This window comes from Amphiprion ocellaris, chromosome 15 (genome assembly GCF_022539595.1).
Source record: "Amphiprion ocellaris isolate individual 3 ecotype Okinawa chromosome 15, ASM2253959v1, whole genome shotgun sequence".
NCBI classification, from domain to species: domain Eukaryota; kingdom Metazoa; phylum Chordata; class Actinopteri; family Pomacentridae; genus Amphiprion; species Amphiprion ocellaris.
Window position 1 is genome coordinate 18228538 of NC_072780.1, and position 53241 is coordinate 18281778.

The 53241-nt window shown below is 39.1% G+C and overlaps 1 protein-coding gene across 9 annotated transcripts; it reads left to right on the forward strand.

Moving 5' to 3' along the window:
• The first annotated feature begins 10596 nt into the window (after positions 1-10596).
• phactr4a (phosphatase and actin regulator 4a) lies at positions 10597-49272 on the forward strand. 9 transcript variants are annotated; one of them, XM_023293147.3, is made up of 16 exons: positions 10597-10919; positions 15470-15583; positions 17511-17555; positions 26927-27097; positions 27187-27267; positions 27369-28676; positions 31308-31685; positions 36604-36735; positions 37257-37827; positions 39213-39439; positions 41582-41753; positions 42890-42945; positions 47017-47078; positions 47179-47316; positions 47808-47884; positions 48053-49272. In XM_023293147.3, the coding sequence occupies exons 3-16, from the start codon at positions 17543-17545 to the stop codon at positions 48066-48068; spliced, it is 3402 nt and encodes a 1133-aa protein (XP_023148915.2). In that variant the 5' UTR covers positions 10597-10919; positions 15470-15583; positions 17511-17542; the 3' UTR covers positions 48069-49272. The 9 variants fall into 9 exon arrangements, with proteins under 9 accessions (XP_023148915.2, XP_023148916.2, XP_035814488.2 ...); XM_023293148.3 differs by lacking the exon at positions 10597-10919 and adding an exon at positions 11638-11752; XM_035958595.2 differs by lacking the exon at positions 10597-10919 and adding an exon at positions 11852-11878.
• Positions 49273-53241: the final 3969 nt, after the last annotated feature.

The window sequence follows — 53241 nt, forward strand, 5'->3', positions numbered from 1 at the left end:
AACTGTTTGGGACATTCTTATAAAGAAAAAGAGCACTGGTGAGCTCAGCATCACCAAAAGACATGGAAGACCACAAAAAACAAGTGTGGTGGACGACAGAAGAATCCTTTCTCTGGTCAAGAAAAACCCTTTAAAAGACTTGGCCAGATCAAGAACACTCTCCAGTAGGTTGGTGTGTCTGTGTCAAAGTCAACAATTAGGAGAAGACTTCAGCAGAGTGAATACAGAAAGTTCACTACAAGGTGTAAACCACTGGTGAACCTCAAAAACAGGAAGTCTAGATTAGAGCATGCAGGCAGCATAATTACTGAAGTACAGAGTAGCAATGCAGCCAGAATGAACGGGCCTGTGAGCCTGAGCTCAGGGCACAGAAACCGTCAAGTTACAGATACAGATCTTACAGCCGAAGTGTAGCAAAAATCACCTGTGAAAAGACAGCCAACTGTGAGGCCTGATTGACTTGTAACTGATGATTTGTTTGTATTTCCAGCACTTGTAGCCAAATATGCACTGACAAATTGTATTACATGTACAGTTTTAAAAAGGCACTGGCAGATTCTGGTTAACATTAACAAATCTCAATACACATTTACAAATCTCACTATGGACACACAGCTTGAGATGCACATTTACAAATAGTTTTGCTACAATAATGCCCCTGTACTGCAGACAGATAGTAGTCTGTTGGTAGCCTCTAATTGCACCAGGTGGAGCCTCGTACTGTTTAATGCCGAAGTGACCCGAGGAGGCATCACTCAGACAGCAAGCAGTTCAGTGTTGGCAAGCAGAGAGCATTGTGGGGGTTTAATTTGCAACAGGCTAACTTGACAAAGACTTCTGTGATGTTTCATGGCCTCTGGTCAGAGTTTATGTGTCAAAGATGGTTGCTGATATTGATAAGTTAAAAAAAATACCTTAATTGGCCTTGATTCTGATCTTTGAGATGGATCAAGACCTCTCACCTTACTGGCCTGCTTGGTATGTAGTCATGGCATAGCAATTTGCACGAGGTGACACTTCCTTTCAATAAAATATAATAAATATGAGCCTTTCTTTGTATCTACCTTGCTTCTAATATAAAAGCAATAGCCAGTATTCTGCCATTGTAGTGATAGGCTCTCTCATTTTCACAGCCCTACCAGCCCTTGTATAGACTCAGTGTTGGTGTGTCTTTCTTCTTTTTGCATTGCAATATTTTCTGCAAAAGTAACTGGTGTTCAGTATTTATTGGTTGCACTTCCAACATGGTTGGCACTGTTTCAGTTTCCATAGTTTGAATTGCATGAAGAAACTCAACACAGAGCAGCACAAACACACAATGCACAAGTGTAAATGCTCACAATGATGTAGGCAATTTGCGTAGGCTATGACGTAGATTCAACTCAAGTATATATTAAACTTGTATGAAACACTACAGCATTCACAGTGATTGTAGTAGATCTGAGCTGAACCGGAAATCTGCGCAGGAAGTCTCCATGACTTCTTCTTGGTATCAGCCAGCTGTCCTTGATCCTCTTCAGTAGTCAATAAACATGTGAACTCCTCCACCACCAAACAAACTCTACTACTTGAGTGGGATGACTGTGTTACCGTAATGCTCTCAAGACATAAATCTTCTGAGTGTGTAGCCATCATAAAACAGTTGTTTGTTCTGTACAGTCATATTGCTGCCTCTTGTGTCTGTGAGTCCATGAACACACAATGTGTCATCACTGACAGATGGACTCTCTCATCTTCTAATAGTGACCTTTGTGTTAAATCTGTCCAGAAAAGGGATTTTGTATTTTTCCAAACTTCTTTTGTAAGTTGTGGAGATTTTTCAGAAAATACCCCCCAAAACAAAATTCTTTACTTTACAATATTGCTTTGAGCCTATTGTTTGAACTGTCAGGCAATAAAGGCTTCAAAGTGGTTTCAAACCTTTACAGTTGTTGTGTTAAAAGGGTGCATTTTTAACTGATTGCTAGTAGTTTCTCACCAAATTATCCTGTCACTCATTTTGTTATCAGTCAGCACTAAAGTACCAATCTGCTAAAAGCAAAACTCTGGATAACAGATTAAAACAAGACAAGAAAACTGTGAGTATAATCGTAGTTTGAGGTAGATTGCATCATAAGTGACTTCTATCAGTTCTTTGATCAACTAAAGATTGGAATGTCCGCCTTCAAGCTCATACACGTCAAAGTTTTTCACTTTTTCTGTCATTTCACATATCACATTTTGCTATCTCACGTCTTAACTGAGGTTATTCACCTGTTCCTTGGGGTGGCTCAATATTTTCAGATGAGAACAATTTCTTTTGGAGCAGCTTGGACAAGAATTCCAAAATAAATGCCTCCAAAATGAATGATTCTGTGCCTGGACAGTGACTCTGTCCTTCAGTCGCACCTACATTTTTTTTTTAGTATTTTCCTTCACATTGTTTGTTGCTTAGATCATACCTCATTCTGTGATCTTTGAAGTCATATTAATGTGCAACAAGGTAACATGTAAGTGAAGTGCATATGATGGGATGAAATCATACATAATGCTTTGTGTTCTGTTGATTTTCTGGTTTTGTCTTGGAAAACTTCAGTGTGTAACTCATGTAGGGTGGAGGAAGCATTCAGATTCTTTCTAGTAATATCTCAGTAGCAATGTTAAACTGTAAACCTCTTCATCACAAGTCTGTTGAAAATCTAACTTAACATTGTTCCAGTCAACATTTTTATCTTAACAATGAATCACGTGACAAGTACGTAAAAGATGATGATCACAATGTGAACCTCTTAAAGAATGCAGTAGACCTTCAGATCCACAGAGAATTTTAACATATTTTAGATCATTAATTTAATTCAGCTTTTATTCTGGTGCAGTTTCAGCTCTCTAGTAGATTCCAGACTGAACACACAATTGTTTTCAGGCAAAAACCAAAAAAGGTCTAATAAAACCCACACACTACCTGCCTGCCACTGATAGAGTTAGTGAATCGGCAGCAATTACAAGATATGTTTCCATGACATATTTTTTATGCCCAGTGTTTCAGTATTGCATTAGAATAGGATAATGGAAATGGCTTTTGATTGAAGGGTTAACACACATAATGAGACACTGAAACGCCATTTTTGAAGTAACATTTAACTCACAACACTGATCAGCTGCTTCTGATTCTTTCCGGTTTTTGTCTCTGGACAAGATAAAACATGTTTAATACCAGGTACATGAAGGAATAAATATAAATTTCCAGATCCAGAAAATTATTTCTGAATAAATAGATAATAATAAACAGATTAGATTGCCAAAATTTAGTTTGCTTCTTCGTCTTCGAGGATTTTTGTTTTAGTTGGCACCCAATTCGTCTTGTTTTCGCCTCCCTTTACTTTACACCGATGTGTACTGTAACCTTAAGCACCACCTTCTGACAACACTGAGCAGCCTTGTGTTTTTCCTACAAAGCAGTTAATGAAAAACAAACCTTACATTTCAAAAGTTCACTTCAAATTCATCAACAGTTACAAGGAAACAGCTACAATGGAGGATTGGCTAATGGAAATAGTGATTAAGCATTCCATTAAACTGGTAAACACAGGTAAGACAGTGTAAATCAGCAATGAGTGAACAAGCTGCTGTCTGACTGACAGTCACCCAGCATCTGGATAGATACTAGCTAGGTCCACCAACTCTGTCATGGATGGTTGCTATAGTGACTATTAGTCATATCACTGTGATTGTAGTTGCAGCCATGACTGTGCTTTAGTTACAATGACTATGACTGTGAGACATTGTTTTATGACAGATGTAATTCTACAGTGATGATTGTGTTGGCAAGCTGATGTATTTATGATCTCCTGTGCTGCACTGCTAACACATCTGTCCTATGATAGAAACACCACAAGCTCAAAACTAGACTTCACAGTGTTTTCTTGACTAAGATTGATACAAAATGGTAACAGCACAGCGACATAGCCATATCCACAGCACTACAGACTTAACTACAGATGCAAAAAAGTAATAACCATATCTTTAGCCTCAGCTGGCGCAGTCTGAACAGGACCAACACCATGTGCCATGCTGTGGCTTTATAAATATTATGTCTATTATTCCATTAAGCCAGGAGTATGTTGTGGTCTAATTTGCACTGAAATAATCAACCCACTTGTAATTTTCTCTGGTGGGTAACATCACTATCGGTTTAATTTCAAAAGTATTAACAGGCTCCACACACATTGTATTGAACCTGTGCTGTGATTGATAAGGACATGGAATTCAGTGTCATTGCTGTCTGTTGTGGTTTGATGTTGCCACGCAGGTTTTTAATGAGGGTAATAATCATGGCTCACCCCTAATGTGCTTGTCAGGAGTGCTTGGCACTGGCTTATCTAATGTTTGAGTGAAACCATGATACGGCGGTGTGCAGTCAGCCTCTGTCTCTGCAGCGATGGGCTCATTGTTTTCCTGTCTGCTTCCTGCAGGGTGACACAGGGAAATCACAGACAGCTCTACTGTCAGGACTGTGGTTTCACAACTTGACCCAAATATAACCCACATGCAGGTTTATTGCTGTTGTACTTTTTCCGCATTTAAAATGGGGTTAAAGTTGGTTAGATATTAAAAGACTATTTAAGTCACACTTAAAAACAAAGCATGTCCAGTCAAGGTTGACTATTGTAAACAAGAGTGTAAATCTACAAATAATGGCAGCTCCACTTTTACATTTTCCTGTAATGCAGTCCAGCTCAGACTTAGTGCAGTCTGCAGTACACTATAAACAGACAGTACATGTGACATGATGGATTTAATAAAGTCTCCATCACCTGTCTCTATTCTACAGAACCAGTTCAACACAGAAACATGTTTCAGTCTGAACACTTCAGCTATAAACAGTTCTTGGCGTTGACAGCAGAGGGAGTGTTTCGTAATTTAACAACCGCATGACTTTAAATTGCAATGCAGAACTTTAGGCCCCCTACTGGCAGCTGGATTAATTACACGAACACTGTTTATACATGCAAATGAAGCATGCATAAAATATTCTTCCTCATAGTCAGTCATTTTCTTTTTAGAACTGTAATCCTTCTTCCGAATCTATTTTTATCTAAAATTAGCAACAGACCAGTATTTAGAAGCTTTTGTTGGATGCCCCTCAGGATTTTCCGCCATAGGCTCAACTACTACTCATTACTGTTTTCTACTCCATCTTCTTTGCTAAGGTTGCTCCCCTTTTCAGTTCCGACAAACCAGTCAAATTACATGGCTACCAATTCACCAATGAGGAAATGTTGCCACAGAAGGATGATTTAAGATTTTGGTATATTGTGAAATATTGACATTTATCAGGTCCTAATGGGCTTAATTAATAACTTGGATAGTAAAGGCTTGCCTCTAACGGACATAAAAGACTAGTGAAAAATTTAAATTCATTTACACTACCAGTCAAAAGTTTGGACACACCTTCTCATTCAATGGTTTTATTTAATTATTTTCTACATTGTAGATTAATACTGAAGACATCAAAACTATAAAAGAGCACATATGGAATTATGCTGAAAACAAAAAAGTGTGAATCTTCAGTATAAATCTACAATGTAGAAAATAATGCAAATAAATAAAAAGCATTGAATGAGAAGGTGTGTCCAAACTTTTGACTGGTAGTTTATGTGTAAGAGTTTTCACTCTACCGTTTTAACTGCCTGAACCCTCTTTTGAGTTTGAAAGACATGTTGAAAAATCTTTAAAAAATAATCAAATTTCCACCATTTATCAGGATCAAAAACTGTAAAAACTGAGGGCATCATAGGGTTTTCAGCTTTCCAACTTTTCTTGAACCAAAAATGTATAACATACAGATCTGTCATGAAAATGATCAAAAAAAATATCATCATATTAAGCTTTCTTACATAATCCTCTATTTTTTTTAAAACTTAAAACAGTTGCTAACACTATGCTTTATTTAATTGTTGACAAAGCTCATAAGACAACTGCAATTTAAATTCTGATTAATTAAAATAAGTACATGTAAAACTCGAGGCTACACAGTGGCTTGGTGGGTAGCACTGTTGCCTGGCAGTTAGAAGATCCCCGGTTTGCATCCCGGCCTGGGCCTGGGATCTTTCTGCATGGAGTTTGCATGTTCTCCCTGCACATGTCTTGGTTTTCTCTGGGCACTCCGGCTTCCTCCCACAGTCCAAAAACATGCTGAGGTTAATTGGACTAAATTATCCATAGGTGTGAATGTGAGTGTGCTTGTCTGTCTCTATGTAGCCCTCTAATAGTCCTACCTACAGGTTGAGAGGTTCCGCCTCTGCACACATAGGTTAAAATAAAGGCAGAGAAACACATCCATGACTACACAAGTTTACTTTCTTGACCATTAAGATAAGATTTTGTATTTGAAAAAAAACTTGTGGTGATCACAGAAATGTCTGATTCATAAGTTTGAAGGAAGCAAAGCATACGACTCCTTTGGGTGGCACCAGACATCCACTGATCTGTATCTAATGTTCTGAAGTCTGACAGGTAGATGGGTGAGTCAAGCAGATATGAATCAGCTCCTTTTCCCTCTCATTCAAACAGAGAATTTATAGTGAGATTGTTCAAAACTGCTACAGGAAATGAACATCTAAAAAAGAGACACGGCAAAAACTGAAATATTATCCTGCTGACTAATAATAGATTCATGGGTGTAACTAATCAAACAGCACACGCATTGTGCTGCTTCTATTCACCGTGAAAAATGCTCAGACTTTCTAGCATATTTATAGTTTGTCTTTTCAGGGTTCAGAGATGCCGGTTTCCTCTTTTTGTTCGCCGGGTCTAAGTTTAATGTGAGGGAGGTCCACACCAGATCACAATGCTGATTTGCAAGTGATTCTCTTGGAAGGAAATGTACCCAAGATTGGGCATTATACGTGATGAAATGCCATCAGCCTTGTGGAAAAACACTAGGACCTCATGTAACCTACGACTACTATTGAAAATTTGTTAACCACGAACTCTATATAAAGATGGATGATGTGTAGGCTGCTTCCTCCCTCCAAAATATTGCTGAATTGGGTGCTGCCATCTGTTTATGTCATTGCAAACCAGCAGTTCTGCCCTTTGTGTTGTGTCTTTCATATAGTTTGTGCAGTGTCCTCTTTGCCCTTTCCCTCCCTGTGCCTCTCGACTTGGAGCTGCATGATTCATCACCAACCTGCCAAGTGTTTATCTTGTTTACTGTTTCTCACTACTCATCTTTTCTCTCTGCCCACATCCCGACCACACAACACAGACGGCTGAGTCTGGCTCTGTCAGAGGTTACTTTCTGTTAAAGGATAGTTTTCCTTCTCTGCTGTTGCCAGGTGCTGCTAAATGGTAAATTGTTGAGGTTCTTTCCGAAGTATTGTAAGGTTTTGACCTTATAATGTGAAGTGCACTGAGATAACATATGCTGTGATTTGGTGCTATATAAATAAAACTGAACCGAATTAGCTCACCCAAATGTCAACACGCATGCCTTGAACCTCTTGTAGCCTGGCTGCCATCTTGGCTGTCTTCACTTGACATTGTATTTGCTGCTGCTGAGTATTTTTGGTATGTTTTTTTTATATATTATAATTTTTTTGTGTGTTTAACTCCCTCCATCATTTATTTAGTCCAAAGACATTCAAGTAATGTTGACTTAGACTTAGACTTAGATGACTTTATTAATCCTCTGAGGGAAATGAAATTGTTAGAGCAGCGTGGATATTCAATAAAGGCAACAAAGAATATTAGGGTATAAAGTGAAAATATAATAATAATAATAATAATAATAATAATAATAATAATAATAATAATAATAATAATAATAATAATAATAATAATAATATAATAATACAATTAAATAAAGTGAAATGAGACAAAAATATCTAAAATATAATACAGAAAAAATTGCCCACAGATATGAATGTGAATGACTGTCTTACTCTTTGTGACAGTCTTCTTACTGGTGATCTGTCCAGGATGAACCTTACCTATTGCCCAGTACCTCTCAAAAAGAACTCTTTAAAAGGATAAGTGGGTCTGAGTAATGTATGTATTTGTTGTTTGTGTTTTAATTCATTGGTGGAACTGCCGCTATTATCAGTTAGAATGTGTCACAAAGCTAAAAATTCTCATATGACAAAACTTGAAAAAAAAGACCAGCCAATGCAAAAAAAACCTTCTTAAAAAGTCAAACAGACAAGCTTTTAGATAATTTAAACTGAATTGCATGCATAATTAAATAGCCAACTGCTAATTTAGGAACTTTGCTCAGCTTGATCTTCTGTTTAAACAAGACAACACTTACAGAGTAATTTAAAGGGAAAAAAAATACAAGAGTCACATGAACAGAACGTGAGAAGAGCAGTTGATTAATTAGTCCAAAGCCATCTTATGAGCTGGGCAAGTGTAGAACTGCCTTAGTTAAAATAACTAAACTTGAGAAAACAAGTTCACTAAACTTAAGATGTGAAATTGAACCAACTAGTCACATAGATAGTGGTTACAGAAAGACTCTTTTTCTGATCACATTTTCTAATTTTACAGATTTTCTTCCCCCTTTAATGTTCAAAACTAAACTAAGGTTGTAGGGAATTCGTTACCAACCTTTGTCATGGTTATAGTTGTTTATATTATTAGGGGAAAAAAACAAGAGTCTCTGGCATATTTAGATTGTCTAAAAATGCATCCTAAAGTCTGCTTTTACACTCACTCTATTTCTCATAAACTTACTTTAATGGTTTGAGTAGATTCTCAGCTGATCATTTTAAATCAAAGAGTCTCAAGTTATGAGAACTCGTGTTGAAATGAAAACAAAAATCAGACATTTTAAGTTCATTTAATTAGAAATAAGCAAAACTCTCATGTTTATATTAAACAAATTTGAAATAGATTAGTTGGTTTAATAAAATTTCTTTACAGTGTCATGTAAAAAAATGAACAATTTGCATATGTTTTAGCATACTTCTGTCAATAGCAAAAATTACATGGCTATATATCTTTGTTTCCTTAAATCTTAAATCTGAGCACTGCAACAAAAAGGGCTCAGACTCATCCACAGGCCTCGACTTGTGACTCAGCAAAAAAACACTTGGGATCATAATAGGGTGCTATAATTAAATAGACTAGGAGGGCGGGAAACCCTGTCTGGGTCACTTAGACTAGACTGAGTCCATGTAAAAGGTCAGTGGCAGATTTGCTTTTGTCTGACTTCTCCTTCATACCCTGCAGTTCCTCATGTGGAGACTTGTTGAGCAGAGTATTCAGCAGAAAAACAACAGACTGGGAAAGGCGGCAGCAGCCATTCTCACAGCAGGCAGCAGCTCTGTATGGTGTGTTAACTTCCTAACACCAGACAAACAAAGGGCACATAAATTTAACCAGACTTACATGAATTGCTTCGCTATCAGCTCTGGCATCGATGCCTTGTTCTTGGATAACTGAAAACATCAGAAGAGAGGAAAAAAAAAAGTCTGTGCATTCATTTAGTGTTTATTTAAATTTGACTGAGAAACCCTTCTTGTGGGATGTGAAAAATCTATAGCTCCGCTCTGGTATTTGATGAGTGAATGTTCGATCATTTTTGGGTTGATTTTTGTTTTTGTTCTGTAGTGATCCAGCACCTTTATGATAATCTGCACTCAGTGGCAGAGTGTTTACCAGCCCAGCAGGTGGCAGACTAAACTTTGCCACTGATCTGTGGTGAACAAAACTATGTACTGCACTCATGTAGTTCAACAAAACAGCCAGAAGAGATCACAGTATTCAAACTTTTGATTGCTGTTGCTTCTGTTTTAAAAAAAAAGTGTGAGTTGTGCTGATAAAATGGAGTAGATCATCTGAAACAGACTTCAAGACCGTCAGAATCTCTTACCTCATGACTCATTTTGATTAATACAAATTTGGTATTTAAGATTAAAGTTATCAAATTTTTATGTGGCTCTTATTTTACCAACAGCATAAATGCAATATGAAAAAAAACAGCAAACAAAAAAGACACTTTATATTTTTTAAATTCAGGGAATCTTTGGGTTTGTTTTGGCTTCATTTATATTTTTGTAGGATCACAACTTTAGTTCAAAATTATTCCAGCTAATCTCCATAATAAAAATGCCATAGGGTCATAATCATAACATTAAATTAGTTAAGATAATCTAAGTAATTAATATGAATTTTGTTCCAACCCACTGATAACCCTCCTTATGGCTCTCATGTCACCAGAAAATAATGTTAATTTTTAAAATAAGAATATAGAATATAATTTTAAAAAACTAAAACAAAGAGGCCACATCAGCATATCTCAATACCTTTTCTTTGGATTTCCTGTCACTTGTAAAATTATTTCATTGCTACTTAAAGGGAGGAGGTGGCTGTAACCATGACAACTGCCCTTTTCTATTACCCACATCTAACGAAACTGTTTCAGTTGTCAAGTCATAACCACACCTTAACCACAATCACACAATCACTTCACGATCCACCGTCTTGACCGAGAACTGTCACATAGTCCAGCCCTCCGGTCAGGTGCTGCGGTGTCGCGGAGCCTTTTCTACAGGTGAAGCGACAGCCTTCCCCCTAACAAATGCGCATGCGCGAAAGCCTTTAATCTTCCTACTGAGTTAGAATGCAGCACCTTTGGACAGCAAAGTGTTAACAAAGAAGTTTCGAATACAGCGTTTTGCGTGTTTCCTGCCACTCGGTGTGAATCCAGTCAACGCTTGAGACCTGTCTCTTTGCTCGGCCCCTTCGGAAAGTTACTTTTATGATTGGATTTGGGTCAAAAGGAAGTTATTGGAGCTAGTTCCGCCTTGCTTTTTCCCTGTGATGGACAGCAGCGACAAGTGTCAAAAGTAATCAGGGCTCAACCAGATACAGACAAACCGCGTCTCCTGTCTTCCGGATACATTGCCACACACGTTAACCGGTTTCTAGAAAAGGTAAGAAGCCTCTGTACACCACCGCGGATAGGTTTCAGTGCGCTTGACGTGTGAGCTAATTGGCTAACGAAGCTAATGCTACAGTGCAGGGACAGTAGCCACCTGTTGCTGCTCTAACTAACTTTAGCTAGCAACAGGATTAGCATTATACAGGTACTGCTGTAATGCGTTTCTATCTTTAGCTCACAAACCGAGTTCTGTTTGGTCACATTAGTGAGGGGGAATTAAATGGAAGGACGAAAACAATGTAAAGGGCTGCATTCAGGCTATGACAGTATGTCTAACTTCTCTCAATTATCTTCAGTTATGTAGCTGCCTGTACCTGTCCGATGTTAGCTTGCTAGTGTTCATGTAGCCTTAGCTAAGGCAAGGCCAAATAACTGAAAGTCGCTTTTCACCCACTTACTACTGCTTACTTAGTTAGATGTCTGTTGTTCTCTGGATATTTAACCACTGCCACTATATTAAAACCTCGATTTTACTGTATTTTATTTGTATTGTTTTGAAGTTCTGAGTACATTTTCTTTGAGGTGTCACTGAGAGCTCGGATCATGGTATAGCAGCTGTAGCATTAGATTACATTATAATGAGCTAGAGGAGGCTTCAGGTGTAAATTATCTGGCTTCTAGGGAGGCAGCTGTCCTCTCTGTGAAGCATTCCTCTGCATTCCATTCAAAGGCCCGTCTACTTGTTCCAACAAGCACTCTGTGCTTTTAGTACTTTCTGAAAACAGTAATACGCCCTTGTAGGACTGTGCACACGTTTAGAGAGAAGGAAGACAAAAGGAGCTGCAGTTTATTGTATTTGTTCTAGATAGGCTGCATTGTAATCAGGTCAGTCTTGTTATTGTGCTTTGTATACAGATAGTCGTGGACTGTTGGATTTCACAGGGATTACTCTTTAATTATTTAGCAGATAAGCTAAATGTGTAAATTCCATTTCAGTCTCGCTGCATAAAGGTAGGTAGCATTATAGAATGAGGTTAAGATTGACAGGAATGGGCTTTTGACAGCATTCAAATGGTGGGAAAGGGATGCTTATCTAATCTTTTTCACCATGAGATTCTTTAGCAGAAAACCTGTTGTCTCGTGGAGATTTTTTCTCCAACCAAAAAGACAATGTTTTGGTTTGGTCAGTCTCAAAAATCTGTTGATTTCAGAAAAATGACAAATAATTTGGCAAGTATGACTTCGCTAAAGGAACGTTATTGTGATGTATATCCAAGAATTATGGCCTAATATTATACAACCAATGTCTTTAAATATTGCTGCTGTTTTTCTGTTGCACATAAAAAAAATATTCTTCACATGTGATCTGAATTGATTTCCAAATCTTTTTGTCACTAACCTGCACCAGACAAAATTGTGCAGCCTTTGTAATATGTATGTAAGTATGCTCTGTGCTTTCTCGTTAGTTTTGACATTGAAAACAAATAGTAAAGTTGCTATGTTTTGGTACAACAAGCTACTATGGTTGGTCGATTTCAAATAAATGCAGAGGTCTACACAGCTTGCTCCCAGGCAGATAGCAGCTTGGTACTTTGTTTAGTGATTGCCAGGTCTGCAGAATGGACTTGGCACAATGGCTGATTGTGTTCCTGTCTTCTCTGCAGAGCTGTAGCCCTTCATCCGATAAACTGGGCCCTCTTAATGAGCTAATTGGGAGCTTACAGTGAACAAACAGGATTTTGTCAAATTTCTGCACTAGCAGTGCAGTGCAAACAGAGCAGAGCCGCTTTTAAACATTGACTTTTCTAAGGTCTGGTAGGAAAGACAATGAAATGTCTGCAACATTTGTTAAAGTGCGTCTTTTATCATGCAGGAATCATAGAAGTTGACTTTGCTTTCCGATATGATCGGTTATATGAAACAATGCAAAGTGTGTTTACAGCTTTGATTATACAAGAAAGTGTCTTTGGTTTTACGTTCATCTGCATAATCTCAGTGAGTTCAATGGCTGCGCTTGGTTGTTACAGTCTAAGAAGTGGTGGATTTTGCAATTAACATACATTTGCATTTGCTAATTTGGCAGAGACTTTTATCCAAAGCAACTCACAAATTAGATGCAGTCCAAGCCACAGTAGATCAAAGAGAGAAAGTGCTTCAACAGCCAGTTTCACATCACCTGACATGAGTACAGCAAGGCTTGCATTTGCATCAAGGAGCACTGATTTTATTTTTTTTCTGAAAAAGTGAGCAACAGATAGAGCTTATTGTGTGTAAGTAATCTTACATAAAATACCAAAACAAAGAAAACACACACAAATCCCCAAAAGTTGTTGTTGTTTTTGGATGACAGTCAACTAGCCTGGCAAATCCAATTAACATGATCTGAGGTGACACTTGGGGTTTGCAAATTTTAGTCTGGCTTTCTAGAGTGAGCTTTGATTTATTGTAAGAAATTGTTACCAAAAGCTTAGGTTTTTTTGTTTTCTTGCAAAATACACACAAAACCTTTTTTTTTAAAACACAGGCAAGAGATCAATGCTGTATTTGAGGTCAGATATCATTAATGGAGATAAGTGCTAAGATATTGAAGATTTTGAAAAATTGAGCTCAGCAATTTATTTTACCGTAGAAACATGGAAATCAAAGATGTAAACTATAAATAGTACACCACATGCACTCATGATGGTCACAATTCCTAAGCAATTGTGAAATGAGTTCATTAATATAATGACAATGATTGTTTTTTACAATGTGTAATACTTTATTGCTTGTGTTGCATACCTGCAGTCGATGCAGCTTTGTGCCCTGTGCTGCAAGCTGTTCTCAGCTGTTGTCGACTGAAATTCTGTGACCTTGCTGTTAAAGTGAACTACAGAACTCTACAATGATGATAACTGCATCTAATTTGAGTATCTATTCTAACACTGTGCATTGTTATATAAACAGTGTACTTACGTTTTTGCAGAATTTATGCTTGCAGAAATGTCAGTCAAAAGCTCTGTCCTAAATAGTTAATATATTACTTGAGGTATTTGAAGTCCTTCGTGTATGAAGGCGTGAGGGATGACCTCCTTTTACAGTACAACAAAGGTGTACACTTGCACCCATGTGAAAGTGCTGATGTACCGTGGCTGGATCCTATTACCAAACCTGAAAATCTGGCTGCCGTTTTGCCTGCCGTTTAATTTGTTCTCAGCTATTTCTTAAGCTCAGTTAGACAGTGTGAGGTAGACTGACAAAGCCAACATGGCAGCGATGACTTGAAACGTAGGTAAATCAGATGGCAGGCTCAACCTTTGGATGCTCTGTTAAATAATGACAGGACTGGATGTGAGCCTGTGTATGTTTGGACATGTTCACGTGGTGTCCTGAGTCCTCCAAGCACTACAATGCTGCGCTGAGTCTGCTGCCTGTAGTTTACTTGCTTGTATGTACACATACAAACTGGTGCACATTAACTCGCCTCTGTGTTTGCTCTGCTGCCAGCTTGAAGCGGCACAGGGAGGATATTTGAGAACAGAATTGGGTTGCAGTGGTGCTGAACTTTATCTAGTGAATTATTTGTGAGTTCAACTGCGTATCAACTTCTCTGTCTTTATAGGCTCGATTGAAATAATGAATAATACATTGAGTATGCTTTTTTTATTGGGAATGCAAAAACCAAATATAGCTGGTTTAGTTTCTTGGTTTAGTACAGATTTTTAGATATTTGGATTAATGATTATTTTATACTGATGATATTCTTCCAAAATAATTGTGCAGTGATTGTGTTTGGTATGCAATAGCTTTAGTTCCAACAGTTCCTCTTTCACATATGCGCTGTTACTGTCTACTGTATATTTATTGGCGATCAATCCGAATCCGAATATTCGCATCTCAAAATAAATACTCGGATACCACTGTCTAGACCGAATATTCGGATGTTCGGATATGCGGGTCCAGCCCTAGTGATTATTGTGTATTATGTACTTCTACAGTAAATAAATCTACACTGTTTATTTTACTGGGAGCTCATTTTAGTGGATCAGCTCACTTTAAGGGTTTAACTGTGTTTGATGAACCTGAAATGTTTTGATTCCTGGCAAAAAATCAGGTAGACAAGCTCTGAATCTCCTACACTGTAGAGGATACTTCCTGTGCACATTTTAAGGACAAGCTAAGGGTGATGTGTATCAGGAGCGTACACATTAGAGAGGAGGACTAGCTGAAGTGATGTACAGTGCCTTCATGCCCACAGCTGTTGAGCATGTGCTGTGTGTGTACAGTATAGTCTAAGACTTGTCAAACCAGTTGGACTGAACCAAAGTTGATCAGGCAGAGGGGTTGGCCAGCTGCTGTCGGTGCTGTAAAAGTTCATAGAACAGCTGGTGGTATAGTTTACACGTGAGGTAAAAGGTATATTATTAATACAACAGCTTGTAGGTGCTTTGTCAGTGGTGATGGCTCTGTCCTTGGTTAAAGGATTGGTGCTACATTCCAAGAAAATGGCACAAACTAAAAGCTTATCGAATAAACCGCTTAGTCAGCAGGTTTTTAAAGAAGCTCACTACCAAGAAGGAAGTCGATCCTGTTTAAGTATTTGCGTGCTTGTGTATTTTACAGGAGTGCTGAAATCACTTTGCTGCCAAGTTGTACAGCTGGAACCAGAAGTCACAGCTCAACTGCAAGCACACTGTTTCCGGGGAAGATTTTATTGATCAATGATCTTCAGTACAAGTAAGTTCACCACAGGACTGCATTTTGTAGCTGAAGTAACTTTCTTCCATTATGACTACAGCTGAATTCACAGAAAAGTTTTTGTTTTTTATTGATAAAACAATTTGACCTGGTCCACCTGATAAGAAGGTCAAATACTTGCCTGCTAGCTCACAGTCACCCTTTTATTCTGCAATGTACACATTGTGCAGCCTATTCAGTGACATGGGTTGGGTTTTACCAGAGATTAGTCTCTAGAGACTTTTGACATTCCAAAGTGCAGCCTGATACTGTTAGGACCAACCTCTGGTAACGTCATGATGTAGCCGCACCCACTGATTTTGACCAATTGCAAGCAGGGCCATCTTTTGAATAGCTACTGTGAAGCTCTCTGGGAAAGAAAACACAAATTCTCAGTTTGTCAATGTCAGCTGCTCCTTTGTCCTTGATCTTGACGATATGAGCCTCCACCCCCAGTCAATGTGGAGCTAATGAGGTTGGTCTGGTTTAAGCAGTGCATGTTTTTGCATTTGCACAGATACACATGTGGACAAAATTGTTGGTACACCTCGGTTAATGAAAGAAAAACCCACAATGTCTTATTTCTCTCTTTTTTAAATTCTTATTCCTATATTACTTGCTATAGATTTATCTATTTCTTGAATCTGTGCAGGGTACAATGAAATCTCATGACTATCAAGGTATTCTAGAGAGAAATGTGCTGCCCAGTGTCAGAAAGCTTGGTCTCAGTCGCAGGTCATGGGTCTTGCAACAGGATAATGACCCAAAACACACAGCTAAAAACAGCCAATAATGGCTAAGAGGAAAACATTGGACTATTCTGAAGTGGCCTTCTATGAGCCCTGATCTAAATCCTGTTGAACATCTGTGGAAGGAGCTGAAACATGCTGTCTGGAGAAGGCACCCTTCAAACCTGAGACAACTGGAGCAGTCTGCTCATGAGGAGTGGACCAGAATACCTGCTGAGAGGTGCAGAAGTCTCACTGACAGTTACAGAAATGGTTTGATTGCAGTGATTGCCTGTTTCATGAGTTTATTTTTTAAAATAATTCTGTTAAACCATGGTTCAAAAGCAATGTCTGATTTTCATTGATTAATTTTCATAGAATTTTTATTTATTATTACTTTTGTCAGATTCAAATTATTTCTGTGACCATTGTGGGTTTTTCTTTCAGCACCGAGGGATACCAACAATTTTGTCCACATGTGTATTATATGAAGCATGTCATGTCAGAGAACTAATCAGCAATATCGGAGCGTTAAATGTGCATTTATTTTTTTAAATACTGGTTCCTTAGCTCATGAGAAAGAATGTTTCCTTAACACTGCAAATGCTCGATAAGTTCTTAAGTGGGACTTTTGTTTTCACTTCTTTTTGGAAAAAAAAATCAGAATTACATGACTTCATTTACCTTTTAGCTCTGAATCGATTTTTAGTCAGTGTCTGAAGTAGTTAATGCGCTATTTTGTTTTGGCCAACACAACAGAGCTTTTGTTTAGCTTCAATCTGTTTCCTATTTGCTGCAGAGAACATCTAATCTATTGAAGTGCCCTGAGAGTTATTCATCGATTTGCTGAGTAGTAATGGAAAGTGTGGAACTCCCATTGAGTGAAATAACTTTTGTAATTTCCGATGTTTTTATAAGATCCAAAGTTTCTCTGGGATTCCATGCACCTCTGGAAATTATCTTCAATTTTATTCAAGTTTCTTTTTTTGTATTAGCTGTGAATTTGGCTAGATTGTGTCCTGAGGGATGGCAAGTGAAAGGAATAATGAAGTAAAACATGTGTTCTGTTCATATTGTTTCAGATCACTCTTGTAATTAGACACAGTTTTTTTTAAATTATATAATCTTCCTGTGTTTACAGTTACAGTTGAATTGGTTTTTATGGGTTTCATACTGATCTGAATGTTAATTTGTTTCAGAAACTGCTGACTGCTGAGTTTTGGACACTGTGATGGAAAATCCTGGTAAGAAAAACTTGTTTTCTTCATTACTTCCACTATGTAGTTTGAACATTTTAAGTTTGGCTTAACATTTTATTCCAATGTACTCCACAAATATGCCATTTGTATCAGTTTCTTGGTACGTATTTTGTATTAAACAGTATAAACCAAACCCTCAAAAAAAACTTGAATCTGAACTGATTTCAAGATTGCTTTAATAATTACAGCATATGTTGGTTGTTGCAAGAGTGACCTTTCCCGGGCACAGTATCATGATGACAGAAAGTGATGAATCAACACACACAGCGTTAGGTTATGAAGCTGTCTGTCAAGGGGTTGGCTGTGTGACGCATTGTGCTGTTTATCACTGCAGCTATCTGATTGGCCCTCACCAAGAGGACACACCTGTAGGTTAGTGGAGCTGCTCTGCCACGCTTGGCCTTGTGTCTATTTCACCACTGACCTCGATCACTTAACAACTTCTGCATATCACGATACACCGACGCGGTCCAGAGGATCTTTATTTCTAGGCTCAACTGTTTTTGTGTAGTTGATACATCTGTGCGGAATCACCAGGGATGGCTGTGCAGTCTGAATATATTCGTGAGTAAAGCTGTTTTCTGGATGTCAAATGTAAAAGAATTACACTTCAGTTCCTTTAAACAGCAGTGGTCTATCTTGGCTTTTGCTATGCCTGTTGTTTATACAATAGAACATTTGAGACTGTATTGAAAGTAAATTTCAGTTATTGCCTTTGTCTGCCGACATGCCGTGATATAAGCACTTTCTAGATATCTGGGCCATGGCAGGAACAGATTAAGTAAGCTTGATCTACTCATCCCTGCCTGGCCCTGTGGCCAAGCAGTAAAAATAAACTGCACTTCCTCCTGGGCTCTGTTCTAAAAGTGATGTGTTTCTGACATGAAGATAGGGCTGTCAAGTAGCCACAATGCGTCATGTATGCTCATTTTTTTTATCCCAAAACTCATCGAATATGAGGTCTCATGTTACATTGCATTATTATTTGCATGTTTCAGGGTTGTCACGATGACACACAATGACAGTATGTCTATGAGTTGTCACATTGTTGTTCAACTGCTCTTCATGTTGCCAGTTAAGAATAGTTTAAAAGCCTGAAAAAATGTGTTTGTCTCCATCTGCTGCTGCTATGAGGAAAGAGTGGGAAGGATTTTAGTGCCATGAGTCATAGGTCAGAAAATGGGGAAGGTTGTCATCTCTGTTTATTTACCAATGATTTGAAGGACGCTTATCCTTATTGCCATCCTTGCACCAAAAAGCTGACTTGTGGGCTTGCATTCCACAGATTCCTGTGTCAAAGTTTTGCTGCTGTGCTGTAGCTGTAATTGGCCTGTAGAGGGAGCAACAGTAATGCTGCATATCTTGAAGCCAGCTTCTCAGGATGTATCAAATGTCCTGAAAGCACAGGGATTGTTTGCTGTTGCTGCTTGCCAAACCTCTACTTAATTTTGTTATTTTTTAAAGGATAAAAGTTTTAAATATTAGTGTGTTGCATCCTAACTCAGTAGCATGTTAAAAAGAATCCATTTTTGCCATTGAATCTCTCTGTTCGCACATGTGGTTGGAAAAAAAAATGTCTTGAACGGGTCATTATGCTGCACTGTCTTGTCCTTTTGTGCAGACTTCCAGACTGTCTGAGTAGCAGTAGAAAAAAATCTTAGCTCCTTTTTCCTAATTTCCACGTTTATCTCTTAACGTGGAATAAAGGGCTCCTCGAGCTGCCTCACATTTATTACATATAATCTAATCACACTGCTCTGACAGAAATGTTCAGGCTCTGCCTGGCTGCTCTGTCTCTTGCCTGCATGGACATGCAGGTGAGATTAACATCTTTTGATAGTCTAGTTTTTGTCTTGTGTTTGCGTAATCATTGCTCTTTCAGCATTTTAAGAGGATTTATAGAGGTGCAGTATGTAATCTTAAACAGTTGCTGAATTTGTTGAATTTTCAAAGGCATGGGTTTTATTTCTAGAAGAGGCTTGGACTAATGTGTAATAAAAGCATTTTCACGTGAACATGAGTGAGGAGGTGAAGCTGTAAAAGTAGCACATCATCAGTTTGCACAACATTTCAGGGTTTAAAAGGACAATCCCTAGACAGTCACTGGACACCTGCACTGTGTCACTTCCGCTTCTCTGCTACTGAGCTCCACCTTGGCCCGGCTCACCTTCCACTTCTCGAGTTGCCTCACCCATAAGAGCCCGCCCATCGCCCTTCAGGGAGTAGTGTTTTGTCAGTCTGTAAAATGGTGCTCGCGGGGGGCCCCATTGCATTGCAAATCCCTCAAGGCTTGTCGGCTGGACCGGCCAAGCCTCAAAGCTCGCCTGCTGTGAACTTTGCCCCCCCAAAAAATCTGCTCTCAAGAATGAAAGGCATCTAAGACTGCTGGATTACCTTATTGGCGTACCTTATTTATGAAGTCAGTGCTCCAAGAAGGGAGGGACTTAAGAACTGAGGGAGTGAGTGTGTTTGTGTTTTAAAGCGAGAAGACGAAGGAGGGAGGAAGGAAGGGAGAAACCAAATAACACAGGCTGAAGGGAGGGGGAGGGCAAGACTGTAGAGACAAGAGAAACTAAACGACACAAGTGAGCAGTCAAGACGGTCTTGAGTTACAGGAGCTCTGTGTGGTTGGAGAAGGGTAAGGTGGCTTTAGGTTTTCCTCTCCTGCCGCGGGCCTCAGGAGAGGCAGCGCCTGGCAGGCCAGCAGGGACAGAAGCCATAGCATGGGACACAGTGCTAGCAGCGAGACTGTGGCCCAGCAACGAGCCCAGAACAACACGGGTGAGTCCAAGGCCAGGAGCTCAGAACTTAATGGTTGCCATGAACATAATTAGGGTCCGAGCACCAACGGTGTAAAGAACCTCTTGTAATTTTGACTGATTTTTGGATGAAGAAACAATGTGGCAGAGGTATTTGCATTTGTAAAGAATGGAAAGCCAGCAAAGGAAATAGATATGAGCAGGCGTTTTCAGAGCAGAGAGAAACTGGAAGGCAGCAGGCACAGACAGGTGTAGAAGAATGTATGCAGATGGAATGTGGTGATTGTGAAATGTACAAACCACACAAACCTCTCTCTGTGTGCACACAGTACTCCATCTCCCTGTAGGAGCATATCTGAAAACCAAGATTTGAGGGGTACAAGGCACTAACTGACACTAGCTCTCCACATGTTTTAACTCAAAAACTGAACTTATCAAATCAACTTGTCCACAGGTCTACAAAGCCTCCGTCTGTGGTAGCTAATAACAGTTCAAACATTTAGAACTGGTTTTTGCTTTCAAAAGGAGATTTTGTATTTGCACACCTACAATTCTCTGTAATAATACAGCTTGCAACTGTTGGAATTCAGTGTCTATGTAATGCTGAATTGCCTCCTTTCTTCTGCATAGCATCACAAACTCATATTTCCTGACACTAATGTGTTGGTCGTGACCTGCTGCATTGGATCAGTATTTGCTCCTCGTGTTACTGTGTAGTTTCTCTACTAACATTTTGTATTAAACAAGTAACATGAGAACATCCTCTCCGTTACATATTTGCTCTCATTGCGAGATGTATTTTTGCCTCTGGTGTGTTATTCGTGACATGTTGGTGTCATCATGTCATGTGATTGGCATGAGTCATATGGATAGCTTGACCATGGGAGTACAGTATTGCATTAGTGTCAGCTGCCTAGTCCAGCTCTAATGCTTTATTCGTGTTTGAATGGCTGAACATTTACAGAAGCATGTGCTATGACTACAGTTGATAGTTGATACTGAAACAGCTTTTCTCTTTAGAGCCAGTTTAAACGTTCAAACCTGTAGCTAATACCTTAGTGTTTCTTCTGAGCATTGTAAGATTACTTTTTTCTTCCACCACCACCTCATCTGTTGGAAGTTGGCGCCAGGAGTTATGTGCTGAGAATAGCGGCCATCTCCAATTATCATGCTAAACAGTAACACAAGGTCACCGTATCACAGTTTGCTTCTGTTTCAGCCAAGCCACATCAGTGTTATCCCAGTGTTCGCCACCCTACCCCTCCCAGTTAAGAATTCACTGGTGTCAGGAATAGCTGTGAGAGAACCAGTGATCTACACAGAGTTCACCGACCCCGGTGTGCCTGCATTTCAGCACGAGATTTCACACATGCCTCCAGCAGCCTGCATTACATCATACAGAGGTTGGAGAGACAGAATAATTAAGCACATTATGTGAATGGACGTTTTCTTTGGGTTTTTTTTTTGCAGTAGTGGGTCATCATTTGAATGTCAGGTAACCAAGACTAAAATAAAGGCTGCAACTAATTCTACCTTTATTTTTGAACAATCAATTAATTATTATCTTATTATTACCTTTCATCTTCTCCAAGCAGTTTCTAGACTTTTTTTTTTTGGTCTTGCCACATTTTTACTCACTCTGGTCTTGTTTTTACTGTGAAGTAAAGTCCTGCACCTCTATGGAAACAACACAACGACGGCTAGAAGTAGAGAGGACTGAAAATGTCTTTTGTCCAGGAATACAAATGTGTCAAATGCAAATACAAAGTGGTGATAATTCCAAATCCTTCTGTCCTGGCATGTGATGACACAATGTAGCATATCAATAGTTTGTAGCTTCCCATGGATCTACCATTGGTGTAGTGGATGAGTTGAACACATTTTTGGATTGATCGCAGTCTACAATTGCCTCCTCCAGCAGATGTAAATCATCAATTGTTTTGGTTTAACATTTGCACACAAGAACGCAAGCATGTTATGAAGCTGGTTAATTCATGAAAGACCCAAGCAGGCAGGCAGGCCTTACTGCGTGACTTGAATTGTCGTCAAAACTTGCCATTTTCAGTGTGTAGGTTGCTGCTCGGAGGTGGTTGCTATTTACTGCAATGACAGGGATTGAAAAAAATTAAGATGCCAGTAATGAAAGGATAGTAAAATTCCATGTGAAATGTGCAGCAAAAAGGGTCAGAGTCAGAAAAGATCTGAGTTCCAGCATTTTGAAGTTTTTGTCATTTCTCGTCTCTACTGGGCCAATGTGCCAAACCATGACTTCCAAAATTGAGGTTAATACCCCACGGTGGATTTTGTGCATTCTGTATGTACACCCCAGTAGAGTGAAACCAGTTTTTAGTCTGTTATGTGAGAAGTGGGACTGAACTTGACAGTCCTGCAAAACAGAGCTTTACCCATTTATATATTACTAAGAAGGTCTGCTACCCACACAGAACTTATTGGAAGGTGAACACTACTGTAATACTGTCCCATAGATCATATTCAGGCACCTTTTTACTCTGCTCTACTCAACACATGAAAAACTACACGCTTTATGTCCACAATATTGATTTAGATTGCGGTTGCCCACTGTACACACGTTATCCCAACAGTAGCACAAGCTGTGAAACATATAGATATAGGCATGCTTTTATGGAATAGAAGATGTTATTATCTGGGGGTATTATTAATTAACAATTGTAGGACAAAAGTTTGTCAGGACAGAGTGTTGAGGATGGCAGTTAACAATGGCATATTCATAATATTGCCAGTATTGATTGATTGGCACCTCCACTTACAAGGAAATAAACTATGGAAACTCAGGAAAAGTGTATATCTAAATTCACAAACACAACGCTCAAGCTGTCAGCTCTCATGTTCTTGATTGATCAACTTCTTATAGGTGATTATGAATAATGCATTAATCATTACTGACATTTAATATAATTCTTTTTCAGAGGACCCTGAGCTTTCTTTTTTAAATCTTAACATGGGCCACATTTATCTTTGGCTCCGAAAAACTCATCCTCAGGATGTGGGTTTTGTAGTGATTGTAAGCGGTAACAATCCATTTTCAATTTCTCGGTGTAACATGTGTGACAAACCAGCAGCTTATAGAACAATACCAGTCAGTGTTCGATGTGACAGGTTATCCCTTCCTCTGTCAGATATTGTTCAACTGAAATCAGTCAGTTGTGGTGTTTGTGAAAGGATCCCATCACTTCACCTTGTCTGGCATCTTTTCTCACTGCAGTGCTTTGCCTTCAGTATTGCTCCTTGAGGTTTTCTCAATATTATTGACCAACCTCTTATACAGACTACTTCACACTCGACACTTACTGTTCGGGGTTCTCAGAACGCTGACCTTAGAGCTCAAAACAGCTGATACCTTATTTGGTATACCCAGTGCTACAGAAAGACAATGTTAACTCAATTCTCTCTCTACATGGCTCTGAGTATTAGTAAACAGAGGCTACACCCAACAATTATTTTACTATAATCACTGTTTTATTGATTGACCAAGTGATTATATTTTTTATTAATCTAATGTACAATGTTAAGATAATGTTTTTATTAGTATGTTATTATTCTGATGAGTTTACTCAAACTAAATATTAAAAATTGTCTTGTTATTTATTTAAACATTTTATTTAATCATCTAGTTATTATTATCAGATACTAACGTCACTGCTGTGGTCTAGTGTTATTAATATTAATAACACAGATGCCTGATCAGAAAATTAGTGGATCTCATATTCAAAAGGCTGCATAGATTAATTTTATCACTCTGTCATGGCAATCCTTTCCTTGAGCTAGAATATCAGTATTCTTACATAAGTACTTGACTTAACCTTAAAAATGGTTGTGACATGAATGAACTTCATCATTGCAGGGACTTGCAGTTATTATAATCTCTAGCAAATTTTTGCATCTATGTGGAGAAAAGAAAATAACTAAAACAACTTGGTCATTTTCTCACTCATACATGGCCAATAATAATGACAGAAAATACTTTCAATACAGCCTCAAAAGTGTCAGAATAATGATGTGGGACGATACATGGGGGAAAACTGCACTGCTGGTTCTGACATGACTTTGTATATGGGGTAATTAAGACACATTAAGACACTCTATGTTAAGTAATACTACCACGTGTTGATAATCCTGACATCCTATAATATGCTTGGCTGTAGACAAAAAGTAAACAGGATTGTGCTGTTTGTTGTTACAGTCTCCATAAAGCACTCAGGGATGCTTTCAGTTGTACTGGTGTGATTAGCCACTTCCAGTTTACTGTACTTACAGAGTACCACATTATTGGTCGCTGTCTAAAATACTCCCACACTTAAGATTGCGTGCAAAGTGTTTTAGCTGTAGCTTGTTCTTTAGGGAATTCTGTGCTTTGATCAGGTGCAACCATCTTTGCACCGCCATGACTGCTGTTTAATGTATCTTTAAATGTTTCTTGAGAACTGCTTGTCCAAACAACCTCCCCAGCTATACGTCTGCCAAGTTTAGGCAGATCAGATGAACAGTTGTCAAGAACGGCGAAGAACACACATGCAGATTTCCTGTATTAGTAGAGGAATATCTTCCTTGTTTCATTTCATTTGATCTAGTTTTCCATTCGGTTAACTACAACTTGCATTTTCTCAGACTGTGAGCATTGTAGTGATAATGAATTGACTGATTGATTTGATATTGTAATTATGTGGTGTCAAATGCCATTTGCTCTGTTAATTTTACTGCAACCTTTGGCTGAGTTTAACATGTTTGTGTTGTACAGATTTAATGTGCTTCCGAGAAACCATTTACCCAAAGACTTTCTGGAAAAAATATGTTTAAAAACACAGGTTTAAGCCCTAACTTTGAGAGTTCACTGACAATAATCTAAGATAAAAACAGAGCAGTCTGTCTCTTCTGGCTGGAACTGTGACAAGGTTAGACTTCTTATATAGGGAAGAACTCAGGCTTTAAGCTGCTGGCTGAGTTACTGGTCATAACGAAGAATATAGCCTCTAAACATGGCTGGTCCAAATGCACTCTTACCGCCTACCACTTCTGTTACTACTTACAGAGTGGTGTGAATTTATGTTGTTTTTTTTTTTTTTCCACAGAAGTGTTGGCAGTGATATAAGACCATCCTCTGCATTTGTCACATCACAGTGACATCCAAACATTACAATTCTTGGTTTCAGTTTGATTACAACCGCATGGAGTTAAATGCTGTTGTATTTAAAAAAAAGATTTATGAGGGGAATAATCTAAGCAAATTAAAGTACACAACTATGACAGAGACCGTGACTCAGAATCCCAGAGTAGGTCTAATGCTGCTGAAAATAGTAGGACAACCGTAAATGGGTGTGAAACCACTATTAAAATTCTTAGGTGATGAGTCGAAAGGCAGTAGTCAGTTACTCAACACTGCACTTCATGGCAGCAGGCAAAGAGCCGAGCTGAAGGCCGACAGTTTAAGTGCAGGTAGGAGGGAGGAACCGTTTCACAACTTAATGTGCAGGAAGGTACATGTGTTAATTTAATTATTAGGGCGGCTACACTGAGCAGTATGTGTAGAATCATGAAGGTGGCATGACCTGCAATTACGGCATATGGATTTCAGTTGGACTTATTCAGAGTCGGTTACATAATTTCTTAAAATACCACACATAACTAGGGGCAAGATAAAAATATATACACATTAAAAGTTAGTATATGTGGGGTAGCTTAAGAAAAACATTTTAAGACACCATTAACCTCTCACTGATTTACAGAAAAATCTGTAGTGTTGTTGTCAAAATACAGATTCAGCAACAATTTCTTACAAGCACATTACTGCTGTGAGAATCCTCTCAAAGTAGGTTGAACCATACCACTGAATTGCTAATATTTCAAGCTGATATTGACCTGTGTCTCAGCCTGATGTTTTGGATATAATGCTGCTTTTTTATGGTGTCCTTTATCCATACTTGATTGGCAGTCTATAGAAAGACCTGAAAGAATTTTTTTAGCGTTAATATTATTGTCATTACAATCAGTTATTAAGTCCTTGCTGCTAACCTCACACTCAGGCAGAAAATTCCTGAACTGTGGTGTTTGCTATTGTCACAGGCCACTAACAATTGTCGTGAGAATGTGTGCTCTCAGGACTACAGATTAAATTCCTCCATGCCCCATTTGTAATAGAAACTGTGAACTGTCTGATAAGTGGAAAGATAATAGGGATTTAACAATGCAATGTAGTAGCGAGTCACGTTAAATTCACAGTGAATGGTGTGTGTAAATAAATGTGAATCTACAGTGTAAGCGATCAATTTGAACGTGCTATTATTGCAATATTGTTTGTCAGATTTTAAAACAGGTATAACTGGCTTTAGTGCATGTTGTTGATCTCTGTATGTATTACATTGTTGCTTTTGCCTTTTGGGTACACAGAGATTCCTGGCAGATGTACCTAGTTTACCCAGTGCATCTATCATTGAAGTTGTAGTGTCCCAGAGACCCAATTCCATCAAATGAGACTTTTTGCTAAAGATTTGCTTCACTTAAAAATACTTTCCATTAGTTAAATTCAGTTATTTTGTTTTCCACTGTCTCATGTTCATGCAGATGATGAGGTTGACCTCCAACGAAGCACAACAGGGAGTGAAGAAGGAAACTCTGGTGGGGGAACACCTCCAACCAAACGCAAAGGCAAGTTCTCCAAAATGGGGAGGATCTTCAAGCCCTGGAAATGGAGAAAGAAGAAACCAAGTGAGAAGTTTGCTGAGACATCTATAGGTATGCTTGCTACAAGGATTTTTTTTAATGTTTGCCTGTTGTGCGCATTGCATCAAGCTTGATTTATTTGTATGCTTTTCTTTTTTCAGCTTTGGAAAGAAAGATTTCAGTTAGGAAAAGTCGCCAAGAATTGATTGCAAGAGGGGTTCTAAAGGACATCCCAGAGAATGGTAGGTGTAGCTGTAGTAGTTTATGTTAAATAGTACTCTGTAGATACACTACCTCTGTGTTTAATGGCACTTATTCTACTGCTTGTGTCTGTATTGGACAGAGAGTAACGACGTGAACCATTCCAAAGCTCCAATGAAAAATGGGCATCCTATGCCAATGGATGTAGACAGGGTGTCGGAAGCAGGGGTGCGAGTGTCTCGAGGGGAGTCTGACACCAAGGTGAATTCCCTCAGGCCACCCCAGGGAGATGAACGTCGAAACAGGGCACCATCTGATGCTTCCCGAAGTAACCGGGCACCTTTGGACGTGGACTCTCATGCACGGCTCTCTGTGGATGTGGACAAACGAAGCCGCCTGCCATCAGATATTGATAAAAGAGGAGGCTCTTTACCTCGAGGACCTCCACAAGAAGATAGGTACCGCAGAGAAGAAAGAAGAGATGGCAAAGATGACAGGGAGGACAGAGGAAGGAAGGACAGGGAAGACCTGGAAAGAAGAGACTGGCGAGATGAAAGGGAACGGGATGGGGGAGCTGACCGGAGAGAGGACAGAGACTTTAGAGAAAGACGAGAATGGAGAGATGACAGGGAGAGGAGAGATGAAAGGACTGACAGAGACAATAGGGAAAGGAGAGATCGGGATGAGAGGGAACGGAGAGATCGAGATGAGAGGGAAAGGAGGGATCGAGATGAGAGGGAACGGAGAGATCGAGATGAGAGGGAAAGGAGGGATCGAGATGAGAGGGAAAGGAGGGATCGGGATGAGAGAGAACGGAGGGATCGGGATGAGCGGGAAAGGAGGGATCGGGATGAGCGGGAACGGAGGGATCGTGATGATAGAGAAAAGAATGATCCTGACGAGAGAGAGCGCAGAGATCGTGATGACAGAGAACGGAGAGATCGGGATGAGAGGGAAAGAAGGGAGCGTGATGAAAGAGAAAGGAGAGACGACAGGGACAGGAGAGACGATAGAGATCGGTGGCATGAGAGAGAGAGGAAAGACAACAGGGATGACAGAAAAGATGACAGAGAGAGAGAAGACAGGGAGAGGAAAGATGTTCGAGCAGAAAGAGATGATCGAGATAGGAGAGATGACAGGGACAGACGAGAAGACAGAGAGAGGAGAGAGGACAGAGACAAATTTGATGACTGGGCCAAGAGAAATGAAAGAGAGCGACGAGATGAGTGGGAGAAGAAGGAAGAGAAGGAGAGGAGAGAGAGGCCGGGGCTTCAGCGTTCTGGGGATGATTCACGGCCTGCAATCAGGCCTGTCTCTGAGATGGACTTGCGGCCTCCTCTACAGAAAAGCTCCTCGGAGGAGAACAAGAAGGCTCGACCTGCCTCCGAGGCTGACCGACGGACTACGCTGCCCAGATATAGTCCAGCTACAGAGTTCAGAGATCGTTCTGGTAAGATCTCTTCCTTGTGCTACATTGTTGTTGGTGGCCTCACACGTGTCGTTTCTCAAAATTTAAGTTGCTGGCTTTTCCAAAAGAAGTTTAGAAAAATCAGTTCTCATCATCTGGCACTCCTTTTGACACACTTTTTGTTACAGTGTTTCCAGTGAAAAAAACACACACACTGCTTTTCCTGCTCTTTTCAACCAGTAGAAAAATATAATCCTTGCTACTCCTTTAACATCTGTGTTTCTTTTTGTCCTGAAAAAAGTTTCAAAACAGTTTGAAGATGTCTGAAACTGCTGTTCAGGTATATAGCTTTTATCAAAATAAAGTTTGACCACAAAATTCTACTTGACTATGAAGACTGCAAACTTACAGACTAGGATGAAACATCGTGTCCAAAAAAATTTTATCTTTTCCTCCTATTTGCATTTCTTTACCAACTAGGGCTATATGTCTGAGACCAGCTAGGGATGATAATGATGAATTGTGAGGCAATTTAATTTGGTAAGTTGTCTGTTTCAAATATAATCACAGATGAGGCAGAAGATGAGGGACTTGTTTCTCATGTCATCCATTCACACATTCACACACCAGTGGTGACAGAGCTACCATGCAAGGCGCTTGCCAGCCATCAGGAGCGACTTTGGGTTAAGTGTTTTGCCAAAGGACATTTCAACATGTGGAGGGGCGGGGAGTTGAACCACCAAACTTGCGATTAGTGTTGAAGGGATTTTAACCCAAGATAGCATCTTCCTTGTCAAGAAAAATTAAACGTGTGAATGAAAAAAATGTATTTTCAGTGTTGTCAGAAAATGCTTTAATATCTTTTTTTTTTTTTTTTTTTTTTTAATTGTATGACAAAACCAGCATTGCAAAAAAAAAGCCCTTTTTTTTCATTTAAGATAAGGAAAGCCATTAGACAATGGTCCACAGACTTCTACAGGAATACAAAAATATATATCTTGTGACATAGGGGAGCCATTTTCAGACAGAGCATGCACTTTTGTTATAGTAATCCAACTTTCTAGTTAATGACAGAATCCAAGCCTGAATAATTTAAATAAAATGTATTTTGTTTGTCTCTTCCAGTTATCCATGTCAAGTGCTTTGTTTTCCAGATTACCATGACAGACATAATATTTGTTCTTATGGGTTTCAGATGAAGATAGACTTTCCATGAAATCTTTTTTTCAGCCTACAAGACAGTTCATGTTATTCACCAGAGCCAGTAGATAAAACTGTTTTATTTCTCAGGCAGACATGTGAGCTAATACACACTGTGCTAGTTAAAAAAAAAAAAAAAAAAAAAAATGCATTTTTGTACCTCTGCATCAGCACAAGCAGTAGCTGGAGGCATTATGTTTTTAGGCTCTACAGTGAATATGAATTCATTATTTCTCTCAATGAGTTTACACACCTCATAGTCTTTACTACATGTCATGAGTTTGGACATACACTGATGTAAATCAAACTTCACTATTTGGCAGAGATAGACAGTGGTCCCTCGTCTATCGCGGGTGATAGGTTCCAGAGCCCCCCCACAACAGGCGAAAATCCATGAAGTAGCAACCTTAAATTTATTTTATTATTTAAATACATTTTAAGGAGTTCCACCATTTCTGCGATGGTAAGCATCTTCCTCTGAGGCTTGAGTTCGGTGCCAGAAGCCCTAGAAGGCACAGAATGTTTGATCGATATCGTAGGGCTTGAAAAAAAAGTTACATAAATTTCACAAAATACAACACCGCAGAAGCAAAACAATATGTGCAGCGATCAGGCGTCAATGTGAAATGGACAAGGCGAGATGCTGAACACATGCTATAGACAGAGGAGACTGACGTTATGGTCGCTGAGCCAATCAGCGCCCAGCGGTGTACGCTGTGCATTTTATTTTGACTTAATAAGTTTTATCATTTTTTATATTTTTTTTTCTGTTTTTTTAGACAAAAATGCTTATTTTACTGCTAAAATAGTAAATAGATAAAAATGCCTATATAATGCAAAATCCCACGATATAGCGAAAAATCCGCAATCCAAAATTAGATAAATACAATTTAAAAATCTGCGATACAGTGAGACTGCGAAAAGCGAACCACGTTATGGCAAGGGACCACTGCACAAACAAGAGACGGTAATTCTAGTTTGTAAATAAACTCGTGAATGTTTTGCTATAGTGAAACAGCAACATGTGCACTGATGACAGCCACCTGATGGTGCTGTTTTGAAGCATTCTGGGTAAAGGATTGATGTTGAGACAGTAAATACTGGGCTTTGATACATGGATTTAGCTGAAGATGAAAAGCAGAAGAAGGAAAACAAACCCCCCTGTGTATCTTTGATCTTTTTCCATGTTTGCTGTGTGAACCTAAGATCCTCTTGTTACCTCTCATCCTCTTATACTGTAGGACTTTGATCAGTTTCCCTGCCTGTGGGTAATCTTGGAAAGATTTGCGTATTTTATGAGCTTGACACCTCAGCTTTTTCCTCAGCATTGTACTGTGTGTGTGTGTGTGTGTGTGTGTGTTGACCCCTTTATGTTTCCTGTTTACATAGTATTCCAAAGAGCAACCTTAGAAGCCTTGTTGTGACCTCTCCTTTAATATCTGTATGTGTTTGTGTGTCTGTCCCCCTCTGTAGAGTCTGCTGGTGTCCGCTTCGCCCCTGACCCTCACCCAACAAAAGACTCACAGCAGGAACCTCCCCCACCCAAACAAGCTTTGCTCCCTCCCAAATTCCTCACTGGTGCTTCCACTGAGTCAGGCAGGAGTCCAACCCCCTCCTCTTCTTCATCCTCATCCTCTTCTGCCTCCTCCTCCTCCTCGTCCTCTGCTGCTGTAGCTATAGCCAAGCCGCCGAGGACAGTCTCCCTAATAGTAGACGATCCTCCTCGGCTCTCCCCTGCTGCTGCCTCCTCAGCTGACTCCGACACGCCACCTCCTGTCCCTCCCCATGCCAAGCAGCCACCTGTTCCTCCACCCAAACCCGCTAACCGCAACAGCAACCCTGCACTGCTTGGTGAGTTTGTTCCCGCCGCCTTCTGCAGTTTACCTGCACACATGAAATTAGCTTCACTCTATAAACAGATTTTAGGTCTTTGTGTGTCTTTGTTTACTGGTTAAACACTATCCCAAAAGAAGTTTTGTAGGCCCAAGTATAAACAAGGCTGAGTGAAACTGTATTAGATCTTAGAGAAACAAGGGTATGATATACTGGATTTAATCCATCACATCCTCTCTGAGTTATATATAACTGCCGTTTTGGCACTGATGGCAGAAAAAATACAGTTACAACTGCATTCAATAATAGGTATGTTGCTTGTGGGGCTCACATACTTCTGAAGTTCTTTCTCTAACAAAGATGACCAGAAAACCCTGCTGATGTGAAGCCACACTACCATATTGTACAGAGTGCCTTTTGGGCAAGTAAGCGGTGTGGGCCTGCACAGCCATTGCTAAATCAGTTAGTCAGAAATTCATGATTGTACATGCTCTGTGTTGTGTTGGACAGTTTCCGCTTAAAATTGTATAAGTCACAACAGTTTTGTTATGCATTCAGCTAACAATTGTCCCTGCCAACACTTGTTTTTAACAGAAAACTGTTACTAGTAAGTGTTTAGCTATTGACTTCTGCAGAATACTTTCATCAGATGGAATTTGTATGACCTCCTCACCTCAGTGTACACAACTTAATAATAAATAATTGCACTATTATTAATGAAGTAATGGTGTATCATTTGATGGCTAGGTCCCATGTGATCACATACATTACTTTTACCTTTTCATCGAAGTAGCAGGTGGCAGGCATCTTAATTTCTTTCAAATTTCTCTTGTCGCTGACATAGTTAAGTTGTAGTGGGCATGGAGATGGTGCCCACGTGTCCACAGAGAAGCCATTTCATAGTTGGTAAGGCAACTACTCAACAAATTGTTTGTGGATGTTTAAATTAGAAACGTCATCTTGTAATTAGGACTTTGTCAAAAGACCAACTTGCGTGTGTGTAATGTGATTGCTTTTAGGCTTTTCGATGCTTCGTTCTGCCATGTGCTTTGCAAAGGCCCGCCTGACTTTGCTGCATCAGGTGGTTGATAGGAAGTTTATACTATAAAGTTTTGAATTTCCTGTCAATCACAATATTTCCATTTCATGCTCTGTTCACTATCCAACTTGGAGTAGAGTTTGGAGACCTCATTTTATTGCTGTTAGCCATATGTTCAGCTTGCTTTAAGTCTGCTATTTTTTTTCTAGATTGCCTCTAGTAATACCCATAGAAAACCATGTACACCACATCAAGAATGTGCACTAGTACAGACTCAAAGCTGGGACAGCAATAAACTGCTGCTCAGTCTAAATGGTACATGGTGTTACAGCTCAGCACCACCCACTAAACTACAGAGATTGAAAAAGATATATACAGGGTGTCAGTCCTTGACTAATTGATATTTGGTGTCTTGACATCTTTGTTGTAGTAAAACAGCATGCGCTGTAATTAAAATAGACCAAAAAGAGATCAAAAAAGACGTCAGAGACTTTGTGTACTTTGTGTTTGTATGAGTGCAGCATGGTGTTGAGCTGATACAGCAGTAGTGCTTTTATGTCCTTGCTTCCAATCAAGGCAGCCCCTATTCAAGCCTGACTTATTCTTCTCTGTCCAACAGAAAACCTGTTTTGAGCTGTTAAGGTTTTTGATGGTTTGCTGGATGTGCAAGTTTTCTGTCCACACCTATCTTAGAGATGCAAATGCTACTTTATGTTTATTGTGGTATTGCTGCAGATTGTGCAGCAAGAGATTCTTTTAATATACAGCATGACAAAAATCTAAATGTGCAAAGGTGAAAGTAGGTACTCCATCATCTTTGAGTCAGGGAAATCACATTTACTTACTGTCTGGTAAGAGTTTGAAAACTGGTAGTAAAGAAGGAAACACCTATATACACACATGTGTAACAGTAATTAGTAAGATACAGTGGCAAGAAAAATTATGTGAACTATTTAAAATTACCTGTGTGCATGTGGTCCAAAACTATAATGTCATTTCATCTTAATTATGCAGGATTTTACCTTTGTTTCAGGAGAGCCCATGCCCTCTTCGCGGAGGGGGTGATTTAGGATTTTTAGATTTTCTTTTTGAGCTTGTCTGTAACAGCCCCTTTTCTCTCTGCCTGTCATGAATTTATTTTCTCTGTGGCAGTTGAACATGATGCAGGAGCCTTCACAACCTCCTTTTGGTTAAACTGTCCTGATCAAACACTCTGAAAGAATCACCATATACAGCCACTTTCTAGTCAAGAAACATTAGGGCTACAAATACGACTCATCTCACATCCATTTTCTTTCCAACCAATACGGTACCACTTTTCTTCAGAGTGGTGCAAAAGTAACTAACATGCAAATTTACACTTAACAAGAGCTAGCTTCAAGTTCGGTTTGTGATTTACTAATTTAATCCAACCTGCTGGTCTGACTTGATGAATAGGTTTAGATGCTGCCCATGTGTCTTACAGTAGCAGTGAACGCCTAGTCATGTCTGTACAGAAACAATGAGCTTAAGCTAACAACACCCAATTATCTCTTTTGATGTTATTGTGCACACCCGTTTTACATCTAAACAATTCATTTTCCTCTAAATAATCACTGGCAGCCCAGGCCCAGAGGGACCAAAGCAACCCTAAATCATAATGCTGCCTCCACCATGCTCGTCTTTGAAGGGATGGTATCATGCCATTGTAGAGTACCCTTTCTACACCATTATGCTGCATATTCAGTAGTATAGTTTCATCAGTCCACAAAACCTTTCCTTGCCATAGTGTTGTGGAGTGTCAAAGTTCTGTCTGGTGAACTCAGGTGCTCAGATGTGTAATTTTGTTTTCCATGCCTGTTCAATGATTTGCGTGTGACTCATGAACAGACATGTTAACCAGCTCCAGTCATTCCAGTAAGCTGTTGGCTGTTATTGTGACTTCTTTTTTTTCCCCTCTTTGGACTGATAAATATCCAAAGTCATTTTGTAACCCTCTCTGGGCTTATGCTAATCGGCAATTTATAACGATGAGTCTTTTGAGATCTTTTTGTGAAGTATGGTTCACATAAGCAGAAATTTAAAATGCCTGAGGGTTTTATTATTAAGTTTTAATATTATTAAGGCAAAGTAGCACCAACCCACACCTCCATTCTTACTTGATTGGACTTCAGGTTTACTAATTCTTCATTCCAGTTAGCTGTTGTTGACATCATTTACTAAGGGCTGCACAAGTTGTTTTTTTCCAGCCCACACTGTGAATGTTTTATCCCAAAATAATATCACAATGATTTGTGTGTTGTTAGCAAAAATCATTTGTTTATAATTGTGACTTAGATGAAGATCTGTTCATAGTTCTGTATAGTTGCAGGGAATACAAATTAATTTGCTTGCTTTCGTGTATTTTGTGAATTAACCCTCTGAACCTCAAGAAATTTCTAGCTCTCTTACTTGCTGTTATGTTTTTACTCATTGTGGGCAAATTTGTCATAGCAGTTTTGAGTCTTCCACTTGTATGGAAACAGCGCAATCATGGCTAGAAGTACAGAGAACTCAACAATGTCTTACGCAATATGATACAGTTATGAGGTCGTACATCATAAAATATGCATCAAAAAATGGGGCCTCCACATACTATAAATATAGTTATGTAGCATTTACATTTTTACAATTTCTACTAGTTAGCTGTTTTTCTAAGTCGTCGTAGTCCTCTGTAGGTGTTTTCCAACACATTGCTAGTTGAACAGTTTCAGTGTCTGCAGTCACCCGTCTCTGGAGAGGAGACACGCACCGGCTTGTCTGTGCGCCTTTATGCAACAACAGCAGCACTTCTCTGGAGGGCAGATTAAAAATGATTGGCTTTTAGTGTTTTATATCTTTTGTCCTAGCATGCCACAGCTGCTCTTGTTTGCAGCCCATCCCAGTACTTTCTGTTTGAAACTCACATGGTCTCTGTGGCAGTGACACCTTTCCCTACCATTTGTTCGGTGGAGGCTCTACACATTTGTTACTACACAAGTGTTTGTACAGAATAACTGTCTGAAGTACAGGAGTAGTAGACGTCATTGGAGAGTGTTACTGTATTAAAACACACACACACACACACACATACATACCTCAATCCCGGTAGATCCTCAGTTTTTAGTTTTCATTTACGTCTTCTCCAGTGTGTTGGATACTGAAATTATATTTCATACTGCAAGTTGAAAAGTTTTTAAAGTGCTGTTAAATACATCCTAAAACCACTACGATGTGTTCAACATAAACTTAGAGTTTAATTTAAATGATAATGCATTTATGAGTCTGATACTGATTTCAGGGAGTTTAAAAAGGCTCACATCAGCTGATAGTAAAGAACTTTAAATTGATGCCTCAATACAAAGTGAGTGGAACATTTTATATTTAAACAGTCCACCTCTGCATTCTGGTGGACAGACTCTATCAAAATGACATTCTACATATCGCAAACATAATTTGTCAGTTCTTTACTTAAATGTCTATTCAGTCGGAATAGATATGCCAGTGATTGGCATAGGCATGTGTGGTTTGATTAGTCAGTCTAGCTTTAAAGGTGATGGACAAGTTGAGACAAGGACTAACGGGCTTTCCTTTTTATTTCCTGAATGAGAACGGTTTGCCATCATGCATGAGCAGGAATGTCAGAAAGTATTCATAATGAAACTTTGAGTCAGAGGGAAGTACCGCACTGCAGTAGAACTTTATGTAACCAGGAGAAGTGTTTCTTATGGTCTGCTCAGTTATTTTTCCTCTAAAGTTGTTTATCATCCGATGATGGATGCTTGCTCTGCTTCTGGACAGTGTAGAAAACTTTTATCTACATCCACCCCCCTGTATTTATCTCCCAGCTTGGAATGTAAACCCAGCCCCATCCCTGACATCTCCACTCATTTTTGCCAGCTTCCTCATTGAACAGGGGCTCTAAGGTCAGGCAGCCTTGTTATTGGACCGGCTGGAGACGCCAGAGTGAGCTCGGCCTCTACCTTTCTCTACCTGTGTATCTGCGCCACAGAGCTGGCCAGACCTGCTCAGGTACCCAGCGGGGCGCCACATCTCTATCCACCTCAGTAAAGCCTGCATACTAGTGGTGGAGATTCCCCACCTCCATAGCACATGAAATAACTCCCCTCCATTTTAACACAAGACCTACATCGCATGTGTTTTGCAGTAGCCATTGGAGCTGATTAAACTCATCTAACATACTCTGAGTGCTGCCAAGAGAACATTGCATGGAAACTGGATGGACATCTTGTGTGTTGAAAGTGTTTGTTCATCCCACTGGATGTTAATGAGGGCTGTTGATGCAGTCATCAGCTGATGTGTGTATGTGTGTGTTACCCTCCACTGACTCAGCAAGCAGCTCAGCAGAAACACAAACATTTTTTTCCTCTCTAAACTGACATATTTGCTTTATTGCTTGTTTTTGTTAATTAAACTAACTTCACTCTCATACAGATTGATTGTGCATCCTCTCATTCTGACTGTAGATTTTGATTGAGCGCTTCCTTCTATTAGAAAATACTAATTGCTGCTATTGACTTTCTTTTTAACAGCAGAGCTTTCGCAGCCTGGCAGTGGTATCATTGTAGTCCCAGCACCTGCTAAGCGTTCTCCACCAACCCCACCAAAGAGGATGACCCCTGTCACCAAGCGTCATACTGTGGACCCGTCCCCTCCCAGTCAAGTCCCAGAGTCTCCCAGCACTGACCCTCCAGCTGCCCCTGTACTGGCGCCCCCTGCTGTCTCTAAAGGGGATAACAGTGAGGACAGGACAAATGCAGCAGTCCCTCAGGCCTCCACTGAGCCTTTGCCGCCCTCCCACATACCTCCATCTCCTCCCAGGGTTCAGTCGCTGCAGCCGCCCAGCACCACTTCTTCTGTATCTGTGCCCACCGTGCAAACTGATCCCCCCAGCCCAACCACCGAGCCTCCCAGCCAACCGCCCGCCATCCCTCTACACATCCTCATCCAGAGAGCCCTGGCCAGCCCTGGCCCAGCTCAGCCCAACCTAGATGGCTCCCAGAGGGCCCACTCACTACTGTTTGAGTCTCCTCCAGACTTCCTCACAGAGGCGGGGGGAAACCCACGGCGTTCTCTTCCTATCACCATCGAACCTCTCAGACTGTAAGTGCCCTGTATGCTGTACATTGTATTCTTGTTTATAAAAAAAAAAAAGCAACATTGCTGTGAAAGCTGAGACTGAAGAAGAGCAGTTTGCCTCTGTCACTTTTAGTATAGCTTGATAAACTGTTCACTTAGTTTCTTTTAATCCCTGAAACTTCAGCAATGCAGAGCTAAAACTATCAGCTGATTAATAAATTAACTGACTTCAGTTATTTTGCAATAAACTTGATGATTGTGTTCAAGCACAAACTACAAAAATTTTACCATTATTGTCTTACATGTGAAGATGTGCAGCCTCGCTTTACTTTCACAGTAAAGGGAACATTGTTGGATTTTTTTGACAGTTGAGCTGTATAAAGAAGACATTTTAAGATGCCCCCTTGTGTTCTGGGAAATTGCAATGTGCCTTTTCATGCTATTTTTCAGTTTTCAGCTATTCGTGATTTGTAGATGTAGTGACCAACAGAATCAAGCAAATAATTTGTAGTTCCTTTGTAATAGATTTACAGCCAAGGAGTTTGTCTAAGTTTTTTAATATGGTTTATATTTGTTGGGAACCTACTGTGTCATAATGTTTAATTATAGACACATTATATATATTTTTTTCCATTAAATTTTTTTTGTTTTGTTTTTTGTCTTATTTCTTTTCCTGTTAGTTACTCTATTCTTGGCATACAAATATGCAACAAGGGAATGAGCTGAATTCTGTATATACGGTTCTTTATGTAGCCAAACGGTGAGAGCCTACCTACATTAATTAATCAATATGCAAACACAGCAACAAGCATAGTGATATATTATTCAATAAATCAAAACAGAGAAGCATATTTAAGACATAACACATTTTCCTTTATCTGAAGAACCACGGCTTGATGTGGCTTAATGAGCCTTTGCAACTGAGACCAAAATAAAGACCGAGAACTTGAGTAATCTGCTTCAGACGTGTTTTGTGAACAAATATAATATCAAGTTACACATCATTGACTTTTTCTCTTCAAATCAATACAGGCAGAGGTTAATTTATGGGAACAGATTGGATGCTCTGACAAGTGCATTTATGTTGCAGTTTGTCAAATTCTTATTCATGAGTTTATTACATGCACTATAAATTAGTTTAAATTTCATTTGCAGGGCACTCAGCTATCTTTTAAAATTGAATGCCGTTATTACTGGATATAATATTGAGAGTTAAGTCTTCTGTTAATCTCTCCAGTAAATTACTGAGCTTTATTCCCTCAGTTGCATACAGTATCAGATTACAACATCAAGGCAGATAGTGGTTACAAGAGACCTGGAAATGTCCCAATTTGTTGTCACACTATAGATGATATGAGAGAAAACCTGAGCTGTTTTAGTTCTCTAACAGATGCTGCGTTCCTTCGCAGGCCAGAAGACGATGACTTTGACATGGAGGAAGAGATGAGGAAGCTTCAGCCTCCGAGGCCTCCCCGGCAGCCTGAACTGGAGCCTCGCAGCAGGAGAGGTTTGATAGGAGATCCCAGAGTGAGCGTCATCCCTGAGGGTGGAGGCCCCGGGGACAGCGAAGAGGAGTCCGACTCCGACGGCCCCATCCTGTACAGAGATGACGATGATGACGAAGAAGTCCCTTCAAGTAAGTTTCACTTGTAATGTTACTTTCACGCCTGTTTAAAAGTAAAACTCAATTTTCGATGCAAGAAGAGTCCTACAAATAGCTTTCACCTCAGCTTTCAGCCAGCAATTACATCATCGGGTCTACATTTGGCCATCAACTTTGTTCCCTCATTTACTGCATTCTGCATTGCTAATGGGAGAATGTTTGTTAACAAGTAGAGGAAACTGTTCCCGTTTTACATAAAATTAATCGGTTTTTGGCATAAAACTTCTTGAATTAAATTTGATCCGTAACCTTTAAAATGTCATACAGAGACACAGCTGCATCTACTAAATTTGTTATGCACTAACTAATGCTTGCATTGATTTAAAACGTGTATTTTTTGTACTTGAAAGAGAGCTCACTCAGTTTCACATAGAGTGAGATCCAGATAACTTTGTGACACCACTGAAGATGAAATGACTGGTCAGAGGAATAAAAAGGGCACCAGGCTCTGTGGAGTAAAAAAAGCAACATAAGAAGAAATAATTGCTCAAGCAACTGAATGAATAATGCCTTTTAGAATAGCATGTCTTTTCTCATGAAATGACATAAGAGAATGGAGGTAATTAGTTTCTTTTGTACCATTGAAATATTTTTTTAACCTTGAGATTAATTTGAAGGAAACTATTCTGATATTAGGTGAATAATTTTACACAAAGATGCCAAACACATCCTTATTCCAGGTTGTGAAACATTAAAATTACCTTGACTTTTCTGTCACTCAGATTCATAAAATCTATTGTACAAACCTTGTCAAAATTGGATGCTTCACAAAAGAATTGCAGCTGTCATGAATGAGCAAGGTAGATTAATGACTTCCTCCTACACCAAAAGCTTTTTGAGAAGCTCCAGAATTTGCAGGAAACCAATCACTGCGTGTTTTTATTGTTTTTAATTAAGTGTTTACTTTTATCTTGAACATTAATGTGTTATATTAAGTCATATTTGATTCAAAATGAGTGAAAACGTAATTTGCATGTAATACAATAAAGCACTCCTCGTGGTATATTTTTACATTTCTGTCTTAAGTCTCAGTTAAAAGTTTGGACACACGTACTCATTCAAGGATTTCTTCATTATTTATACGACTTTTTTTTTTTATTACACAATGTGGATTAGGAGTTATTTTCTGTATTCCAACACTACCTATATAGAACACAACTGATGGTTTCAGACACATTAAGATAATAAATTCTACATGTTAACTTATGACAAGATCATTGTTGAAGAATCTAAAATATGAAACATGTTTTTTTTTGTTGTTTATACTATTTTTTGTTTACTGCATAAATCAGTGTGTGTTGTTTCAGGGATCTGAAGTCTTCATACTTGTCCTACACTGTAGAGAATCATAAAAATAAAGAAAAATCCGAGAATGAGTAGGTTTTTTTTTTCCAAACCTTTGGTTGCTACTATATGCTCCATATGCAGCTAATCTAATAAACAAATACATTTTTTAACCAGAATGATAATGGCAGTAGATTATGTGTGTATTCATGAAACTTTCAGGAAGTGTCACTGCTTCATTTAAGGTTAAACTGAGCTTCATAGTTCCGTCTGTCACAAGCAGCAGCCTAATCATTTTAAATGTCACTATCAGGAACTTGAGTTGAATTTCTGGGTGAGAGCTGTCGATTTCATTATGCTTTAATTTCATACTTTGCAATTTCGAGTATAGACTAGTCCTTTGTGTGGTCTACAACACTTTTGATTTGATGTGTTTTGAAAATACAGCGTAGCTCACAGTTAGTTAAGTGCAGTCAGCATCAGGGACATCTGGCATTAGGAGGCTCTTAATGGTGTATGTGTGCACTTGCTCTTAAGTACTGCTTTAGGAGTATTCTTTAGAAAAGTAGGAGTATTCATAGAAGCACTCTGAGAAAACACTTAGCTTTTAAGACTAGACTTTATGAAGAAATATGAGTTTGCTCTGTAGTGAACAATTCACATAGCAAAAAGGTTCTGAATTAAAATTCCATCCTGGATAACACAATATTACAGTAGATAAGATAAGAGCATACTAACAGCAATGCACTGGAAAAAGTTCGGATTTTCCTTTTGTGCAAGTGCATGTAGTCAAGTCTGTATGTATGAACACATGTTTTGTACGTGTAACAGGTGGGCTGGCGAGCCGTGTGAAGAGGAAGGACACATTGGCCCTGAAGCTGGAGAGACAGGAAAGACAAGAGAGAGAAGAGAGGGAGGCTCAGGGGAACCACGACGGCATGAGCTGGCACAACAAAGAGCAGTGGGAGGCAATGAGGAACAGGATCGGCACCACGCTCACGAGGTAAAGGAGTCCCATCATGCAAGCTACAAATTTTACACACTAACCGTAATGGGAATGGTCAGTTTAGAAAATAACACCATTAATCGTTAAAATATATTTTTACCTCAATTTTCCTCATTTGAAAAAAAAAAAACAAACAAAACCTTTCATCAACATGCACAGCTTTCCAGTATATTACTAACACTGGCAAAATTGTGGCTCTACATAATATAGCTACTTTACTACTCTTTTACAACTGCTATAAACTTTTCGTAATTGCACTAAACATCAATGCTGGAAAGCTATTTACCATGCTGAGTGTATCTTCCAACAACTTGCTTTTGAACCATGCTGCCATCGTTTTGTCCCACAAGTATGTTTTATTCTCTTCTTAGTCTTTCTTTTTACTATCTGCTCCATACAAACACAGCTTCCAGTTTAGGCAAAAGTTCCATGAACTTTTGTCATGCAGCTGAGTCACTAGTATCTTCTCTGCTGTGCTGATAGGCGCAGAGTTTTAAATATAGACTTTTTTTTTTTTTTTTTTTGCAGAAACTAGTGCAAATGGTTTTTTTTGGCACATTTTACAGATATATAGAATGAGGTAATTTAATGAATGATCATGCTTTTAAGCTTATATTTAGTTAATTTTCAGTTGAAAGCAAACCTGCCCGTCTGTTACAGCGCTGTAACGGTTCTGAGTAAAGCTACATAGTGGCCTTGAGCTGATCAATACAGCACTATTCCTGAGTTTTCTCTGCACGTTCGGGTAGGGCAGATGGTTGGGAAAGTGGGTAGTAGGAGAGAGAGGACAGTAAATCTGGCACATGCTAACTATCTAAATAGTCTAAATAGTTAAATATCAACGATCTCTCTCGAGAATTACTGACTCTACCTTTAACTTTACACAAAGCGCAGTAAATGAAAAAGAGAAATCAATCTCTGCTTGCAGCTCTCCTACAATCTGACTGATTGTATCCACCATTTATGATGTAATTCATCCAGTTTGAGAGGCTCTTCGTCCACCTCAAGGATATGATCCAATCATATGTTAAGTTTTCCTTTGAACTGATCAGTTAAAGGTGAAATGAGTTTCTTTTGGACTGACTCATATCAGCCTTTAAAAATGCCCAGTCTAAAGTGCTGTTTGCTTTCAGGCGGCTGAGTCAGAGACCGACAGCAGAGGAGCTCGAGCAGAGGAACATTCTTCAAGGTGAGACTCTCCCTCCATCTATCGCTCTCTCCATCATTCAGTTTCTCATTCAGGTGTGTTTATTTGCATTTCATTCAGCGCACTTTTCAATTTTCTCATCCTTACTGAAATCAATAGACTGCATTAGTCATTCATCTCACTGGTTAATGCTATTTTTTTTTTTTTTTTTTTTTTTTTTTTAAAGTCTTTTTGCCTCAGGCATATTGATTTTCACTAAACACACCACAGTTTCTACATTACAGGTGCCAAGGTCACTGCATTAAGATTTTTCGGATGATTTTAATATTAGTGCAAATCCAAAGGCGTTCACACCCTCACGCATGAAGTGGTATTTATGAGAGGAATGTGCAAACATGTTTTTTAGTATTCGTGAAGTTGAGGTGGGAATTAATAGGTTGAGAGACTAAATCAAATGAGTGTCAGTATTCCTTAAGACTGTTTCACTGAGTGTGTTTAATTTTTGTGAAAACTATTTTAATATTAGCTCTATAAATTAAACTATTGATTGGCTTTGTGACATTTGATGACAGTGATTGAGGTGAAAACATGATTAATGAGTTCCTGACACTACAAGTGCTGCAACAATTGCAGCTGTCCATAATGGCAAATGATATCAGCAGTTCTGTGAACCTGTGTTTCTTTCTGCCCTCACTATGAGACTATTGGAGTAGACAAAGGCAGTTATATTAGTGATCCACTTCTCACAGCAAATACTCACCTAATGAAGTGACAGGGCTACCAGCCACATGCGACAGATGTACAGTAAATACAGTTTTCTATCCTGCTCTGCTGTGGAGAGCTATCAGGGAGCAATGATACTGCTGATACTGGGACTTGCAGGTGCTTCACAACTAAACCATTTTTATGTGAAGACTGCTGCTTATCAGTGTTGCCATTTCATAGTGCGTCAAAGATAACAGTTGGCAAACAAAAACTGTGGACATCCAACAAATGAATGACATTCAGATACTGATGCCAAAGACAGCTGGAACTTCCTGGAGATGCCACTGTCCACACACGGTAGTAGACTTTAACTCATGCTGAGCTAAAGTTTATTCCACAGGGTGTCTCCAAAAGTAGATTTATACATTCTGTGTATTTTTTTTGTTTGTTTGTTTGGATGTTGTGAACTCTGCTCTGATCCAATACATTTTATGACATCACACTAAACCTGAAATTGAAGAAATTTCAGAAGAGGATAGCTGACTGTTACATCTCCTTATCCGCAATGTAGATTGAAGCAACTAGAGTGAGCCATTTAATTGGTCTGGTTTATTTGGCAGCCATAACATTGTTTGTAAACAAAAAATTAGGTTAAGCAACATGGGACTGTGATGAGTGCTCAACCCTCCACACACACTCTCAACTGCTCAACACAAGCTCATCAAGTTGACTTTTGAGACAAAAGTATTAGCATCAAAATATACTTGAAGTACCAAGAGTACAAGTATTAGTTGTGCAGAATAGTCCATTTTAGAATCATGAACATTTTGTGTTCATCGCTTTAATGTTGCAGCTGATGAAGATGCAACTGATTTTAATATTTGCTACTCAGTAGTTTTCATCTTAATCTAATAGTAAAGCTTCACGGCAGGACTTTCCATAAATAATATGCTACATCATAATTTATTTGTTGATTATATTTTCTATTGATGATCTGAGTATTCAAATTAACTAATAATTAAAATGGTCAAATATCCACTACTGTTCAAAAGTTTGGGGTAACTTAGAAATGTTCATATTTTTGAGAGAAAAGCATTTTTTTCAGTGAAGATGACATGAAATTAATCAGAAATATATTCTAAACATTGTTAATGTGGTAAATGACTATTCTAGCTGGAAACAGCTGATTAATAATGGAATATCTACATAGAGGTACAGAGGAACATTTCCAGCAACCATCACTCGTGTATTCTAATGCTACATTGTGTTAGCTAATGGTGTTGAAAGGCTAATTGATGATTAGAAAATCCCTTTGTTAGCACATGAATAAAAGTGTGAGTTTTCATGGAAAATATGAACTTGTCTGGGTGACCCCAAACTTTTGAACAGTAGTGTATGTAGAGGGAAGAGTACAATATTTGTTTTTTGAATTGTAGTGGTCGCAGGACTTCATTCTTGCATGCGGAGCAGAAATGCTCGCTTGTGAGGATTGTTTTCTGCTCACAGATAATGTTTTCTTGGCACTCACGATGTGCATGTGCCTGGGTTTTGTATGCATAGGTTTTGAAATTAATTAATGCCATACTAGAGTAATTAAAACGCTCTGGACTGGAGGGGTTATATTGTTTGCAGTCGGGTTTTGATTTGCGACAAAAACAAAGCCTGGAAAAATGATTTGAGAAGAGCTGTAGTAACAGTCTACGTGTCCACAGCTGTAGTAATCCTAAAGCCGAACTTGTGTGTGGATTTGACTGGTTAAGTCTGTCGTTCTGAGATTCTTGCATTTTAGTGGGCAATTTCATAATCCTTAAGCTGTAATTAAAATTTGCACAAGCCTTCAAAGGACCATGTACAAATCCCTACTCGTAGTTAAGAACTAATGTGAGCGGTGCTCCATATTGGTGAAGAAAATTCATATTCAACAGCTGATTAAGGTAGTTTCTGCTTCCTTACATGGCACACTGTGGAAGTGGAAATAAGGCTTCTGCACAAGCATAATATTTCACAGGAACTTAGAATTACGGAATCATGTGTATATAGGCAGGCACAGAGGAAATCCATCAGTTATGAAATGGTTAATCTAACGATAGATGGTTTTTTGATGATGGAAGTTGCATCCAGGTCTGAAAAGTGAAACCAACAGAGAATTGCTTTAAATCTGCATTTTTATCGAACATCCAGCAGGACGCAACTCCTGTGGTTGCAAAAAGAATACAGATTGTGCAGAAGTCTATGAGAAAATTTGCCCCAGATCTTCGTTGATCTGTTGCCTCAGTAAACATTTTCCTTATGAGCTAATGGTCTCACAAGTTTCAAGTCTTCCTCAATACAGTGTTATGCTAATTTTGTATTTTTTGCTTCTATTTAGATTAAAATAGACGATCAAATGGGGTAGTTGTATGGTGGGGCTCACTTGGGATTGATGGGCCACTACTGCGACACTATGTAGTGTTCGTGAGTTCTCAGATCCAGTGCTTAATTGTTATGTCTGGTTTCAAAAGATCAAGATGGTGATGGCCAGAGTCCAAACTCGAGGCTCAACAGTGGTAGACAACAAACCAGTGGTTGATGTCCTGGTTGCTCCATCATCTTTAATACCTAGTCTGTGAGCCTGACATTCTTGTAATCTTTAACTATAAATCAAAGTGACTGACTTGTTCTACTGTACATATTGGGAAATCAGCAATCAGTAACTGGAATAGTTGTGGAATTGGCATTTCAATGCTTTCTCCAAATTACATTACCAACTATATTTAACATTCTCTTTTCCAAAACACAAAATTAAGTTTCCTCATTGCTCTTAAAGTGTGATGCTTTCTCTTGCGTGCCTTTGTTTGTGTTTTTGTTGCATCAGTTGGCTGAAGTTGTACTTGTACTAGTAGTCAGTTCTATTCAGAAAGCTGGATGAGATGACGTAGTATCCTGTTTCCTTTCATCAGACGCTAGCTAGCATAATCAGATTTGTCAAAATCAGGACTTTATTCAGGTTCTTGAAAACAGAAGACTTCGCTTACACGAAAAAACACAAAAAACAGGATCATTTAAAAACCTGATCCCCACCCGACTATGAATTAGGAGCACACTCGCAAACTGTGGTAGAATATTGCTGCAGCATCACGGTAATGCCAAGTTGAATCCCAAAACCAAGTATGAACATAATACTTCTCAGAATCTGTCAGCATGTTTTGATCCAGGACTCATACCATCCCTCTGCGTCTCGCTTGTCCTCAAATGACTAGGCCAAGACGACGCTCCACAGCAACACTAAAAACAATGCATCCCCTTGTGCCGAGCTAGGCAGTGATTAAAGGTTCCCGTTACGGCAGCGTGCCGACAGCAGCTCAGGTGAAAAGTACCTGACTGGCTGCAGTGTTTCGCTCTCTCATGGAATGTGTTCTCCTCCTGCAGCCAAGAACGAAGCGGACCGACGACTAGAGAGATGCGAGATCAAACGGAGGCTAACCAGAAAGGTCAGGATGCAACAAAGTAACTGTATCATACATTTGGCAGTAGTTATTAGTAGTATTATGATCTAGAAACTGACTGCACCTGTGTTCCTTCCACCGTCAGCTATCTCAAAGACCCACAGTGGCTGAACTCCAGGCCAGGAAGATCCTGCGTTTCCATGAGTACGTTGAGTGCACGCACGCCCACGACTACGACCGGCGAGCAGACAAACCGTGGACCAAGCTCACTCCTGCTGACAAGGTGAGAATCAACACATCCTCCCACACACACAACACCTCTCTTTACACTTGCAGTTCTTCTTGTGGCTCGGATCCTCTTAGCAAGAGAGAGCTTAAGCCCTGCACGTTTTTAACAGCAGCGTCTTTCACTTTGGTCAACTCGGAGAGGATTTGCATTCCAAGCAGATTCAGTATCGAGGAAGAATCCCAGGAATGCAGGATAGAAGCTGCTTAATGACTGGGCTGGGGTTTATCGAGCGAATTACCTGGTCCAGCGAAGCTCAGCAAACATATAGTCACAGAAACCATATGCACGTTAGAATGTGGAGAAGGTGGAGAGACATGTTCTTAAGTGCATATTGATTCTGTCCTACAAATCAGTTTGTTGTGGAATGTGAACAGTGGGAAAATAGTCTTTGATCACAGTGCTTCCTTTGTTCTTTGTGCCATGCTGTAAATGGATAAAAGCCATTCCCACTGAAGAGCTGTTTCTTTCATGTCTTGCTCTCTCAGGCTGCCATCCGCAAGGAGTTAAATGAATTCAAGAGTTCAGAGATGGAGGTTCACGAAGACAGCAGGATCTATACCCGGTCAGGCTCGTATACAGCTCTCATTCATAATTCATTTCGACTGTTCTTCAGGTTTATTCACCAGAGTCATCAATACTTTATTAGTTGTAGTTTGTCTTACAGAGATTTTTACCCTGTTTACAGTGATACAGTCTAGAATGACCTTTTAACCTCCTCTCTGCCCTTCAGGTTCCATCGGCCTTAGGTGTCCATGTTGACCAGTAGAGCACTTAAACTGGGAGGAACCGGGAGGCACATCCTCCAGCCTGCCCACAGCGAACCGAACACGTGGCCCCTTTTGGTCCATTTTCACTCTCTGCCTGCTAACCTGCTCTAACTGAAGACAGAGCTGACAAATGGAACCAAAAACAAACGGAGTCACAGATCAGTTCACCTCTAGTTCTCAAATCATGGAGTTCAAGACAGAAGGAGTTTGTTGATGCATCCATGGTGAAGGTGCCCGGTGCCAACGATAAAAGGGTTACCCCCACCCCTGGGTGGGGGTGCTGAAAGACTTGGAAGGAGGGTTATCACACTATCTCCTTTAGAGGAAACCACTCTCTAATGCCTTTACCTGCCTTTATGTGTATATATATATATATATATATATATATATATATATATATATATATATATATATATATATATATATATATATATATATATATATATATATATATATATATATATACTCCCTTCCTTGCAGAACAGAAAGACTATGCATGTAAAGATCTTTGCAGTTCATATCAGCACTGTTGACGATACACTAATCCAGTTCAAACACTGTGTATATGCATATACCCAAAGGTGCCCTACAGCACCTGCCTTACTCCTCACAGGAACTAACACGTGTACCTAATTTAAGGCTCAGAGTAAATGTGAAAGACTTATTTAACACCCAGTTGTAGCTTTACTTGAATCAGCTGAACTCAGAGCACTGATTCCAAACCCTTAGATCCTAAAGTGTGCATTTTACTGTATTCTGTTGATCATTTAGATGATTCTCATGGAGCACATATGACTAGATTATTTTCTCATAAGGCACCTTATGTTCCTTAATTGGATGCATAGAAAATTGAAAAGTGTTGAGCCTCTAATTCTGTGTTTATAATTGAGTTATTCAAACCAGGAAAATGTACATATTTTTATTTTCCTGGACATTTTATGGTACTTTATATATGCAGGTCTGCGATTGTATAGATCAGTTATGTAGATTTAATTGACTTTATAATGTAAACTACTGACATGTAATGCTGACATGTTTTAATTGTAAAGTATTTCTCAAATATTATTTCCCAATAGTAATGGTACAGAATATTTTTTTGATACAGAGAGATTTAAACTGTTTTTGCAAACACACTGAATAACTGAACAATCCACTCAGAAATTAAAATACAATGTGATTTTCATTTCAGTCCAGCGTGTTTATTGCTGTCTTGTAATTCTTCTGTCTACTGGGGAATAACCCATGGTGATTTGGAGTGAGTAGTAAGTGTTTTGCCTTTTAAATTGACCAGATGATGACACTGTTTTATAAACTGATTCACAAACCAGTCAGCCCCATCTCAGTGCCTAAACATGAGGATCATTTCTTCCCTCAGTCATTGACTACTGTGGTTTGATGTGTTCAGAAGAGCAGCTGACGTGTCTTTGTCTCTTTTACGTCCCCTGTGATGCCTGTTGGCACTAAATCGGCACAGAGTCAGCAGGGATGCAGCTCTGCTCTACTTCGACAAAGTGTGAGGGATTATCAGAGCGAAATGATGAGAATTTAATCTGTGCAGCTGTTTTTTTTTTTTAGTAGATTTAGAATCAAAGGGTTGTGGTACAGTAGATCTTACTATACAACAGCATGATTTCAGTTGCACAAAGTACATCCTTAATAAGATTAGAATGGCTAATCAGTAACTATTTTTCCCTCAGCCACAGGTATTTGTAGAGAAATGTCAAAGCAGCAAAGGGTGAGAAGAAAACCCAGCAGCATAATGTTTGTTAACCCACAAATGCATGAGTGTTTTGCCAAGCATCCTCCTAATACCATGACTTATGCATGCCATATAAAAATAACTGGTTGTCAGATTTCCATAAGCTAGTAGTTGAACCCAAAATTATTGAAACAAATATTTAGGCAAAAATTTTACTTAACCAGTAGGTTTCTTCTGGCTGGGAGGCCAAGGAGAATCCAAACATCACCACCAAGACCATCCTGATGGATCAGAGCAGTCTGTACCAACATTTCTACCAGACGTTCTCTTCTCTAAGACAGACACACAAAAACTAACCAGTATAAAGAAGAAAGCTTTTGGTCATCAGATTGTGGTTGGATGAGATAAATACAGAATTGTTCAGACACAAGAAGGTAACTTTAATTTGGTGAAAGAAAAAGAAGCATGCTACTCCAAGAACACCATCCTAATGGTAAAACATGTCAGGGGAATGTGATGCTTTGGCAGTGTTTTTCAGACAATAGGGGCAGGAAGCCTCGAAGTCAGTTTCCTGTCGCAGTGACATGATTGCATTGTGCCAGTGTGTGTACGGATCTGGTAATTGGATTTTCCGTTTTGAAACGGAAAAACAAAAAACGAGTGGTTATTTGATTTTCGTTTTAAAATACAAAAATTAAAATTGAAATACAAGGCGTTTTTCATTTTCATGATCAAAAAGGGATATACGATTTTTTTAAATGCTTTGATTTCGTTTTATATTTAGAATAACAAGAAAGTAAAATCAGTAAGAGACAGAAACGAAAAAGGTCCGTTTTTTCATTTTCTGAGACCGGAAATGGTCATCAGCAAATGTGGAGCCAAACAGAGTACGGTGCATAGACTGTACATAAATTTTTTTTTCGTGAGTTTTCATGGTCAAAATGAGAGATCAGGTGGCCGATCTTAAAATAAAACAATATTGATTTTTTTTTAGAGAGCGTTAAAGTTTTGCGAAGCCAGGGGGCGGGACTACTTGATTGACAGTCCGGTCCGGTCTGGAATGATTGACAGGTCCTATGGAGGAGGCAACCGAGAGTCTGCACTCCTCATTTGGATTAATTCTGGTATAATAACTGTTGCTTTATTTATCGGTGGAGCAGCAGAACATTTTCCACAGACAGTTTTCCTGCCCGTTGGCTTGTTTTAACCAGTTTTCTACCTTCGGCTGATTCTACCAGCAGACACTGAAAGGACTCTGATAGTTCGGTAAGTAAATGTTTATTTTCGTATCGGTGCCGCTTTTAATGCACTTTATATGCAGCTTTAGTGTCAGATGTAATGTGTGCCATGCACTCCAGGTGTTGGTGGAGTTTGTTTCAGTGTGTGTTGACCAGAGAAGAAAGTTAGCATAGTAAATATTGGCTTTAATGTTAGCGATGCTAACCGAGCTAGCTGCTCAGTGGTAGCCCGATTAAACCTAACGTAGCATCAAGCTAATGTGTTGAGTTTCATGTAAACAGCTGAAGTGTGTTGTGTTCCTGTAATGTGGTTCATTAAGTTCATAAAACTGTGGCTGCCTGACAAGAAAACTTAAATGTGATTAAAACAGTAATGTTAATATTCTAGTTGTCAGTAATCAGCTTTAATTTGACACTAAAACAGACTCTGATAGTTTTAAATGACACCAGTTTCATTAATTTGTTGAAAATTGTCTCATTTGTTGATGTGATGTTGCTGCTGATTCATTAAAAGCAGATGATCTGTGTTGAAGATACGTTTAGTTCTAGTATCAGAAGTACAAGAAGGAAAATGGAAGTTTAGTTCTGCTACGTCAAAGATTTCAAGAATAAAATAACTAAATGAGTCTTTATGCCTCAAACTTTATTTTTACAATAAAGAAATAATGAAATAATCACAGATAATAAAAATATAAATAGCAGAGAAAACCTGAGAGAATAATTTCCTGAAAAGTCTGTGAAGGAAAAGCAGCTTTTTATCCTGAAAGATCAGAATCAGCTCCATCTGCATCTGACAGCATCAAGTCAACCAGAAAGAAAAGAAAAAAGAAAATGACTTCTTTCTGATCACATCTGTTCCGCTGCTCACAGTCTGCTGCTGCTCACATTCTTCACATTTATAGTCCACTTTTAAAAGTTCAGCAGATAGGTGCTCTGCTTTGGAGTGTGACGATGTCGTCGGTGATGTGGAGAGTGAAGTTTCCGTTTCACCCACAGCGTGCTTTAGGGCAGCCAGGTTGGACTTGATGTTTGAAATACTGCCCGACAGCTCAGATTTAACTGTCTGTAGTTCCGTTTTGATGGGTGTTAAACTTTCACTCAAAGCCGCCAGGAGCTGGGTCTTTAAAATAACCGCTGTCTTATTACAGAGTGAAAGTAGCAATTCCTCGTTAAGGTCAGAGATTGCAGCATCTGAGGGCCTCTTCAAAAGAAGACGTAGTTGATGAAGGCATTCTGGAGCAGGACCAGAAAGACCACAACCAAGCAGTCTTGAGATCTGAGGCAGCGTCTCCCTTGGGTGGGTGTCAATGGTGTTCACGGTCAGGTCTGCGGTAATCCCGTCAAAAAGACAAAACAGAAAGAAATCTACATTATAAAGCAACATGTAACCAAAGCACTCTGTGTATAACGCCGTAGTATAGGATGTAGTTCAGAAAATGTCAAAGTATAGTATACTTTTCAAGAATAACATAGTATGGCCTGTAGTTCATAGTATAGCATGTTGGCAAAAAAAAAACGAACTGATTATTATGTGGTTCAAAAAGTGCAAAATGATAGGATATTGCCTAAAATTGTCGCTCTAAAAACGTCATAGTATAGCATGTCGCTCTAAAAACGTCGTAGTATAGCATGTCACTCTAAAAACGTCATACTATAGCATGTCAATCTAAAAACATCATAGCATAGCATGTCACTCTAAAAACGTCATAGTATAGCATGTTGCTCTAAAAACGTCATAGTATAGCATGTCGCTCTAAAAACGTCATAGTATAGCATGTGGCTCAAAAAACATCATAGTATAGCATGTCACTCTAAAAACGTCACAGTATAGCATGTCGCCCAAAAAACATCATAGTATAGCATGTCACTCTAAAAACGTCATACTATAGCATGTCAATCTAAAAACATCATAGCATAGCATGTCACTCTAAAAACGTCATAGTATAGCATGTTGCTCTAAAAACGTCATAGTATAGCATGTCACCCAAAAAACGTCATAGTATAGCATGTCGCTCTAAAAATGTCATAGTATAGCATGTCACCCAACAAACGTCATAGTATAGCATGTCGCTCTTGAAACGTCACAGTATAGCATGTCGCTCTTAAAAACGTAATAGTATAGCATGTCACTCTAAAAACGTCATAGTATAGCATGTCACTCTAAAAACGTCATAGTATAGCATGTTGCTCTAAAAACGTCATAGTATAGCATGTC

Bases quoted from the DNA above. Each gene is read 5' to 3' on its own strand.
- phactr4a (XM_023293145.3), top strand. From the start codon at position 20,294: ATGGGACACAGTGCTAGCAGCGAGACTGTGGCCCAGCAACGAGCCCAG. The intron at 31,686-36,603 runs GTGAGTTTGTTC...CATTTTTGCCAG, and splicing joins CAGCAACCCTGCACTGCTTG to CTTCCTCATTGAACAGGGGC. The intron at 42,946-47,016 runs GTGAGACTCTCC...CTCCTCCTGCAG, and splicing joins GCAGAGGAACATTCTTCAAG to CCAAGAACGAAGCGGACCGA.